Consider the following 62116-nt stretch of genomic DNA (forward strand, 5'->3'; position numbering starts at 1 on the left):
CGCCTCACAGTGAGAAGGTTCTGGGTTCGATTCCCGGAGGCGGCCCTGGTGCCTTTCTGTGTGGAGTTTGCACGTTCTCCCCGTGTTTGCGTGGGTTCTCTCCGGGTTCTCTGGCTTCCTCCCACAGTCCAAAGACGTGCATTAGGTTGATTGGCTTCTCTCCATTGCCCGTAGGTGTGTGTGAGTGAATGGTTGTCTGTCTATGTGTTGCCCTGCGATGGACTGGCAACCTGTCCAGGGTGTACCCTGCCTCTCGCCCGTAGCCAGCTGGGATAGGCTCCAGCACCCCGTGACCCCGCACTAGGGAGTAAGCGGTTAAGAAAATGGATGGATGGATAAAATAAATCACGATGCTGATACAGTAGCCATTAACTAACACATAGTTTTAAAGGGCTCATATCATGCAAAATCCACTTTTTAGACATTTTGGAGCGTTCCTATGACTCTATGGGTCACATATACACACACTGAGCACGGTAGAAATGCATTTCCTGCTTTTTTCACATTTTGAAAACGTAAATTTTCTCACCCAATGAAAACAGACCACGACCTACTCTGAGACCGGGTCCCAGTTGTCGTCACCTTGGTCGGAAGTTTTCCCTGCAAATCCTGAACCACCACCCCCACAATGATCCCGAACCAAAACTGGACTTCCGCCATTTCCCCCCTCTCACTCACCGTGAACAGACAAGCACGGCAGCGTTCCAGTCCTCCCATAGAAATAGTTCGGTTCTTGGATGTTCTAACCAACACCAAAGTCTATTCACTTTAACAAGGGATCAACAAGTGAGGATTTGTGGGTCACTTTTATTTTTAACGGACCGGTGCCAGAAACACTGCGTCAGCATTTATACGTATGTGCATTTCAAACGAGGGTGCGTACAAGTCCGTCATCCACTCACTGAAGTAAGTACATGCTTGATATTTATAATGTTTTAAAATGTTAGTTTGTCCGTTTAAATGTAGTAACCTATGTGTGAGTCAAGTTACTAGCTAGCTATGCTAACGGCTACAGCCATTCGACCGAGCCTTTGTCCCCTTCAAATGTGCTCATGTGGGCTCGTGCAGCCACACACCTGTGTGGAGAAAAGCTAATGACTAACGGCATCGAGCGGCTACAGGCAGGGAGCGGTGGGATAGCGTCTGTCCTTTTTCTGTAATCACATACACCTGCGGGGAACAGCTGATCGTTATCGCCCTTCCAGCGGCGACAGGCAGGAAGCGGTGGATCTAGCTCGCTGTAGTAAGTTTGTGCTTGATACTTGTGATATCTAAATATGTTAGTTGGGTCTGTTTAAAATGCAGTAACCCACATGTGAGACAAGCTAATCGCTAGCGTCGCTAACGGCTACAGTGAGTCAACCGAGCCTTTGTCCCTTTCAAATGTGCTACTCTGAGTTGGCACCTGTGTGTGTGTGATGGGCCTTCGATCGGCGACAGGCAGGAAGCGGTGGATCGAGCTTTTGTCCTGTTGACGTGCTGCCGCTCCTGTTTGTGTTGCGTTAGCCGTTAGCATGCCTTTAGGCCTTTGCACTTTAGAGCTACAGCTGGTCAAACGCTACAAAAAGAAACTGCAGATGAACGCGGTTATGTTTGTTATTACCCCGTCCTGTGTCACAGCCTAAATCAACTTGTGATTTGGGGTTATGTCATTGTTCTATCAAATTCTAACATGATTAGTTGGAATGATTACTGTGTTGTGTTGCAAGCTTAGTTGCTAATTAGTCACATCTCTACAATACCTGCTGCTTATCTGGTCAGTTACCTATAGCTTGTACCATAGCCATTATATTTGTAGGACCAATACAATTTACAGTAAATGTAACAGTCTTTTCTATACTGTAGGGAGGCACATCCCAGTTACCTACATGCAAGGAGGCTGTCAAACAGAGAAATCACTGCAGACTGTTGGTACACAGGCATCTGCTGCCCAGCTCAGGAGTAAAGGTATGTAAGTTTGTATGTACCAACAGTAAGATAGGTAATAGAAGATTTTAATTGGTATATACTGTTTAGATTTTATATTTGAATTGTAACAACTGTTTATCTGTTGTTTTAGCACAGACAGGCCTGTCCTCTTGTTTGGTTTAATTTTTTGTCTGGTATTGTGTGATCTTACATTAGAGAAGGTTTTGACCTACATAATAATGAACATTTCACTAATCTACAATTCTGATTGCACTACCTTTTTGTTTTGATGAGGTGATGTTGAGGACAGCCACAGCTTCCATCTGGTAGAGGACTGCTTACGCTCAGTCTTCCAAATAGTGATGAGAACAAGGATCACCACATCTCCCTGTTTACCCTACTTTCATGCATTTCGTCTGCAAGGCCCTGCAAAAGCTTCTCCTTCGTCCTCAAACCCCCAGACTTCTTAATTAACTCAGTAACCTATACATTGCACATTGGAGTGTGAAGGTAACAGTTTGTTCTAGCTTTGGAGTAGTGGTGTATTTTTTTGGTTTACAATAAAGTTGGCTTTAACTATTATGTATTTCACTGAACTCTGTTTCTGAAGAGAAAACACTTTTATTTAGGAAATCATAGTATTGAAATTATATGTTTTTCTCTTTCTAATATGGTAAGCTTTAAAGTTGAAGCGGCCATAAATAAAACGCATATAAATTATATATAAATAAAGTTAAAAAAATTCTTAATGAGTGTTGCACTCACAAAAAACACATTTTTACTCAAATGGTAAAGGAGTTATTCTACAGGTGGTCTACATCAATCATACTATGAGTGTTTTAGTGTTTTATCCATCAGGAAACTGCCTTCATCTACAACCCAAGCATGAAGAAGCATGAAGAGATGGCAACTCAGATTCTTCACCCCAGGAATCCTCAGCACCAGCTCACTAGCCTCTGTAGACTAGATACCTGTAACAACTTTAGATACAGAGACATATTACTGTCAAATTTATCATGAATGGCAAAAAACATAATTAAAAGCAGTAAAAATACGTTAGGTCAATATATAATTTGAACCAATGCTTTTTGTTCCCAGGAAGGTCATGCAGTGATTGCTCTAAATATTAATGCACATTTTTTAAATAAAATTATGTCAGAGCAGCAGCACAAGTAAGACAAAAACAGTGAAATGTGTAAATTTAAAATGTATTTATATTATTTCAGCTATGCTCTCAAACTTATTTATTTGTATAATGTAAGCTAAAGTAGTGTTTTCTATTAACGAGAGTTTTCCAGGTAAGTCGTGTTGTGAATATTGAAGCTGCACACGCCATTTAGCATAAGCATTAGCAACCGCTAGTCACTTTGCAAATTACATAAATCAATTAAATTGAAGTAAATGCGACATTACCATTGAGACACATCTTGCATCAGCCGAAATGTGGCGACTTCAACAGCCTCCTCTTCAGCTTCAGGGTCAGATTCGGGATCGTAGACGTATGGTTCTACAACGCTACGAATCAGCTGGCTAATGTCGTGCAGTCCTGTAGTGGGTCGTCTTCTTCTGTAGAGGATTGCGGTGGATTGCGTTCTCAATTTCGCACTACTGCCACCTATTGTATCCTAACCGTGCGGTGGCTCGTATCCATGTAGCCAATTAAAAAAAAAAAAAAAAAAACAACAAAAAAGGTATGCGCTTCCGCACAGAGGTGTGGTGAGCAGCTTCGCTTGCGACACGCCCAGAAAACACAGCGATTGCTGATGGGGAGTGAGAACCACATATTGACAGGGGCAGTGTGGACGATCTAAAGGGTTTTATGGGATGAAAATTTACAGAGACCTTACTGAGACATTGAAGTCTAATATTTTTTAGAATGAAAAGTATGATATGACTTCTTTAAATAAAATCCTCTTACAGATTTTATGTGAACGTCCATAAGAAGAGCATTTAAAAGCAGTGAAGTAAAAGATTTTTTTCTGTCAGGAGTATAAGAAAAAGACTTTATTGTGTTTGCGTATCATCGGACAAAACTCTGTTTTGGTGAACTTCATCCCAACCTTCTGCGGGCATAGCGTATGGAGGTCCAGCTGACGTTCACTTCATAATCTGATTGCAGAATCTTTTGCAAACCTCTGGCCACTAACTCTGTATTCTTCTTAGTAAGGTCACCTATGACAGCCATAACATCGCTAGAAAGACAAAGAGCACGCATGTCAATGAAAGCAGTTTTCAATGCTAAACATACATTAACATCGTTGTATAATTACCACAAAAAGACATTTGACTTACCTCAACATTTTTCTCGGCTGTACACGCCTTGGCTCACGCACCTTATAGTGTTTCTGTACAGTCCGTTTAGACACATTGACTCCAGTGGATGCAAGATAAGCCCTGATCTCACGGAAAGTCTTCCCCTTCCTACGCAGAATGTGGACATCTTCAGAGTGTGATTTCAAAATCTTTTCATTTTCTTTATCTTTCGCAAAAAAGTAGCACCAAACAAAATCAGATGGAACAGGCCAGAAGTAAACACTACTCAAAACTGGTCTGTGATATAAAAATAGTTCATTCTCCTCCGCAAATCATTCTTGGAACTCGACGCGTCTGCAGACCATTGTAATTTTGTAATTTTAATGTAATTTTTGATAACTCACGTCCCACTCCTCTTTTTAAAGAGTGATACCTTACCCCTGTGTGGAAATCCCACCGTTAACTCTACGCTCAGCATATTAGCGGAGGACTTTACCCTGTCCCAGGTTACATTCGGCAATTGAAACAATAAACACTAGTGCGTATTGACAACTTAATCCAAGTCATCTGCCTATGAATAAGTGGCTCCTCAGTAACAAATCGTTGGAACGTCACATCCCTGTCTGCTTCAGATTGCAACGCCACTTCCCTGAATCTCACGTTGCCTGCATTTGCACATGCATACATTTCTGTGTACTGGTCATGCTCTATCTGGATACATCATCTGTTATTCGGACTCTTACGTTTTATTCAGACTCAGCAAACTACAGGTCAATAAATTGTTTGTTATTTTACACTGTGCGTTGATTGAATTCCGTTTGTCGCTCATATCAAAAGAAATGAAAACCAGTTTGTTTTGTATTGTTTTTCTTCATGACTAACAAACCAGAAGACACATACAGAGATACATATACAATACAATTATAACACAGATCGATGAATAAATATAGATTCCCATGTTATGTTATTATACTTATATTATCATATTGGATTGCCTTGAGGAGGGACTACAGTCGTAGCACTTCAAAGCGACCACCTTTTTTACTGCAGTACGGTCGCGTCGCCAGCGCGCAAAGGGTGCGTCTCCGACTAAGGATTTTTAATCCTGCAGCAGGCTGAAAAAAATCAGGGTGCTAGTCTCGTTTTAACCACCAGGTGGCGCAAAGATGTTAGGTACGACTGTGTCTGCACATTAAGCACAAAAAACGATGTCATGGTATTGTATCATTAAATGTAGAGTAGTTCATTTTTAAATATTATAGATTCTTATGCGTCTTTGTTCGCTAGTGCGCGCTAGTGTTTGTTGTCAAATGCCGAAGCTGCTGATGTTTTTACACAGTTCCCAGGCCAGCAGAGAGACACAGTCCTTCCTCCAGCCAATCCAATAGAATAATATAGGTATAATAACATAAAATAGGAATCTATATTTATTCATCAATCTGTGTTATAAATGTATTCTATATGTATATCCGTACTCGTCTTCTGGTTTGTTGATCATGAGGAAAAGACACAGAACAAACTGGATTTTCGTTTTATTTCATCTTCTCTTGATATCAGCAACAAACAAAATTCAAGTGTTGTTGTTTTTTCGGCACAAGGCACGGAGTTGGATTTAAAGCTGATTTTGAGAAAAAAGCAGAGAACGAAAAACTAAGTCGTTCTCTTGTTATAGCAGCGTTTAAGTTTAACCAAACTCTTTTAATTTACTCACACTGCAATGACCTATAGTTTGCTTTGACTCTGAATGAAACGTAAGAACCCGAATGACAGATGTTGTGTCCAGATGGAGCTTAACCAGAAATGCATGCTTGTCAAATGCAGGCAACAAGAGAATCGGGGAAGTGGCGTCACCATCTGAAGCAGACAGTTATATGACGTTCCAACAATTTGGTGCAGAGGAGCTACTTATTCATAGGCAGAGTGTTTAGTGTTTGTTGTCAATTGCTGATGTTGCTGCTGTTTTTATACAGTATGTCCACAGACAGCACGTGGTTGTTGGGGTTGGCTGTCATGGCAAAGTAGTCAGGACCACAGCTCCCAGTAAGTCCAGTACCTTCGTATTGTAACAAGAAACCCCACACCCCACTACCACACACGCTGTTAGGTTTGCTCTGACGGTACGCACGTTAGATGCCAGATGCGCGGTGTAAGAAAGTGAGACTCTTATTTTGAAACACAGTACAACGACGATAGGAAGCCGGTGCTCAAGGGCAACTTAAATAATGGATTTATATTTTCCTTTCCAGACAACAGCAGCTGAAATCAAGCCGTATAAAATACAAAGAGCATCCGCTTCCTCGTTTCTCTTAAGCGAATAACGGAATTTAATCACAGCACTCTTAAAAACGAATAAACGAGCTGGAAACAGTGTTTTCAAAACTAGACCCAGAATTGGATTTGAAGCCGTTTCCCGTTTTCTCGATTTGAGGAAAAAAAACGGAAAACGAGAAAACGTTTTCTCGTTTTCCCAGCTTTTATTCTGAGGGGGAAATCAAACAGTTGGAACATACACGGACCGTTTTCCCATTTCTCGTTTAAAAAGGGACAAATGGCATTTATTCAAAGCAGTGTGTTAAAAACGAATAAACCAGCTGAAAACGGTGTTTTCAAAACAAGACAAATAAATGGATTTAAAGCCGTTTCCCGTTTTCTTATTTTGGGGAAAAACAAGTTGACTGTGGCATTGGAGCATTTTGCCAGAATGAGCTTCGCAAAGAAAGGAAATTTGGTTTCCAAACCGCGACTTAAACATCCCCTCAAACTCCACGTTTGGGGAATGATTTCTTTTCGAGGAGATTACGGATAGACAGTTTTTCGAGTTTTTCCCCTGTCTGTATGACCTATTGTTGTTGAGAAACAACACTTAATATTACATATTTAAATTGTAAAGAAAACATTTTTTCTCTCAGGATATCTTGTTTTTGTCACAACGCAAGGATTTGCTGCCAGGGTCGCTAGACGGCAGCACCTCCGTTTGCTGCGCAGATGCAATTAGGCACACCTGCAGCGTTTTAGGTGATCACCTGGCTGTGTACAGCCAGAGGCTGGCCAGCTCTAGCTGCTGGTGAGTCACTGTAGATTGTGACACTAAATTCCTGTACAAATATCTGTGGGTCTATGATGTTAAACGTACTGTAAGTCTGCTGTAGTTTCCTGCCTGCTGGGTGTTTTTGCCTGTTTTTGTTTTTGCCTCAGCAGCAGTGTTTTGTGTTGTTTTCCCCTCCTTGCCTTTTGCTGGAATCATTTTGTAAATAAATCCTGTTTGTTTGAAAAAAAAGAAAAACCTCCCTCCCTGTGTCTCTGCACCTGGGTTCCAGTCAGTCAGAGTGATTGTAAAAGTTTTGGCTTCTTGAGCAACTTGCCTGATGAAAAAATCAAAGTGACTGTCTGACTAATGAGTTTTGATTTTTTTCTTGGGTAAAAGAGTAAGTCTGATGCTGAAATAAACCAAAGCACTATGGAAATATTGACTTCAAAGTAACTGCTGATGAAATTATTGGAGTTTATCATGTGTTTTGTTTCTTTCACTGTACACTGTACAAAATCACTAGAATTAAAGCTCTTGATTTAAAGTGATAGTGATGTCACACGCTGTGAAAAATCCACATTAGATCATGGTCCTGATCACAAGAATGCAGCTGCTACAGGTGACACCTTGACTTCCTAAGTCCCTAAACGTAGCTGCATAAGCAAATAGAGACCCTTAATTTGAGTTGAAGAATGTTTATTAACTTTGCCCAATCAACCTTGAGCTGGACAAAATGGAAACTAACTAACTCCAACTAGGCCAAGCAATATACCCATATATTGACTCTAATACGTATACACTGACAGGAGTACCAACAGTTAAAAGTTTTAAAGTATAACCAAGGTAGCTTACCTTGTGGCCACTGGTGACAATTGTCGTGTTCAGGGGTAAGCCAGGTTAAATATCGTCTCAGAAATGGCTAATTCTTGCCTTAATCATGACACCAAGATCTCTAGTTGCTAGACTGAAATAGAAAAACTCAAACCACCACTATTTCAGCATTTAAACAATACTTTTAGATTGATTACAAGTGATGACAAAATATTATTAACAAGAACGAGAGAGAAATAGCAGAGTATCGAGAGAACCTGGGGTCTTGTGCTGGTTTCCTACTAAACTAGCCATAACCTCCAGTAGTGCAGCCAGAAAACTGCGTAAGTAGAGATTATTTATGCAGGTGATTTAAGTAGATTGATTGATGATGATTAAGTAGCAGTCTTCTCCCATGACATGCCTCCATATAAATATGTTAATAAATTTAAATAAATATGGTCTGCGTCTGTGCAGTACGGATCATCATTAAACCAGCCACCTCGCTACAATGTTGCTGGCTGTAGCTGCATTTGTGTGTCACAGATTATTTGTATGTTGCTGAAATAAAAATGTTTCTAGTTAACTTATTTTTCATGTGATGGCGCTTTTATAGTGATGTGTCCAGTCGATGGTTCCATTTATTCCAGACAAACCAACTCTTGCTGCAAATTGCGCTTTAATGTTGCCCTGATCAACCGTATTATATGGAACTTGATGCCTTGTTAACATAGGGATGATTGCGTCCCACACAGCTGGCATGCCTCAATTCGGCTCAGGGTCCACTGGTATGTAGCCGACTGGTCTGCAGCTCCTTCTGGATGCCCCTGTGGCTAGCTCACGTCCTGCTGCTGACCACACTATGGTTAGTATGTTGAGCAGCAGAACGTGCGCTAGCCTTGTGGGTTCTCACTGCATCTCGCTCCAAGAACAGGCACCTCTATCAGATTCTCTATTAGATCCTCTAACAGATTATCTAACAGGGCTATATAATATACTGTATGTTTGCACAGTTCACAAATGTACATTTTTGGGCCATCTGGGAATCCAGCCTTGGGGGAGGGTCTCTGTGACATTCAGGCCTTCAGCCATTAGAGGTGCTGATTATTTTTGTTTGGTTGATTTTTGCCCTAGCCAACTGCCTAGTTGACTTGTGGTACTCTTTTCTGCTTAGCAGTAATTTTTACTTTAGCATTCATGTTCTGAGCTTTTGACCTGCCAAGCAGTGATTTTCAGTTTATTTTCATTTTGTGTTTACCATTGCCAATTTTGTCTTGTGTAAAATTTAATTTATCAAGTTCAGTTTTTGTCTTTGGTTGTGCATTTTGGTCCTCCCCTCTCATCTTGTTAGTCCCTAGTAAAACTGATTTTGGTATTTCCTAATGAGGGATTATGTTTGGCCTGTCTGGCCTGGGCTCTGAGGGAGCCAGCCTAGTAGTTTGGTTAGTTTAGGCTTTAGCAGCCTGCCTGGCGTGTGCAGCCAGAAATAGCATCATGATGACTAGATATCATTCAGCATTTGAACATCACTATGATGGGTCTCATCTTATATCCAGAGGTGAACTGATTCAAGCATCATGTACTTATGACAAAGAACAATCAATAGGAGGTACAGTAGGGGCCTTTGTTACTGTTGTGGCATTAGATGCTCCATTTTTAGTCCATATCTTTAGTCCACATTCCCGAGGTCTGTGCAGTTGGGTCCAACTTGTTCAACCTCTTTTTTCTAAACAATAATAAAGGGAGGTTTAACTTTTCAATTAATCCTGTTTTTAAAAGTTGGCTCTTCATGAAGATGAACAAGAAAAACTCACTCTGTCAAAACTGACTTTTCAAGCACTTGATTTTTTTCACTTACACTCCAGTTGTTGTTTTTTTACAAAGTTAAACAGTGACAATAATGCTCCGTGCTGGATGAGGCAGAGAATTGTCCTGCCTGCTTGATTTTCTCAAGTTTTTCTCTGCCGGTTTACTGCAATCAAAAAAAGTAATTATGTCACACACGCACACATTAAGCATGTTACACAAAGTCATGTAAGACAAATCTGTCTGTATTTTGCAAGCATTACTGTATATTGGTGACAATCTGAAACAAAAACAGAACACACCATGCATCAACCCATTTGTGATGTTTGAGTTTCAGGCTGAGGCTCATCGCTGCTGCACCTCGGGTTTCTCCACATATTAGATGGGAAAATGTGTAAATAGAAATTGTAATTCAAAAAAAATGTTAAGAATTATTGATTTTATGGCGAAAGTATATTTATAACTAATTAATGGACAGATATTGATTTCTAGCTTATGTTATTTTGTTTCACGTTATCATATTTTTGACTACATGACACTGTTAAATAATGACATGGGATGGTGTGTTCTTTACACATCTCCAAGTGTCTCTGGGCATATAAAGCATGTTTGTGCCCCTGTGCTCAACAAAAGATTTATGGTCTCCCACTTTTCCCGAAATTGTCTGTGCTTGTTACCAACCAGAGAAAGACACGAATGGGGATGGGTGACAAATCACATTTAATAAAAGGAAAAACGTTAATAAAGAAAGAAACTGCTATTGGTTTGACGATTGTTAACAAACGTGTTAAAGAAAAAACACATAGGCTTCACTTACATTTCATTTTGATATCAAGTAGGGGGGTGCAAAATTTCGCCTCGGGCCAGCCCCCTGCTCTTTAAGAATAAAAACTGTCAATTATTGTGTGTATTTACTATATACACAAAATGTTTTCTTCACTATATACAATTTACAGCTGTTAAACATAATTATCTGTGATAAATGAGATTATTTCAAATTCAAACTGAGTATGCTTCTGTTTTACTTGCAGTGTTAAAGAGGACAAAGAAGTGTAAGAATGACATTATCAATGCACACGACGGTGACAAGCATTTCACTGAGATCGCATCTGTTGGTAAGTCGCAATACTTGCCAGACTACATGTTGATAGTAATAGCAGATTAATGCACTACATGGCTCATGTGCCAGGATGTATGTCAGTTCACCCCTCACCTGTGTTGATTTCTGCTAGACACCATGTTCTGCTGAAAACCACTTTGGGACTGTCTCTTCTTTAACATGCCCAGGCCATGTCTCAGTTAAAATAGACCAGGATGAAATTGATCCACCAATCTGCCAATAATAAAACTTTTTTTCCCCTTTCTTCTTTGCCAAGGTTCCACTTGACATTTGGCATCATTTGGGTTACTTACAGTTTTAGTTTAGCAGAGGAAAGTGGGAGTAGGTAAAGGAAATATGAAGACATAAAGGCACTGAGGAAATCAGTAAAGAAATGCTCAAACCCAATCTTGGTTTGGTTTTAGCATCTTTGTTGCCATGTTTCATGTCCTGTTTTACCTGCTGCTTCAGGGTTGCCGTTTGCCCGCTCCTGTGTGAAGAGCAAGAATGAGAGTTCATCCTATTTTAAAAGAAAAGATGAAAATGAAAAATGTATGGCCTTGGACCCCAGAGCTACTTCCACTCATCCTTCAACTGTTTTGACTTTGGGGTGAGTTTAACCTGTTTATGTGTATTATCAGTCCAAAGGTTTGTGCAGATGTTTATTGCAATGTTCCAGAAGAATACTGGTGCAGGTTGTGTAGGCATACATTCATCTGATGTTTTTGCAGGTTATTATTGGCAGCATTTTTGAGGTGATCTTGGCTGCCATCAAACCTGGAGCTTCATTTGGGATCAGTGTACTACGAGCTTTGAGACTACTCAGGATCTTCAAAGTTACAAAGTGAGTAATCAGAAATCTATTTGTGCTAGTGTATGCAGTGCTGTGATTTTACACACTGCATTTGTCTCTGTGTTTAGGTACTGGAACTCACCAAACCTGGTGGTGTCTTTGCTCAACTCCATGAAGTCTATCATCAGTCTGCTGTTCCTCCTCTTCCTCTTCATTGTGATCTTTGCTCTACTAGGCATGCAGCTGTTTGGTGGCCAGTAAGTAACCCCATAAGCCCCAGGATTTTTTTTCTGTAACACTCCTTTAGGCCCCAGCTCTCCCATATCTGGGAGAGATGGTCCAGACTGGGTCCCCAAAACTGAGAACCTCATGTGACCACCATCTTTTCGCAGAGTTAGTTTTCACTAATTGTCCTATGATTATATGGAGGTTAGAAGTTGCTGAGTCCTCTATTTACAGAGATATTAATCATTTTATAGCACATTATACTAAGTTTTTCCAGTCATTGCAACAAGTGCCTCCTTCTCTCAATGCTAATGAAGATTGTCAATCATCTAGGTGCAGTTGCATGGATGTCAGATGTCATGAGAATAGTCTAAATAAATATGAATTACTAAATAAATATAACAAAAATAAGTAAAAGTCACTTTCCTCATGCTTCTAATGCTAATACTGCTACACTGGGTTACGGGTAAACATTACTACTTACGGCTTCTGTTTCAAATGCTCATTTTGTGTCACGATCTGGGTTTTGTTTCTTGTTGTTGCCTTGTTTTATTTTGGTTCCTGGTTCCATTTTCGGTTTTATTTTGGTAGCACTCCCGGTTTCTGTTTCTGTTCCCGCTTTACTTCCTGTTTACCCGTTGTCACAGCTGTTTCCCTGTCAGTACCGGTTTTCATTACACACACCTGTTTAGTATCAGTCATCCAGTCACGTTGTATTTAACCACCACCTGTGTCCTCAGTTCCCCGCCAGATCGTTGTTTGTGTGTGACCGTTGTTCCCAGCTCGTTGATCCTGTCCGGCCGTGTTTTGTGTGTTCCTACCGTAGTTTCGTTCGCTGACCTAGTCCCGCTGTATACCGTGTATCCTGTGTTGTTCGTTCACTCTGAGCCTGTCTCATCCCTGCCTGCCACGTCGTTCTGGATTATCTACCGTTGTGACCTGAGTTTTTTTGGAATTAAATAACCCTTCATCGCATCTCCTTGCCTCACGTCTCGTCGCTGTGCATGTGGGTCCTCATCTGTGCGATTCGTGACAGAACGATCTGGCCAAACTTGGACCCAGCCAGCGCCAACCAGGTCTGTACGAGTTTTTGTCCCTTGTTTTTTCCCCGGTTTTTCCCTCTGTTCGTCGGCTCCGCGTCTAACCCCGTACCGGAGCGATGGAGTTTATTCCACCGGGCTTACCGGCGGACTTCCGCGGGGATCTCGAGAGGTTGGCCCGGGAATACGCGGAAGCGCCCAGCCTTACGGCCCAGCTCCGGACAGTCAATCTAGCCATCGAGATCCTGGAGGATGAATACTGGTGGCGTGAGTACCCCGGAGTGCAGGCGTTTTTCGATAGACTCCGGCTAATGCGGAGAAACCTGACACGCGCACGGCGCGCACCAGCTGGCCGCGGCTCCGCCTCCGCTCTGGTCGCCGCTTCGGCGGTTCGCGTCTCCAGCTCAGCCTCCAACCCAGTCCTGCTCTGTTCAGTCCCAGTCCAGTCGTGCTCTGTTCAGTCTCCAGTCCAGTCGTGCCCAGTTCAGTCTCCAGTCCAGCCGAGCCCAGTCCCGTCTCCAGTTCAGTCGAGCCCAGTCCCGTCTCCAGTTCAGTCGAGCCCAGTCCCGTCTCCAGTTCAGCCGAGCCCAGTTCCAGTTCAGCCGAGCCCAGTTCCAGTTCAGTCGAGCCCAGTCCCGGTCTCAGCCCAGTCGAGCCCAGTCCCGGTCTCAGCCCAGTCGAGCCCAGTCCCGGTCTCAGCCCAGTCGAGCCCAGTCCAGGTCTCAGCCCAGTTCAGGTTCCAGTCCAGCCCAGTCGAGCTCAATTCAGGTTCCAGTCCAGCCCAGTCGAGCCCAGTTCAGTCGAGCCCAGTTCAGTCGAGCCCAGTTCAGTCGAGCCCAGTTCCGGCTCCAGTTCAGTCGAGCCCTGTTCCGGCCCCAGTTCAGTCGAGCCCTGTTCCGGCCCCAGTTCAGTCGAGTCCTGTTCCGGCCCCAGTTCAGTCGAGTCCTGTTCCGGCCCCAGTTCAGTCGAGTCCTGTTCCGGCCCCAGTTCAGTCGAGTCCTGTTCCGGCCCCAGTTCAGTCGAGTCCTGTTCCGGCCCCAGTTCAGTCGAGTCCTGTTCCGGCCCCAGTTCAGTCGAGTCCTGTTCCGGCCCCAGTACAGTCGAGTCACGTTCCTGTCCAGGTTCCAGTACAGTCGAGTCACGTTCCTGTCCAGGTTCCAGTACAGTCCAGTCACGTTCCTGTCCAGGTTCCAGTACAGTCCAGTCACGTTCCTGTCCAGGTTCCAGTACAGTCCAGTCACGTTCCTGTCCAGGTTCCAGTTCAGTCCAGTCACGTTCCTGTCCAGGTTCCAGTTCAGTCCAGTCACGTTCCTGTCCAGGTTCCAGTTCAGTTCAGTCACGCGCAGGTCGTGTCCCAACCAGGGGGCACCACCTGTCGTACAGGTGCTATGCACACCCGATCAGGCCCGACGTCTGCTCCGTCGAGCTTGGCAGCGGCAAGTAGCCATGCCAGCTCCAGAGTAGATGCCGTTCCAGTTCCTGTCGGCCATGTCGCGGCCGTTCCTGTCGGCCATGTTGAGGCCGTTCTAGTTCCTGTTCCTGTCCCTGTCGGCCAAGTAGACGCCGTTCCTGTCCCTGTCGGCCATGTTGCGGCCGTTCCTGTCGGCCATGTTGCGGCCGTTCTAGTCCCGGTTCCTGTCCCTGTCGGCCAAGTAGATGCCGTTCCTGTCCCTGTCGGCCAAGTAGATGCCGTTCCTGTCCCTGTCGGCCAAGTAGATGCCGTTCCTGTCCCTGTCGGCCAAGTAGATGCCGTTCCTGTCCCTGTCGGCCAAGTAGATGCCGTTCCTGTCCCTGTCAGTCTTGGGGTGGCAGTCCCGGCGCACCTCCAGGAGGAGGTCGCGCCAGCTGCAGTCCCCGCGCACCTCCAGGAGCAGGTCGCGCCAGCTGCAGTCCCCGCGCACCTCCAGGAGCAGGTCGCGCCAGCTGCAGTCCCCGCGCAGCGCACCTCCAGGAGGAGGTCGCGCCAGCTGCAGTCCCCGCGCACCTCCAGGAGGAGGTCGCGCCAGCTGCAGTCCCCCGCGCACCTCCAGGAGGAGGTCGCGCCAGCTGCAGTCCCCGCGCACCTCCAGGAGGAGGTCGCGCCAGCTGCAGACCCCGCGCACCTCCAGGAGGAGGTCGCGCCAGCTGCAGTCCCCGCGCACCTCCAGGAGGAGGTCGCGCCAGCTGCAGACCCCGCGCACCTCCAGGAGGAGGTCGCGCCAGCTGCAGACCCCGCGCACCTCCAGGAGGAGGTCGCGCCAGCTGCAGACCCCGCGCACCTCCAGGAGGAGGTCGCGCCAGCTGCAGACCCCGCGCACCTCCAGGAGGAGGTCGCGCCAGCTGCAGACCCCGCGCACCCCCAGGAGGGGGTCGCGCCAGCTGCAGACCCCGCGCACCCCCAGGAGGGGGTCGCGCCCGCCGCAGTCCCGGCGGACCCCCAGGAGGGGGTCGCGCCCGCCGCAGTCCCGGCGGACCCCCAGGAGGGGGTCGCGCCCGTCGCTGTCCCGGCGGACCCCCAGGAGGGGGTCGCGCCCGTCGCAGTCCCGGCGGACCTCCAGGAGGGGGTCGCGCCCGTCGCAGTCCCGGCGGACCTCCAGGAGGGGGTCGCGCCCGTCGCAGTCCCGGCGGACCCCCAGGAGGGGGTCGCGCCCGCCGCTGTCCCGGCGGACCCCCAGGAGGGGGTCGCGCCCGTCGCTGTCCCGGCGGACCCCCAGGAGGGGGTCGCGCCCGTCGCTGTCCCGGCGGACCCCCAGGAGGGGGTCGCGCCCGTCGCAGTCCCGGCGGACCTCCAGGAGGGGGTCGCGCCCGTCGCAGTCCCGGCGGACCTCCAGGAGGGGGTCGCGCCCGTCGCAGTCCCGGCGGACCTCCAGGAGGGGGTCGCGCCCGTCGCAGTCCCGGCGGACCCCCAGGAGGGGGTCGCGCCCGTCGCTGTCCCGGCGGACCCCCAGGAGGGGGTCGCGCCCGTCGCAGTCCCGGCGGACCCCCAGGAGGGGGTCGCGCCCGTCGCAGTCCCGGCGGACCCCCAGGAGGGGGTCGCGCCCGTCGCAGTCCCGGCGGACCTCCAGGAGGGGGTCGCTCCCGTCGCAGCTCCCGCTGCACCTGCATCGGTTCCTGGCGGCTCGGCTTCGGCCGCACCTGCATCGGTTCCTGGCGGCTCGGCTCCGGCCGCACCTGCATCGGTTCCTGGCGGCTCGGCTCCGGCCGCACCTGCATCGGTTCCTGGGGGCTCGGCTCCGGCCGCACCTGCATCGGTTCCTGGCGGCTCGGCTTCGGCCGCACCTGCATCGGTTCCTGGCGGCCCGGCTCCGGCCGCATCTGTACCTGCGTCTCGTCGCAGAGGTCCAAGGAGGACGTCTCCACGTCTGTCTTCGTCTCTGGTTCCTGTCTCGTCTCGGTCTCGGCTGCCGGACTGGTGGCCTCGCCCTCGGCGCTTCCGGCCGTTTGGATGGCGCTGCCTCCTGCGGCGACGTCCGCCTCGACCCCTCGGTCTCCAGGATCAGCGTCGGCCTGGAGGACATCGCCGTTCGGGGGGGTCCCCGTGGACGCTGGCCCAGCCCAAGGGCACTGGGGGTGCCCCCCTGCCTCAGTGGCGGTTGAGCAGGATCTCGCCGCGTCCCCACCCTCCGTGAGGGACTCCCTGGACTCTGTGTTTTACCTGGTCGTGGACTTTGTTTTTGTCTTGTGAACTTTCATGTTGGTTTTTCTTGATTATGGGACTCGTTCTGGTTTTGTTTTTCGGGTGGGTCCTCTGGTCTGTCGTGTACGGGCGTGCGTTTTTGCTTTGATGGGGGTTCCCGTTTTTGCCCTCCCCCAGTCCGCCCTCCGCCCGCCCTGTCAGTGTTCCGTGCGGGTTGTTTTTGGTTCTTGCCCTCCGCCGGTCCTCCCTCCGCCCGCCCTGCTCGGTTTTTTTCTTTGGTCGTCTGGAATCCGCCCTTGGGAGGGGGGTACTGTCACGATCTGGGTTTTGTTTCTTGTTGTTGCCTTGTTTTATTTTGGTTCCTGGTTCCATTTTCGGTTTTATTTTGGTAGCACTCCCGGTTTCTGTTTCTGTTCCCGCTTTACTTCCTGTTTACCCGTTGTCACAGCTGTTTCCCTGTCAGTACCGGTTTTCATTACACACACCTGTTTAGTATCAGTCATCCAGTCACGTTGTATTTAACCACCACCTGTGTCCTCAGTTCCCCGCCAGATCGTTGTTTGTGTGTGACCGTTGTTCCCAGCTCGTTGATCCTGTCCGGCCGTGTTTTGTGTGTTCCTACCGTAGTTTCGTTCGCTGACCTAGTCCCGCTGTATACCGTGTATCCTGTGTTGTTCGTTCACTCTGAGCCTGTCTCATCCCTGCCTGCCACGTCGTTCTGGATTATCTACCGTTGTGACCTGAGTTTTTTTGGAATTAAATAACCCTTCATCGCATCTCCTTGCCTCACGTCTCGTCGCTGTGCATGTGGGTCCTCATCTGTGCGATTCGTGACATTTTGTTTGGCCTCAGCTTAAAAGACTCCCATAAAGTAGATAAACATGTTGTCCGCTTGCTCTTCACTGGACACCAAGCTTCATCTGCACACATATTTCTACATATTTTTTTCTGTCCTGTCTGACAATTCAACAAGCAGCATGTATTAAGCTGAATGTCATATTGTGATGGACAGTTTTGCTTTTTAAAGAGGAGTATATAAGTAATACAGTATATATGCTCCTCTTGTTTAATGAATTATTTTTTTTGTTTTAAAGCTCCCTGATCATACAGCTTTTCACTCTAAAGAATATTGGACTTCAATGTCTCATTAAGGTCTCTGTAAATTTTCATTCCATAAAACCCTTTAGATCATCCACACTGCCCCTGTCAATATGTGGTTTTCACTCCCTATCAGCAGGAAGCGCATACCTTTTTTGATGTTTTTTTTTTTTTAATTGGCTTCATGGATACGAGCCACCGCACGGTTACCATACAATAGGTGGCAGTAGTGCTACATTGAGAATGCAATCCTCCACAGAAGAAGACCCACTACAGGACTGCGCGACAATAGCCAGCTGGTTCGTTAAAGTAGTAGAACCATACATCTACGATCCCGAATCTGACCCTGAAGCTGAAGAGGAGGCTGTTGAAGTCACCACATTTCGGCTGATGCAAAATGTGTGTCATTGGTAATGTCACATTTACTTCAATTTAATTGATTTATGTAATTTGCAAAGCCACTAGCAATTGCTAATGCGTATGCTAAATGGCCTGTGCAGCTTGAATATTCACAACACGACTTACCTGGAAAACTCTCGCTAATAGAAAACACTACCTTAGCTTACATTATACAAATAAATACAAGTTTGAGAGCATAGCTGAAATAATATAAATACATTTAACATTTACACATTTCATTGTTTTTGTCTTACTTGTGCTGCTGCTCTAACATAATTTTATTTAAAAAATGTGCATTAATATTTAGAGCAATCACTGCATTACCTACCTGGGAACAAAAAGCATTGGTTCAAATTATATATTGACCTGACGTTTTTTTACTGCTTTTAATTATGTTTTTTGTCATTCTTGATAAATCTGACAGATCCTTTACCATTTGAGTAAAAATTTGTTTTTTTGTGGGTGCAATACTGACAAAAATTTTTTTTAATTTATATATATTTATATGCTTTTTATTTATGACCGGTTCAACTTTATAGCTTACCATATTAGAAAGAGAAAAACATGTAATTTCAATTCTATGATTTCCTGAATAAAAGTGTTTTCCCTTCAGAAACAGAGTTCAGTGAAATACGTAATATTTAAAGCCAACTTTATTGTCAACCAAAAAAATGCACCACTACTCCAAAGCTAGAACAAACTGTTACCTTCACACTCCAATGTGTAATGTATAGGTTACTGAGTTAATTAAGAGGTCCGGGGGTTTAAATACAGAAGCTTTTGCAGGATCTTGCTGACGAAATGCATAGAAGTAGGGTAAACAGTCCATGTCCTGGGTAGGGGGTACACTTATGTTGGAGATTTGTTTCCGCAGCAGGAGAGGTAAAAGACCAACTAACATATTAAGACATCACAAGTATCAAGCACAAACTTACTACAGTGAGCTAGCTCCACCGCTCCCTGCCTGTCGCCGCTGGAAGGGCGATAACGATCAGCTGTTTCCCCAAGGTGTATGCGATTACAGAAAAAGGACAAAACCTAAACCCACCGCTCCCTGCCTGTAGCCGATGCCGTAAGCCATTAGCTTGTCTCACATGTGGGTTACTACATTTTAAACAGACCAACCAACATGTTAAGTATTAAGCACGTACTTACTACAGCGAGCTAGACTCACCGCTCCCTGCCTGTAGCTGCTAAAAGGCTGAGAGCTATCAGCTGTTCCCCCCAGGTGTATGCGACTATAGAAGGAGGTGAAAGAGCGGCAGCAGGTGAAAAGCGAACTGACACACCTGATGTAGGTGATAAGCCGGGAGAGTTGGAAAACCAGCAGGGACACTGGCCCTCGAGGACCAGGATTGCCCACCCAGGGGGGAAATGGCGGAAGTCCAGTTTTGGTTCGGGATCATTGTGGGGGTGGTGGTTCAGGATTTGCAGGGAGAACTTCCTACCAATGTGACTGGGACCCGGTTTCAGAGTAGGACGAGGTCTCTCTCCATTGGATGAGAAAATTTACGTTTTCAAAATGTGAAAAAAGGTGCAAATGCATTTCTACCGGTCTCAGTGTGTGTATATGTGACCCATAGAGTTATAGGAACACTCCAAAATGTCTAAAAAGTATATTTTGCATGATATGACCCCTTTAACTTCAATGTTCGGCAAACACATTCATAACTAAATAACTGCAGTACTGTTGTTAACTGTTGAATTAATATTAAACAGTTGCTGAACTACAGGCCCACCCGCAGGCCCTCAGAATTTATATGTTTACCACCCCCACATGCTGCATAGCATTTCCAGCAACAACAATCAGAGTAGTCAGCAAAAGCCCAAATCCCAATAACCATGAATCCATAAATTTTAAGTAAGTAAGTTTGTTTGTTCATGTTAACGACAAGTCCTCCATATGCAGAAGGATTAGTTTTAGAGTTCAACAGGGTACTGTGCTTGGTCCAATAATGTTCAGTCTATACATGTCTCCTCAAGATTATTAGGAAGCATTCTATAAATTTTCATTGTTATGCAGAGGATACTCAACTATATAAACAAAATTCAGATAAAACAGAAATTCTTATTGTTGGGCCTAAAAATCTGAGAGAGACACTATTGAGTCAGATAGCCACCCTGGATGGCATAACATTAGATTCAGATTCTACTGTGAGGAACCTTGGTGTCATCTTTGAGCAGGATCTCTCTTTTACATCACACATTAAACAAATCTCCAGAACCGTCTACTTTCATCTTAGAAATATAGCTAAAATCAGAATCTCTCAGAGCGATGCAGAGAAACTGATCCATGCATTTGTTACCTCTAGGCTGGACTACTGTAACTCCTTACTCATAGGATGTCCTAACAGCTCCTTAAAAAGCCTACAGCTTATTCAAAATGCTGCAGCCAGAGTCCTGACAGGACTTAGAAAGAGAGATCACATTTCTCCTACATTAGCTTCTCTGCACTGTCTGCCTGTAAAATTTAGGATAGAATTTAAAATTCTCCTACTCACCTACAAAGTACTCAACGATAAAGCTCCTTCTTATCTTAAAGATCTCATAGTTCCTTATGCTTCCAGCAAACCTTCCTTTTTGATAAAGCTTATAGTTAGAGATGGTTCAGGTCACTGGCAATGATTGTTAGTCACAGGAACCATCTCTTACAGTGGTAGCACTTCAAAGTGACCACCTTTTTTACCGCAGTACGTGCGCGTCGCCAGCGCGCCACGGGTGCGTCCCCGACTAAGGATTTTTAATCCTGCAGCGAGTTGAAAAAAATCAGGGTGCTAGTTTCGTGTTAGCCACAAGGTGGCGCAAAGATGTGAGGTCCGACTGTTCATTTCTATCTGTGTCTGCACATTAAGCACAAAAAACGATGTCATGGTATCGTATCATTAAATGTAGAGTAGTTCATTTTATATATTATATTAAAAAAAATTATAAATTTATTATTATAAATAGTGTGGGCTAGTGTTTGTTGTCAATTGCCGAAGCTGCTGATGCAGTTTTCAGGCCAGCCGAGAGACACAGTCCCTCCTCCAGCCAATCCAATAGAATAATATAAGTATAATAACATAAAATAGGAATCTATATTTATTCATCAATCTGTGTTATAAATGTATTTTATATGCATATTTGTACTCGTCTTCTGATTTGTTGATCATGAGGAAAAAATACAAAACAAACTGGATTCGTTTCGTCCTCTCTTTATATGAGCGACAAACGGAATTCAAGTGTTGTTGTTTTTTCGACACAAGGTATGGAGTTGGATTTAAAGCTGATTTTTCGTTTTGAGAAAAAAGAAGAGAACAAAAAACTAAGTCGTTCTCTCGTTAGAGCAGCGTTTAAGTTTAACCAAACTCTTTAAATTTACTCCGACCGCAAAGACCTATAGTTTGCTCTGATGTCAAATGCTGATCTCGCTGCTGCCTTTATACAGTATGTCCTCGTGTGTAAGTACTGTGTCGGGTCTGTGTACGTTCTACGTTTGATTTCCCCCTCTAGAATAAATCAAGCCGTTCTAGGTAAATTGTCCAGAAAATAAAATACAAAGAACATCCGCTTCCTTATTTCTCTTGATATAAGCGAAAAATGGAATTTAATCACATACACGGACCGTTTTCCGTTTCTCGATTAAAACGGCAACAAACGGCATTTATTCAAAGCAGCGTGTTAAAAACGACTTTTAAACAGTTAAAACACTAAGACATAGGCAATGTGCCCTTTAAACGGAAGCTGCATTATTATACTTTACCGTAATGACATTTACCACAATATCTGCAGAAAAACAATGTTTTATTACACAGGCAACACAGTGGATTTGGAACTCGCTCCGCGCGAGTTACGGCGTCTGATGTTGATTCAGTTCCAAAAGCAAACTTCAAACCCCATCCCCTACTACGTATTGGCACAGAGACATTAACATATTGTCTCCACTCGGTCAATAGGTGTAAAATACTTTAGCTCCGAGACAAAGAAAAACTCCATGGGAGATCGAGCGCGTGATCAGCTGCACCTACGTAGGCTGTGAGACGCCAAAACCTTTCACTTGACTTTTTTAAAACGCTCTTCTTATGGTATTTCACACAAGTCTGGCAGACTACCACTGCTAACTTGTAGAGAATATCATATAATAAAAATAAATAAATTGTTTCTCTGCCTGCTACAGCCTCGGCTGCGTTGGGTTGTTCGTGTCCCTTTCACCTGTACCATATAAAATGTGTTCCTACGAAGTTGATCAGCCGCTTTCAGAATCAAAATCATTTTTATTCCCCAGGTTTGAACAGGGCAAACATTATTTTTATTTACAAAAAAATGAAAACGTTCACATGTGATTTGCCCGCTTTGATGTAGACAAAACTCTTGAAAGCATTTTACTTTACATTCCGTTTTTTTTTTGTTATTCCCACTTTCATATCTGTCTGATAAATAAAAGTGGGCGGGGCCATCCACGTCCCGTAGCAAAGGTAAGCGCTGACTGTGGGGGCTGGGCGCATCAACATACAGGACAAAGACCTGTGTTCCTCTGCTACAGCCTCCTCTTTCAGCCTGTTGTAATTATTCATTAAACGGACATGAAAGAGGGAATAATGAAATAAACAGCTGGTTAACTTTGTAGGAACATGGCTGTAGCTTTGCAATAACTTTATGTGGTACAGGTGAAAGCAGTAATAACGAAATAAATGGAATATAAAACGGAAACGCTTTCAAGTGTTTTCTGTTCACCCAAACTTGATGGGTGTACAGTCATCTTTTTAGAAAGTTTTTAGCATTTGCATGTTGTTGTAAATGAATAACGAAATTAACAAAATCTACATTTAAAAAAACTGTGAAGAGTTCCGTGTCTACATAAAAGCGGGCAGAACAACTGTCTATGACTCACTGCCGAAAGCGGCTGGTGAAACTCTTGGGAACATGGCTGTAGCTCTGCTAAATAATACAGGCAGCCTATCATGTATGCGAAAATATAAAAATGTTCATTAATTACAACTCCTGCTTTTACCAGGATTCGAACCCGGGGTAAAGAAATTGACATGTCAAGGCTGTTAACAATAAACAAACCATTTCACCACAGAAGCGTTGTGACGAAACTCAACATGGGCCTATATAACATAAGTAAACGACAGCCTCATAAAGGCCAGTGTGGGGGCTGATCGCCACCTATAGGTCAAATAGACGCAACACAGCTCCAACGCGCTAAAAACCCGTTGATACCGCGCTGAAAATGCAAACAGATTGCCGTAAAGGCTGACACATTGAAGTGCTACGACTGTAGTTAAGCTGCAATAGACATAGACTGCTGGGGGACTTCATTTATACACTGAACTCCTCTGTTTCCTTCTACCTCTTCTGTCCAATAACCTCCCATCATTGTCCCATATTTAACTAACCTTGTCTCTTTCTCTCCAGTAGTTGTGCTTCTCTCCCCCTCTCTCTCTCTCTCTCTCTCTCTCTCTCCTCTACTCTACTCTGTCCTCACCTACAGGTATCATTGGACTCAAAGTATGGTGTCTGTGATAGGCAGCTGCGGATCCAACCATCCTGCCTGTATCCAGACCCTGGTCCAACCATCCTGCCTGTGCTCTGTGTTTGCTTGTTGTTGCTTGTTGTTGTTGCTGTGCTGTTCTCTCTCTCTGTCCTCTCACCCCAACCGGTTGAGGCAGATGGCCGCCCACATCCAGTCTGGTTCTGCTGGAGGTTTCTTCCTCGTTAGAGAGGGAGTTTTTCCTCTCCACTGTTGCTGTCAAATTAAATGCTTGCTGTATGTGGGATTTGTTGGGTTCAGTTGTGTGAGGTTTTAAACCTTACTTTGTAAAGTGCCTTGAGAGAACTTTGTTGTGATTTGGCGCTATATAAATAAAATTGAATTGAAAATTAGAAGCTCGATGATAAACATTTCTGCTGTAGAAATAGTAATAACTCAACTTCTGGTTTGGAAAGTGGTCAAATGAACAGTTTATAAAATTTGTAAACATAACCCAGCAGAGCTCAATCAAGTTAAACTGAGGCAAAAACTATCTTACAACATGTATGTACGGGTACAACATTCTGGATGTTGCCTAAACCAACAGTTGTTCAGATTTACAAGCAGAGTTGGCAGAGGAACAAAACACCAATATTCAATTAATAGTGGAAAAAGTTAGTTAGTGTCTAAAATAGGAGTAAAAAAGTCTTTTTTTAGTTATAAATTTTAATTCAAGTTCTAAGTTCTTAATTTTTTTAATATTTTGCTTATCTGGCCACCCCAATTTTCAATTCGCAATTTGCATTTAGAATTTAGCAATTAGAATAGCATAATTTCTAATCATCATTCGAGTAATATTACATGCTTTACAGTCCTTTTTTATGGAGCGTGTGTTATGTCTTTTTGGCCTATAGGCCTACACTGGCCCCTGTCAGGAACACACGGAGGAGGACCCAAATGCACAGCGCAGACGAGGTATCGGGTTAATAAACAGCATTTATTGTCCAGGCGTAGTCAGGCAATCCGGGTCATACACGTTAAGTCACAGTTCTCAGGCACAAAAGGGAGCAGGCAAGGTCAGGTCCGGTAAACAGGCAGAGGTTCGTCTCACAGCTAAACTCGGCAGAGGTACAGGGTAGGGCTAGGCAAAACTCAATGGTCAGACGGTCAGGAAATTTACCACAAGATCCAAGGCGAAGGTACAGACGAGGGTCAGGCAGGAATCAGAGGTCAATGACGGACGTGATCAAAAAAATTGACGACTATACAAGAACGCTGGAATGTGGTACTGAGACTCGACAATCTGGCAACTGGCTATGGTGAATACTGGCGCTTGAATCCACAGGTGAGTAATGACTGATGCAAGACAGGTGTGCGTAACTAGGACCGGGACGTGAAGCGGCAGCTGCAGTAAACAGGAAGACCTTTCAAACTAAAACAGGAAATGAAACCGGAACCAACAACATGACAACTAAGTTCTTCAAAATAAAAACGGAACTAGAACATGACAAGATGGATGAAAACGCAGACCTTTCAAAAATAAAACTGAAAACAATCCAAAACCTGACAGCCCCTATGATGCTATACTATGCACATGTTATATAGATACATGTAGAGTTATGTGACAACGGCTGTGTGGTGTAATAGTTAGTTTATTGTTTAATAGTCTTGACCCGGCAGTTTTTTGTCCCGGGTTGAGTCTGGGAGAAGAAGTTGTAATTACTGAACAATCAGCGTTGTTGTCTCTCAAGATAATAACAAATGACTAATAGGGCTGGCTGCCTGCGCTCCCATTGTATTATTGCCGTGGGAGAATCAGATGTCGTAAATAAATCTGAGCGACTCTGGATTTTGCCGACTTTGAAAGCTAAAGTAAATAAATAAGTTTTACGGAGCGTCCACAGCCTGTGGCCTTCTCGTGTGCCCTGGGCGAGCGTTCCACAGACTAGTTGCAGCTAAGTGAATTGTCCGATCCACTTTTGAGTTTTGTCTTTGGCTATATAAGTGTAAAACAGTCCTTATTACTTACAGTGGAAGCGGTTCAAAGTGACTAGGGTTTTTACTGCAGTACCGACGCGTTGCCACGGTGCAGCGAGTGCGTCGCTGACTAAAGATTTTTAACCCTGCAGCCGGCTGAAAAAAATCAGGATGCTAGTCTCGTTTTAACCACCAGGTGGCGCAGCGTTGATTAGAAGCCCCCAAAGCACTACAGCGTAACTGAGGTCCGACTGTTCATTTCTACCTGTAACACACATATATTACACCAGACCTCTTTTACTATTAAGTTTTTACTATTAAGTATCTGTTGCGTGCTCAGACGTGGGGAGTATGAAGGGCAAAAACTTGTTGATGGCTTAGTTATTTTCTGTTCACTGCAAAGTTATAATTGTTCTGTGTGGTTTAGAACAGGCAGCGCCACAGCAGCAACACGTTCTTGTTTTCATTCTCCTCAGCTTTTTCGTGTCTTTAAATAGCAGGCGTCTCTTAAGAATACACAACCACCGCTCTTACATCTGATACAACATTTTGGCTTCACATAATTCTGTGATTATGCGTTGCGGTTTAATTAAATTATAATTTGAACGCGCATGGCCAAGTAAAGACATAGAGCGCAGTCCATCTGCGACTACAGCCGCTTATTTAGGTTCTAAACTTTCACGACTTGTTAATGAATGTTTTCCAATAGTCGTGGATTTTACGTAAATAACCGTAATAATCATAAGAATTTGTTTTACAGCAGTTGTCGGTCGTAATTTTGACAGGACGCCAGAAATCAGCAGATCTACAGCGACACATTACAGCAACATGTTTGTTCCTACGTGTTTACTCTGTGTCTGCGTAACTGCAGTTTGACTTGTTTTGACTGCGAGTGTCATTTTAACTAAGTGGCTGAGATCACTTATTCCGCCCGTGTACGTTTCAACATTTTCATTTCCCATCCGTCCATCCAGCCACTTTCACCGGCGTTTTCGTTTCTTTTGATGAGCGGAAGAGACAAACGGAAAACACAAAAAGTTGTTCTCGTTACCTCTGCTTATAATTTGATGGAGACATCAAACTCTTACACAAACACGTGACGTGTTTCGGAGTCATGTGACGGAGGATGTGCAAATGCAGGCTACGGGAGAAACGGGGGAGTGGTGCACTAGATGTAGCGAGAATTTGCTTTGACTGTACGTGTCATTGTAACTGAATGAGTTACTGATGTGACTTATTCGGCCTGTGTATGTGTTAAAACTTTGATTTCCCATCCGTCCATCCATCCGCCTTCACCGGCTTCTCATTTCTCTTGCTATGGGCGGCAAACAGATTTGAATAAAAGCACCGCCTTACAAAGAAATAAACCGAGCAACAATATTTTTAACAAAAACACACGGGATTGGATTTAAAACTGTTTTTTTGTTTAGAGAAAAACGAAAAACTAAATCCCATCCGTGGATGGGTCGCGGGGCAGCAGTCTTAGCAGAGAGCTCCAGACTGCCGCTCAATGAAACACGAGATCGAATGATTTGTGATGTGTTTCGTACTCAGATGACTTGGATCTGAGTTTGACCAAGCTTTTGTTTGTCTCATGTTTGCTCACAGTCGCAAAGGCAAACTTCACATCCCTCCCCCTATACTTCGTGGAGGCGCATAGGCATGCTAATGTGTCGCTACTACTCGATCAGCAGGTGAGAAATATTTCAGCTCCGGGACAAAGCTCCGTTGGAGACTGGGCAGCATCGGGCGGCGTGATCAGCTACAGGTCTAAGACTTGTTAATGCAGCAAGTAGTTTGTTTTACATGTTTACTCTGCAAGGGTAAACGTATGTATTTATCGTAGCTTTCTGGTCTAATTTATTTGTAGCACTTCGACATTCGTTTAAAATATGCAGCGCATTTTAAAATGAAAATATTATTATGTATTACCTTTATTGTAAACACAGTATTAATTGCACAATTTGGACTTGACGCGATGATTTGCGCTTCTTCCATACTAATCATGGATAATCAAGGAAGACACTACAGTTCATAGATGTGTGTTTTTCAACTGAACTGTCAGCTAAGCTAAGTGCATTATCAAATGAATGCGCCTGTCAGCAGGGAAGACATCAACTCTATTCAGTCGCTCTTCCGTCCCTGCTGCTGTCTCCTCCCCAGTTTGCGTTTCGAGATTTTCCAGTAAAAGCAGCTCTTTGAAGCAGGGAAAAGCGAGTTAGCTGTCCTTGTCAATGCCTTGACAATGTTTTGACGTCTGTAAATGATCTGAACAGTTTTTATAGTTTTACAAGGCGTAATATGACGCTTACGTTTGATCTTTGCTCGTATTCCATTTAAAGAGAATGAGGACTGAATAGGTATGCTGTTAATTGCTACGCTCTTTTGTCAATAAAATATAAAATGTTAAACCCCTGAGCCCTGACTTTAATGTCTTCCTTGGATTAAAAAACAAATGCTGAATGTTCTGAAATAAGATAATAATAATAAAAAATATGTTTTTTTTTTTCATTGAAAACGTGGATGTTACCGGTGGCCAACTCCTGGTCTAGATCATCCTTTTTCCCTTTTTAAATTGTAGTAGTGTAACCTTAGTTAGTATTCCTTTTTATATTTTTTATTTTATGTTTGGGAAATGTGGCATTTCAGCTACTGTGATTTTATTTGTAATTAACATTAGTTCCTACCTGCCCTTGCTGACGGCGGCAGGAAAAAGGTGACGCGCGTTGGGTAAGAGAAAGAAAAAAGTGTACATGTGCCGTACTGTCTTGCCGTGTGGCGCATTAAAGAAGAATACCAAGTAAAGAAAATTGTAGCCCGTACCAACAGCGAGAAATCAGGGTTACAGTAGCTGCCACCAGTTTTAGAGTGCCCACCGGTACACACACCGCTCGCTTACCTCGAACTCGCACAGGGCTGCTAACCACAGGGGGAGAGTTGTCATCACACAGGCTATGACACTATTGCAGAGCATCAAGGACAGGTCGCAGCTCCTGTAGCACTGCCAATGATTCAAAGAGAGAGAGACCAAGTGAACCGAAAAGCTCCTGGTAACAACATTGGTCAATGATGTTCATTCCCAGAACCCCCAGAGTGGAGGGCACAGAACCAGAGGGGTCCTTCACTACCAAAATCCCGCAACGAGTCAAGACCTTCCCGCACAGTGTGACGTCCAGTTCTAAGTAGCCTATGTATGGGACTACCAAGCCATTCGCTGCCCTCAGCTGAAGCAAATTTCTCCAAGAACACACTCTCAGGAATAGTAGACACCATGGAACTGGTATCCACCAGACAGGAGACACTCACTCCTCCAATCTGAAGATCCATGTATGGACAACAACTGACCAAGTCACACCCTACACCTACCGAGGAGCCTGAGGGCCCCCCACCTGAATTGCGGCTCAACAACTCAGTGGGTTCTAGTTTTCCGCCTGAGGTGCAGGTTGGGCCTGGCTCCTGCCACTTGAACTCGAGCCAGTGGCTACAGGTGGATGCGGTGGAGGTTAAGCTCACTCATTAGCACAATCTCTCGCAAAGTGCCCAGGCCGCTGGCACTGCCAACAAATTACCGGGCCAGCCCGCACGTTCTTATGTTGTTGGCTTGAGGCCTGCAGCAGCGCTACAGTCTGAGTGAGCTGATTTAACTGCTTCGTTGGAGCATCATCAAATTCAGTACTTCCCCCAAGGTCGGCTCCGGTAAACGAGCCAATACCCCAGCAGGAACACTGCTTTGCACGCTACACTGCAGGCCATAGGCTGAGGGTACAGATGCACTGCAAGTCCATCTAATAGCTTCCACCCGAAGCTCCAGCAAGGAAATGGTAGGTTTTTGACGAACCTCTTGCCTAAGTGTATGGCGAAGAGAACCATCTAGAACGTGCTCAATAAATTGGTCTTGAAGCAGCACCTTAGAATTAGGCACCCCGTCGGGAGCCTGTTGTTTAACTTGCGCCATCAACGCCATAAGAGCAAGAGAAAACTCCTGCAGGGTCTCGCCTTCAAGCTGCTGCCGAGAGAAGAAACGTTACTGCCATGCAAATAGGATTGAGTACAGCCATACAGTTCTTTCAAAATAGCAAGAACCTGCACTGGATCCCCCCGTACAGCACCAGAGCAAAACTTAATTTCCTCCCTGGCTTCTCGGTCCAAGTGATCGAAAATGAAGAGAGCCCGGTCAGCAGCTGAAGTGTTGAGCATGCATAGACGCTTCAACCTCTTTGATCCACTCAGCCATTTCCAAACCCTACAGTACCTACCATTAAATGTAGGGCACTTACGGTCGCTAGGAATGATGACCAGCCGCTCCGTTACAGCGTAACCTGTAGAGGAACTGCCAGAGATAATGAACGAGGGAGAAGCAGCCCCACTAGCGCTTGTACCTGCAGCATTCTCTTGCCGAAGATGTTCATTGTCAGCTTTTAGCTGTAGGATTAAGTCCTTTAACTGCTGCACCAGCTCCGCCATGTTGAGCCAGGTAAACTGGATAGTAAATAAGAACTCGCACCAACAAGTTAGTTAAAAAAAAATTCAACGCCGCCGCTGCTGCTGCCACGGTATTCAAACAATAAAAATTTGCTTTATGCAAAGTTAAAACATAAAAACAAAATAAAAAAAACATCTGACCCTTTATTATGCAATGACCAATAGAGAAATAAGTCAAATGAATTCAAACCACACCATGCATGGGAAAACAAATATCAAAAACCAAACCACACCATGCATGAGAGAAAAGATAAAACAATAAGATAAAACAAAAAGTACAAAACCATAAAACAATGCTTTGGAAAAAATAAAAAAAATAACTAAATGAACCAAAATACCAATCGCACTGTTAAAACCACAATAAAATCAAACAGATTGGCCCAAGTGTTAAAAACAGCAGGAGTCAAGATTATTAAAACCAGCAAAGCCGCATCGAGACCGTCGAACGGCAGCAGCAGTCGAGATTATTAAAAACAGCAAAGCGGCATCAACCCGGTCGAGCGGCAGCAGCGACAATGCCAAGGAGGTCGAATCAGCTGACCACAATATGCAGTGATCAGCACGAAGCCAAATCCACTCCGTCCTCCTTGCAGCCAACAAGCGCCAGCCATGGTGCATCACCCCGACCTGCTGGCACAGATATAATACGGTTAAGGGCCAAAAGCAGCTGGGGGACTAAAAGTTGACGTGCACCTACCGCGCTCCAGCTCCCGTAAATCCCACCACACTTGATCAGAGACCAATGGTCCAGGTGTGAGTCCGTTCTAATACACAATCGCTCATAAGCACTGCACATAAAAGAGATCCAATGCAGGTCCAACCTGACCGCCTTACTTACCAGCTGTTTCTCTCTCTTGGCACAAGAGTGTTGTGTTGTGTTCACTAACGAGATTGTGTTACAAGGAATGTTCTAAAAGTGCTGAGAATTCATCTATGAGGCTGATAGTTGTAGGGAGCCACATCGGTTGGAAAAACAGTAACATATCATCATCCTATAAACTCATTTTGTGTTTTTTTGTTGATATTCCAGTAATTCCTTCAGGCTCTAATGGCTTCAGCTAAAGGTTTAATAGATATTGCAAATAGCAATAGAGTGGGCAGATCATTTGGTTCCTCTATGCACCTTGGTGATGTTTGGCTATTTGTTCTGACCATGGTGTTTGCTGAGGTGTATAGTGTCACGGCGTGGCAGACCTACATGCAAAGCGGAGACAGAACTTGGAGGTTAACGGTGATATCGTAGTCAGATAGGCATAGGTCGGTACACAACAGTGGCAGCTAGATACTGGCTTGGGTCAGGCAGTCGGTGGTCAAAGACAGACTAGGTTCAACACTCACGGAAACAAGATTGGAGGCAAGGCAGGAAACAAAGTCAGGATAGCTTCGGTCATACACGGCTTGGCACAAAGATCATAACGCTGGAATGCTGGCTACTACTGGTGCTTAAATGGTGGAGAGTAATTACTGAATGCTTGCAGGTGGTGACTATAAGTAAAGCAGGAGCTAAGACAACCGGCCAGCAACAGGAAGTGGAAAAACAAAACAGGAAGTTGACATGAGCAATGGCTAAGAGTCTGTGACATATAGTATTTGGATCCAGTCTGTAAATGAATTACAAATGCCAAATTTATGCAGAGTGGCTTTACTCTGGTTTACCCTGTCAAAAGATTTTTCTGCATCTAAGGAGATGATGAGGACATAATCAATTAAGTTGATCAATCTGTTCATATTGTTTGTTGACTGTTGGCCTTTAAGCCTATTTGGTCAGAGTAAATAACATATGGAGTAGTTTTTTCTAGTCTTCTAGCAAGTGCTTTACAGATTATTTTTAAATCTACATTAGTGAAATTGGGAGTGTATGATGTCTTCCTGGCTTTTGGAGCAAGCTTATAAAAGCTGAATTCATATTTGGGGGTACAGAAAACTGTTGTTTAATTTGAACTATCAATTGGTAGAATATGGGTGCCTGGAGCTTTGTTATTTTACATCTTTTGAAAAGCTTTGTGTAATTCTGCTAAGGACAGCAATGTTTTCAGAGTTCTTATTTGTTTTTCTGTTAACTTTGGCAGTTCTACTTTATTTAGAAATGACTTTATATGGCTTTCACATCCCTGAAAGTGTTATTAGTTATTATTAGTTAAAGAGTTATTTACTAAAATGTAATCTATATGAGCGTAAGAGTTGTGAACTGGGGAAAAGAAGGTGTATTTCCTGGAGGTGGGGCATCGAGAACACCAGGTGTCACAAAGTCCATAATAGTCCTGTTTCACGGTCTGCTGATTGCCAGTTCCTGTTGTTCACAGCCTGTCCAACTTTGGGTTACATACTCAATTAAAGTCCCCTACAACTATAAGTTTTGAATTAGAGTAAGCAAGTTTTAAATAACTTGTCTTGTGAGTAATTATTGTTGTTGGATGAGCTGGTTGCTGGGACAGAGGTAAATCCTACCTTTTCCTCTTTGGTCTTCTACTGTAGGTGTTGTAGCCCAGCAACTATCTGATGCCATCTTAAAGAAGGAGTTGTCCACCGTGTGGCCCAGCCTGTCTCAAAACACCATGGATCTGTTGGTTACACCACATAAACGTATGCATTTCATCTACATTTTATGTTTGCAGCTATACATGTTGTATGTTATGTGTCTGTGTGAGACCCTCAAGTACAAAAACTTTTTTTTTTATTGTGAAAAGGTTCAATATTTTAGGCCTAAAGTGTCCCAGTCTAATCTCAGTTTAGTCTCACCTTCTAAGTTTTCATTACTTAAATAAATGAACTTTTAAATGATGTCATCATGTATCACCTGTATATTAGGAGAGCAGCAATTTGATTCAGTTCCATTTGTAGAGGCCCGGCTGTCTCAGGGGTGGCCTGACTTGGCCATGGCCCACCCAGCTGTAAGAAAGGTGGAGCATACAGTATATAGCAACAATATGCCAGCCTGCACATCCATGGCAGTGTTTAGCCGAGACAGACACATGTATACCACTCTATTCTCACCCTCCGCGGGTGGTCTCATCCACTTTCCAAGCTTGGGTCCTCTACCAGAGGCCAGGGAGCTTGAGGGTTCTGCGCAGTATCCTTGCTGTTCCTAGGACTGCACTTTTCTGGACTGAGATGTTGGATGTTTTTCCAGGGATCTGTTGTAGCCACTCCTCCAGTTTGGGGGTCACTGCCCCCAGTGCTCCGATCACCACAGGCACCACTGTACCTTCCGAGCCTTCTCCAGTTCTTCTCTGAGCCCTTGGTATTTCTCTAGTTTCTCATGTTCCTTTTTCCTGATGTTGCCATCGCTTGGTATTGCCACATCCACCACTACGAGGCAGCGACTGACCTGAAAGATAAGATCATGGCGAGATTGAATAGGCAATCCCAAAGACAACTACAATGGCTAAGTGAAGTTCCATCAGAAAGTCTTATGGAAGATGTGAATGCAGCATTGAGAACAATCACAGAAACCAATGAGCTGATATACGCTTCAGCATCAGTGATCCTAGAGGTGCTTGGCTATAATGGCAACCATGGGAGCCATGAGAAACAATACCCACCATTGAAACGAAGGTTGGAAGCAAAAATCAAGGCAGCTCAGAGGGAAGTGAGCCAAATGACAGAGGCCCAGAGAGGTGCAATGAAAAGACAGATGCCCAAGAGGTACAGCCAGATGCCCCTACCTGAAGCACTCAAAAGTGCCAAGGGAGGGAAGTGAGCCCAATGACAGAGGCCCAGAGGGGTGCAATGAAAACACCGATGCCCAAGAGGTACAGCCAGATGCCCATACCTGAAGCACTCGAAACTGCCATGCAAATGCTACAAGCCTTGGCCAGCCGCCTAAAGAGATACACCAGAGACAACGAAGCCAGACGAATAAACAGGCTGTTCGCAACACAAGCTGCGAAAGTGTACTCTCAATGACAGGGTAATAACAGCAGAGCAGACCCAACAAGGCTGGAAACTGATCAGAACTGGAAAGGTATATGGGAAAGGGAGGCGTCACGCAATCCCAATCCCATCCAACTACCAGCCAATAACCTGTCTCTCCACAACATGGAAGCTCATGTCAGGCATCATCGCAGCTAAGATAAGTGGGCACATGGGTCAATACATGAGCGAAGCACAGAAGGGCATTGGTAAGGATACCAGAGGAGCCAAACACCAACTCCTGGTTGACAGAACAGTCGCCCAAGACTGCAGAGTGCGACACACCAACCCGTGCACAGCCTGGATGGACTACAAGAAAGCCTATGACTCAATGCCACACACATGGATCACTGAATGCTTGGAGCTGTACAACATCAACAGAACTCTAAGGGCCTTCATTGCAAACTCGATGAGGTTGTGGAGAACCACCCTTGAAGCCAATGGGAAGCCACTTGCCCAAGTATCCATCAAATTTGGCATATACCAAGGAGATGCACTGTCCCCACTGCTGTTGTGCATAGTTCTGAACCCGCTCAGGCCCCGACATATGACGTGCTGAGTGAATGTCTCAAGCAGTGGAGAATAGAGGATGAGATGCTGGAAGAGAGGCCATCATGGGATGTACCACCGGAACATAACTGAAGTGGCTAATCTCAACAAATCCTACCAATGGCTTGAAAGGGCCGGGCTTAAGGATAGCACAGAGGCACTCATCCTAGCCGCAAGGGAGCAGGCCCTGAGCACCAGAGCCATAGAGGCCCAGATCTACCACACCAGACAAGACCCAAGGTGTAGACTGTGCAAAGAGGCCCCTGAGACGGTCCAGCACATAACTGCAGGGTGTAAGATGCTGGCAGGCAAAGCATACATGGAATGCCATAACCAAGTGGCTGGCATAGTATACAGGAACATCTGCGTGGAGTATGGACTGGAAACCCCAAGGTCAAAGTGGGAAACACCTCCCAAGGTGGTAGAGAAGGAGCGAGCCAAGCACTGGGGGCAGTGACCCCAAAATCGGAGGAGTGGCTACAACAGGTCCCTGGAAAAACAACCGACATCTCAGTCCAGAAAAGTGCAGTCCTAGGAACAGTAAGGATCTTGCGCAGAACCCTCAAACTCCCTGGCCTCTGGTAGAGGACCCGAGCTTGGAAAGTGGATGAGACCACCCGCGGAGGGTGACAATAGAGTGTGTGTGTGTGTGTGTGTGTGTGTGTGTGTGTGTGTATACAATTCTGGATGCATTCCGAATTGGAACTGTGCCCTTCTTCTGAACTATAATTTGCATCTTCCATCTGGGAGCATGCAAGTTCAGGAAGCGGGTCAATGATGTCGTGAGCCATAGAAGCATAGGGGAGTCCACAGCATACCACAAATGCATCATCGTCAGTGCAAACATGGACAGAAATTTTAAGGGGTTAGTGGCCACACCTTGATCTGCCTAAATGGATGGAGTTACTGAAGGCACCTACTGTGGTACAAAAAGACGCTTTTTCTGAACAGTAGCAGCCAGATCCACCCCGCGGTTCCCCGTGTTTTTTTTGGTGGAAAACGGGTTCAAATGGCTCTTTGGGAGTTTTGGGTACCCAGGTTAGGGTAAGGGGGTAGGGAAGGCATTATGTCAACGGAGGTCCTCCCTTTGACGTAAGTACAAGGATGTTTGTGTGTGTGTGTGTGTGTGTGTGTGTGTGTGTGTTTGTGTGTGTGTGTGTGTGTGTGTGTGTGCGTGCGCATGCGTGTGTACAAATACATACATTAATGCTATTTATTGAGTCAATTACATTGCTCATTATAATTTCCCGCAATAACCTGTAATAAATAACTTCTCCTTCATTGATTCATTCTTCTCTCCTCCTCCTCAGCCAATGAACTGACAGTGGGGAAAGTGTATGCAGCACTGATGATCTTTGACAACTACAAGCAGAACCGAGCACGGAGGCTGCAGCTGCAGTGTGTTTTAGGCTCCCAGGTACAATACTCTGTTGCTTGCTGCATGCATCGAAACAACACACAATGCATCTGTTGTCTCACACAGTGACTGCCTGCCTGCATGCATACGCAGTCAAATAGACAGACAACAAGGGGCATTTGTGTCTTCCAGCCATTGTTGACAGCGAGAACACACCGACCAATCTTTCAGTTGAAAGATGGATTTTTGTTCTACATGCACACCTGCATGTTTGTCTCTGCACTTTGACACATATACACCAAAATGTACCACAGTACATACATGACTGTGAAAAAGGAATATTGTGGCCCTTGTCTTTATGTCTGGTTGGTGATAAACACCAGCTGTCAGACATGGATCCCACAATATTCTGCCTGCTGCCTTAGCATGTTGCTATTTCTCCTTTACAGTGCAAGGTCGGAGTTCTGTTTAAGCCATTGCTGCCTCTGTCTCACATGCAGGAGAAAGACCTGCCTCCTATGATATCAAACAGCGTGAAGCCTCCGAGGATGCTGCAGCACCAGCCTGCATCTAATGCCAGGTCACAGCCACAGATCAGGCTTAGCGCCAGCTCCCTGGACAATAGAAGCACAATGTAAGTTTAATGCTTCAGTAAATAAAGCGAATTTAAGCAGCGCATGCATGAATGCAGGCAGTTATTTTCAGATGGAGCTTAACAGCATAATTTAACACCAGTTGTAACGCCATTCTGACTGCTGCTGAACTGATCTGATACTTCCATCTTATTACATGAGTAAAGAATTAGAACATAGGTGTTAACCAGTGATGTGCAGTCAGGGGAGGCGGGACCTCACCTTGCCTGACAATACTATAACGTGACTAAAAAAACGTAAAATAAAAATGCATTTCTGTCCATTGATCTTGTTATTCACCTTATAAAATATATTTCTTATATTTTAAACATTTTCCTGAGTAAAAATGGTTAAATCTGCGCATTTCCTGATCTACTGTAATATGGTGGGAAACTGGAAGTGAGGCGTCAGCGAGGGGAGCCTAGGCTCGGTGCTGAAACTGTCAGTAAATGGGCAGATACAAGGCATAATCCCTTTCTGTTTCACATTTTGTCTCTGCCTGTATTTGCAGCCTTCAGACGGATTTATTCCACACCATGAGTTTGTACAACGTGCCTAATGTGTTTATCGATGTTTTTGTGACATAATTACTTTCCTGGTCGCGCTACACAGAAAACTGGGGTAAGGCTGGACAGGACTGCGCCTCATCCAGAAGGGGGCGACATACTGAATGACACAAGTAAAACAATTCAAGTGCTTGAGAAATAAATTTGAACCTTGAGTGAAATATTTTATGTTATCCTGATAAAGAGCAAACCTGTAAAACTGATTAAAGCAGTATTTAAGTTTTAAAAACAACAAAAACTTCACTGAGGGTTAAGATTGAACATCTACACCTCTCTATACTTTAGAATGAGTACAAATTGTGAAGAATACTGTACATGGAGGCTACAGTTCAGGTCTCTTACTGCTATAAAAGATATGTGCCTTCAAGACCAAATATGTCGTGTTAGGTGAGATAGGAATAATGATAAAATGTGCAATGTGGCCAGTATTAATACGCATTCTGACAATTAAATAGTGAAAAATACACATTTTTAAGGTATTATGATAGTAAAATCTGACTCCAGAGGACTTTGTGCCTGACCAGCCATGAACCACTGGTGTTAACATAAGCCAAATATATATTACTAATTTAAATTCTTTGTGGCAGTTTGTCTCTCACCTGAAAAGCAGCAGGGTGGAACAATGATTAGCCAGGTCAGAAAAGAAGCAGCCCACTGTGGGAAAGATTAGCACCCTGGCAGCAAGTCTAAGCCATTGTGCCAACTTATCATGTACAGTATCTTATAGTACTGTACACATTTTGACTCGTACAGACATATTTCTAGACTAATTTTATTACATTACACGTAGAGACATGACATGATTGTTACAAAAAAGCTACATTCAGTTTTTTGAGAACGGAGAACTGTATTAAAATTGTTTCACAAACATGACTTGGTTTCATATGCTGCTCAATTTCGTGTCAAGCATTCTTCCCTGTCCGGGGTCCAGTTCATGTGTGAACAAGGCTTTAGAGTTTACTGACTCATTTAATCATTCGTATTTCACTGCTTAATCTTCATTTTGTCTGAATAAACATTTAAGCAGTGCTGAGCTTGCACATTGTCATGTTCTGGGTTTTTGTTTCCGGTTTTTATTCTGAAAGGCCTTCTGTTTCTGACCACACTTTGTTAGTTTCCGCTTCATGTTCCGGTTCTCATTACGCACACCTGTTTCAGATCAGTCATTACTCACCTGTTTATAATCACCAGTAGTCACCACATCCAGTTGCCAGATTGTCGCATGTAAGTCACTACATTCCAGCGTTTCCTTGATTGCCTACCTTGTTTGAGATCGTGTTTCCGTATCTAACTCCTGACTCCTGCCTGTTCCTCCTGTACTGCTGCCCGAGATATTCTGTATGACCTGGACCGTCTGTACTACGATTGTGGATTAAAAATGTGATTTTACAACTCCCTTCGTGTGTCAGCGCTGTGCATGTGGGTCCAGTACCTGCGCATAGCGGGATTCCGTGACACACATACTGTATTTAGGTCCCACCAACACCTTCGACATTAACCTATGATTAAATATGATGACAAATTTGATTTACAGGTTTGTCTTTGTAACCACCTAGGCAAGATCACGATTGCAGTATCAGGGTGTTGTCTTCATGGATGACAGAGAAACAAAGCAACGCTCCTGCAACTGATACTGGGTCCAGAGGCCCTTCTGAACATTTTATGGACAATGCTGTCAACCAGGTACTGTACATGGACACATGTGGTAAAATGAGACAATGTACAGATGTTCTTTTCATCTGCTATTAGGCAATAAGGGCAGCAGTGACCGGTGGTTGGATTTCTGTTCAGACACTGAACCGCGAGTTACACCCTGGTGGAGAAGCAGTGCTAAAGCACTTTGAGTATATGCAAACCAGTACCATAGTTACCATTTAGTGCCTTATATTTGGTAGCAACTGTTAAAGAGTCGCAAAACAAGCTTGTAATACTCAAGCATACTTTCTTTATCATTATCAAGTGTTTTCTTGGCTAGCGTAGAAGCTAGCTTACTTTCCTGCTATGGTTCCTCTCCCTCTCGCTCTGTTCGGTGCTCGGTGTGTCTTTTGTTTAGCTTATCCTCTGCCTCCTTTAGTGATGGTACTGGTATCTGTTATAAGTGTACACTAATTTTAGATTTGAAGGCGAGGTTGTTAGACTTAGAGTCTCGGCTTCGCACCTTGGAGAACAGGCCAGTTAGCCAGGGCCCTTTAGCCGATGCAGAGCCTCCTAGCTTAGCTGCTCGCAGTCCCTCGGCAGGCCCCAGGCAGCTGGGTCATGACTGGGTGACCACTCGTAAGAAACATAGCTTTAGACAGGCGCCCAGAGTTCACCACCAACTACCTGCTGAAACCAAACAATTTAGTTAAGTTAAGCACCAAATTAATAAATGCGGATGTACCTTAGGCAGACACAATCATAACTAAACAATTGCTGTACTGTGGTTTACCTGTGAATGTAATACTAATAACAGTGTTAAGGTATGTGCACACACTCATACAAACATATACTTACATATCATATACATACACATATGCATAAATTATCCTGTTTATCAGCTCAGGTGTTGAGTGTCCCACTACAAGGTTAGTAAAGCTGTAGCTTAACATTGTTCACCCAGAGGGTAAGGCAGATGTTGGTGCATGAACGATGCCACTTGTAAGAACGAGGGTGATGGGAGGAGTTCGGCCACTAAACCCAACAAGTGGAGGGAAGAAACGCAGTAGCCAGGGAGCCCACACACCTTCAATTCCAGGAGGGCACCCACAGAGAATCCCCCAGTCAGAGCCCCAGAGACAACACCTGAGGCCAGAGTGGACCACTGTGGGTCCATGAGAACCACAGGCAAACACTTCCCCTAGTGAGAGGTTCGGCCTGAGAGAGTGGAGTCCGAGGACCCACAGTTCATAGGGAGCCGACTATATCCCCTTGAACCCCCCCCCCCGGGCCCGCAACACCAGGCCGGAAATTGGTGGGGGCCGGCGGAAAAGAGACTACCCAGGCAGTGGATCCACGTACTGCAGGCGAAAAACGGGCCCCCCACACACCAACCACACCACACGCATACAAACTGACAAAGACCCCCTCTTTGTCTTAGTTATCGCATAGAGACTGTCTGCTCCCCGACCACCTAAACTATACAAGTCACAAACAAATCAAAGAGGAGTGACTTACCAGAATTTAATAAATAAAACGGTTCCTCTTAAATAACAAAGTAACAGTAAGTTAATAAAGTGTGGTTTATTTAATATCAGGTCTCTCTCATCTAACTCCTTGTTATTAAACGACATAATAAGTGACCATCACATAGATCTGTTCTGTCTCACTGAAACCTGGCTGCAGCAGGATGAATATGTTACTTTAAATGAGTCGACTCCAATGAGTCACATCAACTACCATGTTCCAAGAAGTACAGGTAGAGGTGGGGGAGTAGCAGCAATTTATAATTCAAACTTATTAATTTACTTATTAATTACTCCTAAACCTAAACATAGTATAACTAATTTGAGAGTCTCATTCTGAGCCTTTATCACCTAGACTCCAAAACTCAGAAGTCAGTTGTGTTTTGTATTGTGTATCGTCCTCCTGCTGCTGTATTTGAAATACAAAGCTGCTTTGATTTGTGTGCAGATCCAGGAACAAATGAAAACAAAGGAACCAGGTGGCAACTCGACTGCAGTGACAGCTTTTTGTCTGGACCAGGCTAGAGCTATATCTATGCCCCGTCTCAGTGCTGAGCTGCAGGTAACATCTGATTGTCTCAATACTTGTTTCCAAACCTAATGTTTGACTTTTAGTGTAATAGCTGCTTTACTTTAATATAATAACTCAACATTTAAAGAAAACAAAACGGGTTCCAACCAGGGTTTATTACAGGCGTTGGAGCGTGTGTTACGTCTTTTTGGCCTATAGGTGGCGATCAGCCCCCGTACTGCCCCTATGACGCCGTACTAAGATCATGTTATATGGGCCCAGAGTAACATCAGAATGTCTTGGTGGTGTAATGGTTAGTTATTGTTTAATAGTCTTGACTCGTCAGTTTTTTTGGTCCCTGGTTCGAATCTCGGAGGAAGCAGAAGTTCTAATTACTGAACAATCAGAGTTGTTTTATTTAATGTTTACATTTTGCCTACAAGATAATAACAAATGACTAATAGGGCTGGCTGTCTGTATTATTTAGCAGATGATTATAGTATTTAGTATGTTAGTATTTCCAAGTTATGTCAGTTCAAAACCAAAATAAGCAGGTTTATTGTATGCTTAGACAGACCGAGTGCGCGCTCCCACGTACAGCGTTCGATTTGATAATGATATTATTCCTGTGGGAGATTTAGATGTCGCAAATAAATCTTTGAAAGCTCCGGTAAATAAATATGTTTTACGAAGTTTACGCAGTCTGTGGCGTTCTTGTGTGCTTTGGGAGAGCGTTCCACAGACTAGGTGCAGCTGAGCGAATTGTCCGATCACCTCTTGAGTTTTGTCTTTGGCTATATAAGTGTAAAACAGTCCTTATTACTCATGCAGAATCAATATATGCAGAACAAACAACTTGCTGCACTAATGAGTATGAGATCTGCTGAGTCCTGGCATTCTGGCATACCATAGAGAGAGTTTAAAACAATTTATTTATTTTTATTATATAAAATCCTCTACAAGTTAGCAGTGGTAGTCTGTCCGACTTGTGTGAACTACCATAAGAAGAGCGATTAAAAAGTGAGATGAAAGGTTTTCATCCAGTATAACCGTTAACATTTGTAAACACACTGTGTGTCTCTTCTCTTAATGTGCGCAATCAACAAAGACTGGGCAGCAGGGCGACACGGTCCAAATACATTCTAACCGTTTGATTTTCCCACCAGAGTAAAAACGACTTGTTTTCTCATTTTCTGTTTTTTCCTCAAAACGAGAAAATCGGAAACGGCTTCAAATCCAATTCCAGGTGTAGTTTTGAAAAGACTATTTTCAGCTCGTTTATTCGTTTTTTAACACGGTGCTGTGATTAAATTCTGTTTTTCGCTTAAGAGAAACGAGGAAACGGATGTTCTTTGTATTTTATTCTCTGGACAACTTAACCAGAAAACGGCTTGATTTCAGACGATGTTGATTGGAAAGGAAAATATAAATCCATTACTTAAGTTGCCCTTGAGCACTGGCTTCCTGTCGTCGTTTACTGTGTTTCAAAATAAGAGTCCCACTTTGTTGCGTGTTTAGACACATTAACAGGTCCTCCGATTCTAAAACATTCTAAAACGATTCGTCTCGTTTTCCCAGCTTTTACTCTGGTGAGGAAATCAAATTTAGAATGTACACGGACCCGAAACACCCGACAATACTTTAACACGAGGACGTACTGTACAGCAGCAACTTCAGCAATTGACAACAAAAACTAGCGCGCATTGACAACTTGATCCAAGTCATCTGCCTATGAATAAGGGGCTCCTCAGCACCAAATCATTGGAACGTCACATCACTGTCTGCTTCAGACAGTGACACCACTTCCCCGATTCTCTCGTTGCCTGCATTAGCACATTCATACATTTCTGGTTAAGCTTGATCTGGACACATTATCTGTCACTCGGGCTCTTACATTTCATTCAGAGTCAGAGTAAACTATAGGTCATTGCGGTTTGAGTAAATTTTAAGAGTTTGGTTTCTCCACCAACTTAAAAGTTGCTATAACAAAAGAACAACTTATTTTTTCGTTATCTGCTTTTTTTTTCAAAACAAAAAATCAGCTTTAAATTCAAATCTGTGCCTTGTGTCGAAAAAACAACACTTGAATTCCGTTTGTCGCTCATATCAAGAAAAATGAAAATCCAGTTTGTTTTATATTTTTTCTTTATGACCAACAAACCGGAAGACAAGTACAGATATACATACAAAATACATTTATAACACGGCTTGATGAATAAATATAGATTCCTATTTTATGTTATTATACTTATATTGTTGTATTGGATTAGCTGGAGGAGGGACTGTGTCTCTCGGCTGGCCTGGGAACTGTGTAAAGACATCAGCAGCTTCGGCAATTGACAACAAACACTAGCGCACTAGCGAGCAAAGACGCATAATAATCTATAATATTTAAAAATTAACTACTCTACATTTAATGATACAATAACATGACATCGTTTTTTGTGCTTAATGTGCAGACACAGATAGACATGAACAGTCGGACCTCACATTTTTGTGCCACCTAGTGGTTAAAATGAGACTAGCACCCTGATTTTTTTCAGCTTGCTGCAAGATTAAAAATCCTTAGTCGGGGACGCACCCGTTGCGCTGTGGTGGAAATTTTCCATAAAGAAGCAGATGAGAGAGAGTTGTCCTTTTGTGCGATTTATTGAAATAATAAAGAAAATAAAAATAATGGGGAAAGCAAATAAAAAACATGGATGTTGATCGTGCACATCAACAAACCAAAACCAGCTGGGGAAATCAGTGCTCACACCACGAAGGTGTGATGCAAAGAGCCCACGATCCTCAAGTTGCTTCTGCCTTTTAACCCCTTTCTCTGGCTCTGGTGGAATGTCTCTCTGCAGCAATGGAATTGTTTTTGCCACCTTATCTCGCTGTGAGTGAGAATGTTTGCTTTCTCACTTCTGCATCATCATGTCTTGTTATCCAAAGGAAGGAACACCGAGCTTCCAAGACAAGATGCATTCGCTTTAACAGCCTTGGGTCTGGTGGGGAGTCAGATAGGATGGAGCCAGAGTCCGGGTGTAAAAGACAAACATATATCATAAATTATTAGTCAGTCAAATGGAACATCAGATGTTTAGACTTGATGTACGTCAGGGCACAAGAGATTAGTTGTTTGTGTAAGAATGTTCAGTATTGCACCTAACCAGCACATGACGAGTGTGTTGGATAAGAAACAGCACTAAGGTAAAATTTTTCCATTACATTTCCCCCTTTTGATTACACATTAATCAAACACTAAAGTAATAAAATTTTCAAACATTGCATTTTGTAGTAACAGCCCTTACAAATGAAACAGTGAGTGTATTACAGTAAGTCAAAATTCAAAAATACACCTTCACATAAAACTTAGGGATAAAAGGTTGTGAGCTGTTTTGGTGGGTAGTTATACAAGAATAACCTCTGTATGAGCATGTGAAGAAAATAAGTCAATAATCATATTTGTATCAGATTATATTTTGTGATCAGATAGCCTAAGACCATCGTCAAAGTCATTAAGTGAATTGGAGTTGGGGTTTTTGAACATAGTGCATTGTGTCATTTGATACGAAAGTGTTGCTGAGGTCGCACGCATGATGAGACCTCTAAACAGGGGGATAACTTCTGGATCTTTAATTGTACATTTGGGTCTAGAATGAATTTGAGAATCAGGGATTTAACCAGAATGATGATGCATATTTCCGCTTGTGTTGTCTTTCATCTGTAGATGAAGGATAAAAAATTTTTGTAGCAGTGAATAAAGTGATTGTGAGCAAATTAAACACCAAGTCAACTGTCAGGACTCGAAGCAGGCGGCGGACCCACATGCACAGCACCGAGGCAGGATAGTGATTAAACACGGGTTTATTGCAATAAGCAGAGTAAGGTCCAGGTCCAGGTCATACACAAAAAATCTCGGATTTAAACACAGACGGGGAGCAAGCGATCTCAGGTCCAGTAGACAGGCAGGGTACGTTACACAAGTAGGCTCAGCAAAAGTACAGGCAGGGATAAGACAAACTCACGGTCAGTAGTTAGTCCAGGGTCAGGCAGGATACACAAGGCAAAACAGGAACAAAACACGAGGAACACGAAACACGGGAAACTCGGAACGCTCAGGAAACTCGGGATATTCAGGAAACACAAACGAAACTCGGAACTCTGAAGAAACACGACAATCTGGCAGGGAACTAAGGACACAGGAGCTGACTAAATACACAGGTGAGTGATTAACTGATTACAGACAGGTGTGGGTAATGAGCTAGGGAGAACAGAACTGATAACAGGAAGTAAAGCAGGAACAGAAACAGAAACAGAAACCGGGAGTGCTACCAAAATAACACCGGAAATGGAACCTGGAACCAAAATAAGACAAGGAAACAACAAGAAACAAAACCCAGATCGTGACATCAACTTTAGGATATTTAAACTCAGTGTTGTGAATTATGTGAAATTTTCTCATTCCAAAGTAGTGTGTAAAGTTACATAGAAACATCATATGATCAAGGCAACAATCCAAGTAACATAAAGTGAAGTCTAACACAGCATGGTTACAATTGATGCCTTGTAACAATCTGCTTCTTCCTGTTGAACAGTGGCGTTAGATTGTTTCCAACCTATTTGTTGACACCTTGACAGTTCGTTGGGGTTCTTCAGGTTGTGATCAGCTGATCACAGAGACACTTGGGATTCGTTTTTACCGCCAGGTTTCCTCCCAATGTCGTCTGAGTCACTGTCACTCCTGTGATGTGAAGAGTCTACACGTCGTCCAGCGTCGGCAACTCAAGACTGCTCGTGTGTGTGTTTTCTCAGGAGCGTGTGTGTAGATGTATGGTCTGATAGTGTGATTCATCGGCGCCGCTTCAGGCGGCGCTTGGCTCACACCTTTAGCTGAACGGTCAACGCAGCCTCGCCTCAGTGCGTGTGTGAGCACAGCGAGGGTCGTGCTTCTCAGTTCTTTTCTTTAGTGGTGGTTTTCTCCGTGTGATGTAGATGGAGGGTCGTCTGTTGGATCCGGGACCTTCCCGGATGGAGTGGATCCAAGTCGCTCTCTCTGTCATCTTTACAGCCGCGTGGGTCGTCAGAAGGACCTGGAAGGGGCTTCACCACCGTTTGGAGTTCCAATGCTTCCTCCTGAACTCCTTAACGACTGTGCAGTCTCCTGGTTGGATGGTGTGTAGTGGTCCTGTCGCCTGTTTTCACCTGTTGGGAAATCTGAATTGTGGGGAAAAAGTGTTTGGGCGGCACGGCTGCCATCAGGCCCAAACCAGACTCCATGGCTACAGGTGGAACTATTCGTCAGCCAGAGTCTGCGTTCCTGTGAGGTAGAAAATGTTTAAAGCACAGGGAGATGAGGAAGGAAATGATAGAGAGAGTTGGAGAGAGGGAACAAGGATCAGGAGAGGAAACAAGGATCAGGAGAGGGAGGGGTTGTTGGGCAGCGACCTTCGCAGCAGCATCTGCAGCTGCATGTCGGCAGAAACAAAGTCTTCACTGATGGTGTGAGCGGGACAGTTACAAACAGCATTCGCTGTAGGCAGCAGGACAGCGTCCAGCAAAGCAGAACCTAATGATGTGAGATAGGTTTGCAATCAGACTTCAAAAGCTTCCTATGCTTCCACAGAGAACCAAAGGGTCACAAGCATGTGTGGAGTCTGTGTAGATGGTAACAGACTCTCCTTCTGCTAGTTTACTAGCTTCAGTCAATACGATCAACTCTGCAGCCTGAGCAGAGTAGTGTCTTAGCAAAGCGCCAGACTTCAAGACGGCCTCTTGATAGTAACGTATATAACAACTATAACTATAACTATAACTCACGAACAACTAGAAACAAAAACCCAGATCGTGACACCCAGGAGGTGGCTCTAATGGACTATGCCCTAGAAAAACCCATCCAGAACCAACCACACAAACACCATCATCACCACCACTGCCGTCACTGCAGAGACAGAGACAAAGAAAAAAGGCAAAGACTTTTGGATCCACCTATGGATGGACACTCACTCAGCTCTACTGGTTAGTCAACACTACTTTTATGAAAATAAAAAGTGAGCACACTGTGTAAACACACACACAAATTTTCATAAAATTTGTTAATGGAATTTACACAAACCACATAAAAATCTACATGAGATCCCTGTCTCATGTAGACTGGAAGAACACCTGTGTCTCATGTATCTCTGTCTGTGGGAGAACATGTTAGGACTCAGGCGTCCATCCCTCTAGGGGGCACTCTTGGTCTGGAGAGCGCACCCAAATTCTAGTTCAGTGCCACGCTGCATCACCGTGTTTGTTGGATTGAGCCAGCTTGCCTACTGTAGATTTACCTGTCTCGTCCAGCTCGCCTACTATGGGTTTACTTGTTTTGGTTCCAGTGCCAGCCCCACATGTAACTCCACTTCCCGTTCCAGTCGTCTGCGTTGCTGAATCATTTCCTGTCCCTTTGGTCTGCTTCGCTGAACCTGTTCCTAATTCTCCTTAATCTGTTCCTGATGAACCCTCCAATTTGCCTGGACTGAGATTGGACACAGACGAAAAGACCTTTTCCCCAATTGTGTGGTTTTGTTTGCACGAGCTGGTGGAGAAAGTCACCGATAGTCCAGACATGCAGGCCAAAAGAAAAGTCTGTCTAAACGCTATGAAATTCATTTCAGATCCTCCTGGACTTGTTTCTGTCCCAGGAATTGGGACGTTGTTTTTGGAACTAGACTCTGTTTCCTGGCCTGTGGAGAGGTTTGTACCTGTGACACTGTTTGGCATAACTCCTCATCCACCTGGTTTGTCACCTGATGCTGCTAACTCTCTTGCGTTGCCTCCCAGGAGAACTTTATCTCGCCTGTGGGCACAGGGAGTGCCGTTTGACCCCCAGCGGCTGCTAGGATGGATGCTTCCTCATCAAACTGGTTTAAAGCCCCTTTTGGTAAAAGTCTGGGAACTTTTGGTTTGTTTGGTTTTGTTTCTGACCTTCCCCACTCCTCCATCAGCCCATCCAGCTGGTACTTTTGTTTTCTTTTGTTTTTAGCGGGGCCTCCCTCGAGCCACCCTGCTAGTCTGACCCAGGATTTTGGCCCGTCTAAAATCCAAACCTGGGAGAAGAGGCTCTGTTAGGACTCTGGCGTCCATGCCTCCAGGGGACACTCTGGCTCGCTTTTCTGTTGTGGATTATGTGATTTCCTGTTTGTAATTAGTTCATTGCTGTCAGCTGTTGTTGTTATTTAAAGCCTTAGTTTGTGCACTGTCTTTGTCGGTTCGTTGATGATGTTATGTGGATGTTACCTCTGTTTGATCTTGCCATTTTGTACCTGTCCTGTCTTCGGTCAAGGTTTGTCTAGTCTGTGTGTTGTCCTTGTGTTTGTTAGATGTTCTTAGTTTTGATTTATTGATTAGTTTTTACTGCTTGCAGTGACTTTTAGTTATCCCATAATCTGTATTAGTTTGTATTTAGGTTGTCTTTCTGTGGATGCAGAGCCTTTAGTTGTATTCCTCTTTGTGTGTATTTAATAATTAAAACTATTTGCATTTACAAGTTTGTCCCTCGGGTTGTGGCATTTGGGTCCTCCCTCTCATTACGTTTGTAGGCCTTAGTAGTCCAGTTTCTCACGCTCTTAAAGAGGACAGCCAAATTATGGTTTTGCCAGTACATAACAGAACATCTGTGTCCCTTACAGCAGACAACCCAGGTATCTCTGTCTGAGGGAGAAAATCTCTGTCCCCTTGACCAGAAGCCCCAGGTATCTCTGTGACAGTAATAAAGCACTGGCAAACAGACAGCCCTTGCCTTTTGTGACTATCTATGGTGAACTATAGACGGGTCTTTTTTTTGGACACCTCAACACTGACACTTAGTTGCCTACTATGACCTATGCCTCCCCCTGACACACTATACTGTATGTACAAGGAGCATACAGTATAGATATACACCAGACGCATCTTTCCAGTTTTGCTGTGTGTGGTGAAATGTGCCTATGTGAGTGTGTGGGATGCAAGACTGCATTCCGCAGAGTCTCCGAAACCCCCTATATTGTCTCCTCATGTTAACATATTTCACATAGAGATTCTTTAAAAATGGCTGCAACTGATCATGTCACCATGTAAGTGAGGCAGAGTTGACAAACTGGGATAATTTGTAGAGATGACAGTAAAACTTTACGGTCTACACTACTTTCCTCTTCCCATGCAAGTGTTCTTTGGGATGACTTTGTTTTCTGTTAAATTTTGATTTCAATCTGGTAATTTTATGTTTTATGAATTATTTCTCTCCTTTTGGCAGTTTTAATAAGAGGGCCATCATCTGAGCCAGGGCCTGGCTGTGGGAGCAAAGACCACCACTCCTCAGTAGTCAAGCAGCGTTACTCCTGCAGCCAGGAACACTTGCACACCATATCAGCCACTGCCACCAGTTAGGGACAAGAAGTCAGCAGCAAACAGGTGGGATGGCACATGCATGTAACATTAAACAGAACACTGAATATGTAAGCTACGGGCCAGCATACGTAGATGCATCATGGTAAAGTGTAACCCCCACATTTTATTGCTTATGACTACTGCTCTGTTTTTCTTTAGTTTTAGATTCTCCTTTTTAACTTTTTTCCCCACTTTCTTATACCATTTATTATATATTTCTTTTTCCTCACATTATTTTCCATTGAATCTTGTTTTATTCTTGTGTTCTTCTTTGTCCATATTCTTGTTTTCTCTCATCACACATTTCATTTTGGTGTATTGTCTTTGCCTCCTCTTTCTGTTTCATACTTTGCCCATCCATCTATCCATGCTTTCAAGGGCAGTTGTTGGGTTAAGGGCAGTCCAGTGGCATTAAGCTCCAGCTGTGGATGCCAGCATCTCCCCCAGACCCGCCTCACTGTGAGGCCACGAGTGGCATACAATGCTGTCGCTTCCTTCCCTGTGCCCTCTGTGTCCACCCAGGAATCTTCCCATTTCAGAATGAGTGGCGGCCTATCAGAGCACACCACCCTTCAACACTGTGGGTCCTGCAACTTTACTTGCCCCGTCACTCGAATCAACTCTGAACCCTGCTTAGGCAGTGGCTGCAACAACTCCCCAGGGAGCCCAATCAGCAGCCACCTGGGTGAGATATACAGTCAGGACCATAAATATTTGGACAGAGACACAATTCTTCTAATTTTGTTTCTGTACATTACCACAGTGAATTTTAAATGAAACAACTCAGATGCCATTGAAGTGCAGACTCTCAGCTTTAATTCCATGGGTTGACCAAAAAGATTGCATAAAAATGTGAAAAACTAAAGCATTTATTAAACACAATCCCTTCATTTCATGGGCTCGTAAGTAATTGGACAATTGACTTCCATGCTATTGCATGGGCAGGTGTGGACAATTTCCTTGTTATGTCATTATGAGTGAAGCAGATAAAAGGCCTGGAGTTGATTAGAGGACTCGTGTTTGCATTTTGAAGATTTTGCTGTGAACAGACAACATGCGGTCAAAGGAGCTCTCCATGCAGGTGAAACGAGCCATCATTAAGCTGAGAAAACAGAAAAAAACCATGCGAGAAATTGCTACAGTATTAGGAGTGGCAAAATCAACAGTGTGGTACATCCTGAGAAAGAAAGAAAGCACTGGTGAACTTAGCAACGCAAAAAGACCTGGACGTCCACGGAAGACAACAGTGGTGGATGATCGCAGAATCATTTCCATGGTGAAGAGGAACCCATTCACAACAGCCAACCAAGTGAACAACACGCTTCAGGAGGTAGGCGTATCAATATCCAAGTCTACCATAAAGAAAAGAATGCATGAAAGTAGATACAGAGGGTACACTGCAAGGTGCAAGCCACTCATAAGCCTCAAGAATAGAAAGGCCAGATTGGACTTTGCTAGAAAGCATCTAAAAAAGCCAGCACAGTTCTGGAAAAACATTCTTTGGACAGATGAAACCAAAATCAACCTCTACCAGAATGATGGCAAGAGAAAAGTATGGAGAAGGCGTGGAGAAGCTCATGATCCAAAGCACACTACATCATCAGTAAAACACTGTGGAGGCAGTGTGATGGCCTGGGCGTGCATGGCTGCTAGTGGCACTGGGACACTAGTGTTTATTGATGACGTGACACAGGACAGAAGCAGCCGAATGAATTCTGAGGTGTTCAGAGACATACTGTCTGCGCAGATCCAGGTGAATGCAGTCAAACTGATTGGGCGGCGTTTCATAATACAGATGGACAACGACCCAAAACATACAGCCAAAGCAACTCAGGAGTTTATTAAAGCAAAGAAGTGGAATATGCTTGAATGGCCAAGTCAGTCACCTGATCTTAACCCAATTGAGCATGCATTTCACTTGTTGAAGACTAAACTGCAGACAGAAAGGCCCACAAACAAACAGCAACTGAAAGCCGCTGCAGTAAAGGCCTGGCAGAGCATTCAGAAGGAGAAAACCCAGCATCTCGTGATGTCCATGAGTTCAAGACTTCAGGCTGTCATTGCCAACAAAGGGTTTTCAACCAAATATTAGTAATGACCATTTTATTTTCAGTTATTTCATTTGTCCAATTACTTACGAGCCCATGAAATGAAGGGATTGTGTTTAATAAATGCTTTAGTTTTTCACAGTTTTATGCAATCTTTTTGTTCAACCCATGGAATTAAAGTTGAAAGTCTGCACTTCAATGGCATCTGAGTTGTTTCATTTAAAAATCACTGTGGTAATGTACAGAAACAAAATTATAAGAATTGTGTCTCTGTCCAAATATTTATGGTCCTGACTGTATGTCTTCCAGGATGAATCAGCCAGCCTCCTTGCCAGACCCTCATCTGGGACCACACTGCCTCCATGTGATAAGACTCCCACATAACAAGAAGAACGTTGAGATCTTCAAAAGGTACAAATTTGGGGCAACACCAGCCAAGGCTCTGGCATTAGAGCACCCCTGTATAACACAAAGTAAAGGAGGAGTGGTGCAAGCATGGCTTTAAACCAACCTTGCATTTATGAAGAATTGTGATGAGTTTTATCATCTTTTCTTTGTTTTCATTTTTACTGTATATGTTTAAAGCTGCATTTTATTACTACAGTGTCCTTGTCCAGGAGAGAACATTCAAGCAAATAGGGAAGGTTTGGCTTGTTTGGTGTTTAGTGTATGACAAACATTAAGGCCTTTGAAGCTAATAAGTCTAACATGTTACCAAATCTAAATCCTAAATTCACATTTCACTGACACACATCATCGCTAACATTTGCATGCAATGTCTAAATCTACAGTACAGTAAAACAGTGATAGCACTCACTGATGAGCTGTTGTCTCCTTCAGCTTTAATAATACCTTCAGCTTTAAAGGGCTCATATCATGCAAAATCCACTTTTTAGACATTTTGGAGCGTTCCTATGACTCTATGGGTCACATATACACACACTGAGCACGGTAGAAATGCATTTCCTGCTTTTTTCACATTTTGAAAACGTAAATTTTCTCACCCAATGAAAACAGACCACGACCTACTCTGAGACCGGGTCCCAGTTGTCGTCACCTTGGTCGGAAGTTCTCCCTGCAAATCCTGAACCACCACCCCCACAATGATCCCGAACCAAAACTGGACTTCCGCCATTTCCCCCCTCTCACTCACCGTGAACAGACCAGCACGGCAGCGCCCAAGTCCTCCCATAGAAATAGTTCGGTTCTTGGCTGTTCTAACCAACACCAAAGTCTATTCACTTTAACAAGGGATCAACAAGTGAGGATTTGTGGGTCACTTTTATTTTTAACGGACCGGTGCCAGAAACACTGCGTCAGCATTTATACGTATGTGCATTTCAAACGAGGGTGCGTACAAGTCCGTCATCCACTCACTGAAGTAAGTACATGCTTGATATTTATAATGTTTTAAAATGTTAGTTTGTCCGTTTAAAATGTAGTAACCTATGTGTGGGGCAAGTTACTAGCTAGCTATGCTAACGGCTACAGCCAGTCGACCGAGCCTTTGTCCCCTTCAAATGTGCTCATGTGGGCTCCTGCAGCCACACACCTGTGTGGAGAAAAGCTAATGACTAACGGCATCGAGCGGCTACGGGCAGGGAGCGGTGGGTCTAGCGTCTGTCTTTTTTCTGTAATCTCATACACCTGCGGGGAACAGCTGATCGTTATCGCCCTTCCAGCGGCGACAGGCAGGAAGCGGTGGATCTAGCTCGCTGTAGTAAGTTTGTGCTTGATACTTGTGATATCTAAATATGTTAGTTGGGTCTGTTTAAAATGCAGTAACCCACGTGTGAGACAAGCTAATCGCTAGCGTCGCTAACGGCTACAGTGAGTCAACCGAGCCTTTGTCCCTTTCAAATGTGCTACTCTGAGTTGGCACCTGTGTGTGTGTGATGGGCCTTCGATCGGCGACAGGCAGGAAGCGGTGGATCGAGCTTTTGTCCTGTTGACGTGCTGCCGCTCCTGTTTGTGTTGCGTTAGCCGTTAGCATGTCTTTAGGCCTTTGCACTTTAGAGCTACAGCTGGTCAATCGCTACAAAAAGAACCTGCGGATGAACGCGGCTATGTTTGTTATTACCCCGTCCTGTGTCACAGCCTAAATCAACTTGTGAATTGGGGTTATGTCATTGTTCTATCAAATTCTAACATGATTAGTTGGAATGATTACTGTGTTGTGTTGCAAGCTTAGTTGCTAATTAGTCACATCTCTACAATAACTGCTGCTTATCTGGTCAGTAACCTACAGCTTGTACCATAGCCATTATATTTGCAGTAAATGTAACAGTCTTTTCTATACTGTAGGGAGCCACATCCCAGTTACCTACATGCAAGGAGGCTGTCAAACAGAGAAATCACTGCAGACTGTTGGTACACAGGCATCTGCTGCCCAGCTCAGGAGTAAAGGTATGTAAGTTTGTATGTACCAACAGTAAGATAGGCAATAGAAGATTTTAATTGGTATATACTGTTTAGATTTTATATTTGAATTGTAACAACTGTTTATCTGTTGTTTTAGCACAGACAGGCCTGTCCTCTTGTTTGGTTTAATTTTTTTTCTGGTATTGTGTGTTCTTACATTAGAGAAGGTTTTGACCTACATAATAATGAACATTTCACTAATCTACAATTCTGATTGCAGTACCTTTTTGTTTCGATGAGGTGATGGTGAGGACAGCCACAGCTTCCATCTGGTAGAGGACTGCTTCCGCTCAGTCTTCCAAATAGTGATGAGAACAAGGATCACCACATCTCCCTGTTTACCCTACTTTCATGCATTTTGTCTGCAAGGCCCTGCAAAAGCTTCTGTCCTCAGACCCCCAGACTTCTTAATTAACTCAGTAACCTATACATTGCACATTGGAGTGTGAAGGTAACAGTTTGTTCTAGCTTTGGAGTAGTGGTGCATTTTTTTGGTTTACAATAAAGTTGGCTTTAACTATTATGTATTTCACTGAACTCTGTTTCTGAAGGGAAAACACTTTTATTTAGGAAATCATAGTATTGAAATTATATGTTTTTCTCTTTCTAATATGGTAAGCTATAAAGTTGAAGCGGCCATAAATAAAAAGCATATAAATTATATATAAATTAAAAAAAATTCTTTGAGTATTGCACTCACAAAAAACACATTTTTACTCAAATGGTAAAGGAGTTATTCCACAGGTGGTTTACATCCATCATACAATGAGTGTTTTAGTGTTTTATCCATCAGGAAACTCTGCCTTCATCTACAACCCAAGCATGAAGAGATGGCAACTCAGATTCTTCACCCTAGGAATCCTCAGCACCAGCTCACTAGCCTCTGTAGATTAGATACCTGTAACAACTTCAGATACAGAGACATATTACTGTCAGATTTAACAAGAATGACAAAAAACATAATTAAAAGCAGTAAAAATACGTTAGGTCAATATATAATTTGAACCAATGCTTTTTGTTCCCAGGTAGGTCATGCAGTGATTGCTCTAAATATTAATGCACATTTTTAAATAAAATTATGTCAGAGCAGCAGCACAAGTAAGACAAAACAGTGAAATGTGTAAATGTAAAATGTATTTATATTATTTCAGCTATGCTCTCAAACCTATTTATTTGTATAACGTGAGCTAAAGTAGTGTTATCTATTAACGAGAGTTTTCCAGGTAAGTCGTGTTGTGAATATTCAAGCTGCATAGCTGCATTTAGCATAAGCATTAGCAACCGCTAGTCACTTTGCAAATTACATAAATCAATTAAATTGAAGTAAATGCGACATTACCAATGAGACACATCTTGCATCAGCCGAAATGTGGCGACTTCAACAGCCTCCTCTTCAGCTTCAGGGTCAGATTCGGGATCGTAGACGTATGGTTCTACTACGCTACGAACCAGCTGGCTAATGTCGTGCAGTCCTGTAGTGGGTCTTCTTCTTCTGTGGAGGATGGCGGTGGATTGTATTCTCAACGTCGCACTACTGCCACCTATAGTATCCTAACCGTGCGGTGGCTCGTATGCATGGAGCCAAAAAACAACAACAACAAAAAAGGTATGCGCTTCCGCACAGAGGTGTGGCGAGCAGCTTCGCTTGCGACACGCCCAGAAAACACAGCGTTTGCTGATGGGGAGTGAAAACAACATATTGACAGGGGCAGTGTGGACGATCTAAAGAGTTTTATGGAATGAAAATTTACAGAGACCTTACTGAGACATTAAAGTCCAATATTCTTTAGAGTGAAAAGCTGTATGATCAGGGAGCTTTAATAACACACACACACACACACACGCACTTTTCTGGACTGAGATGTCGGATGTTATTCCAGGGATCTGTTGTAGCCATTCCTCCAATTTGGGGGTCACTGCCCCCAGTGCTCCAATCACCACAGGCACCACTGTGGCCTTCATCTTCCAAGCTTTCTCCAGTTCTTCTCTGAGCCCTTGGTATTTCTCTAGTTTCTCATGTTCCTTTTTCCTGATGTTGCCATCGCTTGGTATTGCCACATCCACCACTACGGCTTTCCTCTGTTCTTTGTCCACCACCACAATGTCTGGTTGGTTCGCCATTACCATTCTGTCTGTCTGTATCTGGAAGTCCCACAGGATCTTGGCTCGCTCGTTCTCTACCACCTTGGGAGGTGTTTCCCACTTTTTTCACCACGGCTTTCCTCTGTTCTTTGTCCACCACCACAATGTCTGGTTGGTTCGCCATTACCATTCTGTCTGTCTGTATCTGGAAGTCCCACAGGATCTTGGCTCGCTCGTTCTCTACCACCTTGGGAGGTGTTTCCCACTTTGACCTTGGGGTTTCCAGTCCATACTCTGCACAGATGTTCCTGTATACTATGCCAGCCACTTGGTTATGGCGTTCCATGTATGCTTTCCCTGCCAGCATCTTACACCCTGCAGTTATGTGCTGGACCGTCTCAGGGGCCTCTTTGCACAGTCTACACCTTGGGTCTTGTCTGGTGTGGTAGACCTGGGCCTCTATGGCTCTGGTGCTCAGGGCCTGCTCCTGTGCAGCCAGGATGAGTGCCTCTGTGCTGTCCTTCAGCCCAGCCCTTTCAAGCCATTGGTAGGATTTGTTGAGATCAGCCACTTCAGTTATGTTCCGGTGGTACATCCCGTGTAAGGGCTTGTCCTCCCATGATGGTCCCTCTTCCAGCATCTCATCCTTTGTTCTCCACTGCCTGAGACATTCACTCAGCACGTCATCTGTCGGGGCCTTATCCTTGATGTACTTATGGATCTTGGATGTTTCATCCTGGATAGTGGCTCTCACGCTCACTAGTCCTCGGCCTCCTTCCTTGCGTCTAGCGTACAGTCTCAGGGAATGCTGGATTTGGGGTGGAACCCTCCATGCATGGTGAGGAGCTTTCGTGTCTTAACATCTGTGGTCTGTATCTCTTCCTTTGGCCACCTTATTATTCCTGCAGGGTATCTGATCACTGGCAGAGCGTAGCTGTTTATTGCCCGGGATTTGTTCTTGCCATTGAGCTGGCTTCTTAGGACTTGCCTTACTCGTTGGAGGTATTTGGCTGTTGCCGCATTCCTTGTTGCCTGTTCAAGGTTGCCGTTTGCCTGTGGTATTCCAAGGTACTTGTAATTGTCCTCAATGTCTGCTATTCTTCCTTCTGGGAGTGAGACCCCTTCTGTGTGGATTACCTTGCCTCTCTTTGTCACCATCCTCCCACATTTCTCGAGTCCGAATGACATCCCGATGTCCGAGCTGTAGATCCTGGTGGTGTGGATCAGCGAGTCGATGTCTCGCTCACTCTTGGCATACAGCTTGATGTCATCCATGTAGAGGAGGTGACTTATGGTGGCCCCGTTCCGGAGTCGGTATCCATAGCCAGTCTTGTTTATTATTTGGCTGAGGGGGTTCAGACCTATGCAGAACAGCAGTGGGGACAGTGCATCTCCTTGGTATATGCCACATTTGATGGATACTTGGGCAAGTGGCTTCCCATTGGCTTCAAGGGTGGTTCTCCACAACCTCATCGAGTTTGCAATGAAGGCCCTTAGAGTTCTGTTGATGTTGTACAGCTCCAAGCATTCAGTGATCCATGTGTGTGGCATTGAGTCATAGGCTTTCTTGTAGTCGATCCAGGCTGTGCACAGGTTGGTGTGTCGCATTCTGCAGTCTTGGGCGACTGTTCTGTCTACCAGGAGTTGGTGTTTGGCTCCTCTGGTATCCTTACCAATGCCCTTCTGTGCTTCGCTCATGTATTGACTCATGTGGCCACTTATCTTAGCTGCGATGATGCCTGACATGAGCTTCCATGTTGTGGAGAGACAGGTTATTGGCCGGTAGTTGGATGGGACTGTACCCTTTGAGGGATCCTTGATTATCAGAATCGTTCGCCCTTCGGTTAGCCATTCAGGGTGAGTCCCATCCCTTAGCAGCTGGTTCATTTGTGCTGCCAGGCGCTCATGGATTGCAGTGAGCTTCTTTAGCCAGTAGGCGTGGATCATGTCAGGGCCAGGTGCTGTCCAGTTTTTCATACCTGAGACTCTATGTTGGATGTCTGCCACTGTGATAGTCACTGGATTCTGTTCAGGGAGGTCCCATATACCCTTCCAGTACTGTTCAGTTTCCAGCCTTGGTGGGTTTGCTCTGCTGTTATTACCCTGCCATTGAGAGTACACTTTCGCAGGTTGTGTTGCGAACAGCCGGTTTATTCGTCTGGCTTCGTTATCTCTGGTGTATCTCTTTAGGCGGCTGGCCAAGGCTTGTAGCCTTTGCTTGGCAGTTTCGAGTGCTTCAGGTATGGTCATATATATCTGACTGTACCTCTTAGGCATTGGTCTTTTCATTGTACCTCTCTGGGCCTCTGTCATTTGGCTCACTTCCCTCCGAGCTGCCTTGATTTTTGCCTCCAACCTTCGTTTCCATGGTGGGTATTGTTTCTCATGGCTCCCATGGTTGCTCTTATAGCCAAGCACCTCTAGGATCACTGATGCTGAAGCGTATATCAGCTCATTGGTTTCTGTGATTGTTGTGGTAGGGATCGCTCTCAATGCTGCATTCACATCTTCCATGAGACTTTCTGATGGTACTTCACTTAGCCGTTGTAGTGGGGTTCGGGGTTGCCTGTTCAATCTCGCCATGATCTTATCTTTCAGGTCAGTTGCTGCCTCGCTCAGCGTATCTGTGCTTATTGGGGCTTCGTACCCAATTTCCGGTTGGGGAGATGGTGAAACCTCCCCTCTGACCTGGCGTCCTGGCTCCCCCTTGCCGTAGCATTTTTGTTGTATCTCGTCAATCTCAAGTTGTGATAGCAGTTGCCGTTTGTGGATGTTGGAACACTGAGCTACTAGTTGCTTCGCCGTCAGCCTTGAATGTGGGTTTCTCCATTCACCGCACATTCTTTGCATGTATCCCGGGCAATAAACAGCTACGCTCTGCCAGTGATCAGATACCCTGCGGGAATAATAAGGTGGCCAAAGGAAGAGATACAGACCACAGATGTTAAGACACGAAAGCTCCTCACCATGCATGGAGGGTTCCACCCCAAATCCAGCACCCTGAGACTGTACGCTAGCCGCAAGGAAGGAGGCCGAGGACTAGTGAGCGTGAGAGCCACTATCCGGGATGAAACATCCAAGATCCATAAGTACATCAAGGATAAGGCCCCAACAGATGACGTGCTGAGTGAATGTCTCAGGCAGTGGAGAACAGAGGATGAGATGCTGGAAGAGGGACCATCATGGGAGGACAAGCCCTTGCACGGGATGTACCACCGGAACATAACTGAAGTGGCTGATCTCAAAAATCCTACCAATGGCTTGAAAGGGCTGGGCTGAAGGACAGCACAGAGGCACTCATCCTGGCTGCACAGGAGCAGGCCCTGAGCACCAGAGCCATAGAGGCCCAGATCTACCACACCAGACAAGACCCAAGGTGTAGACTGTGCAAAGAGGCCCCAGAGACGGTCCAGCACATAACTGCAGGGTGTAAGATGCTGGCAGGCAAAGCATACATGGAACGCCATAACCAAGTGGCTGGCATAGTATACAGGAACATCTGCGCGGAGTATGGACTGGAAACCCCAAGGTCAAAGTGGGAAACACCTCCCAAGGTGGTAGAGAATGAGCGAGCCAAGATCCTGTGGGACTTCCAGATCCAGACTGACAGAATGGTAATGGCGAACCAACCAGACATTGTGGTGGTGGATAAAGAGCAGAGGAAAGCCGTAGTGGTGGATGTGGCAATACCAAGCGATGGCAACATCAGGAAAAAGGAACATGAGAAACTAGAGAAATACCAAGGGCTCAGAGAAGAACTGGAGAAGGCTTGGAAGGTGAAGGCCACAATGGTGCCTGTGGTGATCGGAGCACTAGGGGCTGTGACCCCCAAACTGGAGGAGTGGCTACGACAGATCCCTGGAAAAACATCCGAAATCTCAGTCCAGAAAAGTGCAGTCCTAGGAACAGCAAGGATACTGCGCAGAACCCTCAAGCTCCCTGGCCTCTGGTAGAGGACCCGAGCTTGGAAAGTGGATGAGACCACCCGCGGAGGGTGAGAATAGAGTGTGTATATATATATATATATATATATATATATATATATATATATATATATATATATATATATATATATATATATATATATATATATATACACACATATATACACATATATACACATATATACATGTTCAGTTTCATATGTACCATTATGTGTGATGGCTGATTTTTTCTAATATTCTATTTGTGTCAGTCTAACCAAATTGTCTTTTAGCTGTTTCTTCCAACTTTTTGGGGGAAGTATTGCAGAATAACTCTATGTGAATGCCTGATCTGTTGTCTAGATAAATGCCATAGATCTCATGAAGAAATTATGTTTCAATAGTACATGTGATAAATTTCTTTAGAACTGGTGGTGTGGCAGTAGTAGGGAATGTCTGTTCAGCAATAAAACTGTATAGTAGGGTCATTTATGTGTATGCACAGAGACAAACTCTTCAGTTCATCAATGTAGCTTTAGTTCATGCATTAACTTTATACAAGAATTTGCATGTGTTATATTTACCATCTTTAAAAATCTTGAATTAAATTTTCATGGCTCAGAACTGGAGCTCAGGTGAAAATGTTTCAGTATTTTTTTTTATCTAAAGACATGAACTTATGGCCTCAAAATACCAAAAACTATGTGCATTTCTCTATAACCCTCATAATGTAAATGTGTCTTTTTTCCAATGAAATGCAAATGTGAGAATGTAATGTAAATGTACATAAATATATGAAAAACTGATACTACATGTTTGTTATTGATGTTTAACAACTGATATAAAGCTGTGACTTGCAATCAGGGGAGGCGGGGCCTCATCTTAATACCATAAGGTGACAGGGGGCGTTGCTACCACCCTTTAACGCAGGGTGTCCCCACAAATGGTTTTCAATTTTCTAAAAAGACTTACTCAATGACACTAAGTAAAACAATTCAACTGCTTGAGAAGTAAATTTGAACCTTGAGTGAAGTTATTATATGTTATGTTAATGAAGAACATAACTGTAAAAATGATTAAAGCAGTATTTAAAGTTTTAAAAATAACATAAAACTTCAGTGAAAATTTTAACATGTACACTAGGGGTGGGCAATACTGCGAACATTGGAAGTTGAAAGGTGAGAACTTTAGTGTGTACCCTGTGTGAGGACCAACTTGTCCTCCCCACCCAGGTGCCTTTTACCTTTTACCTATTTCTTTCTTTGATTTTTCTTTACAATTTTTTCTTTACAAAGACAACTTTTTGTATTCTTCTTTTTATTAAGCGTCAGAAGCCCTCCTGATAATTTGTTTTCACAGCACCGCGCAGCCAATTCACATCCAGCTGCTGACCATGTTGCACTGGACTGTGTCTTTATTAGCAAACGTCAGCAGAGCATATCAAGTTCCCACAATGTGACTGTTCAGGCCAAGATTAAAGCACAATTTGCAGCAAGAGCCTAATGTACTGTAATTGACTTGACACACATTGCTATAAAAACATCGTCACAGGAAGAAGTGACATATTGGAAAAATACATTTTCACCTGATCAACATACAAAAAAATTGTGATGCGCAAATGCACTTAGAGTCAGAGTACTTCCTTTCTATTTCTGCGATTGTGCGGATCCTGCATCATTGACAGCTGCACACACAGTCCCACTCAGTCTACTGTACAGACGCAGACCATATTGAAATAAACTGACATATGTACAGTATATGGAGGCATATCACTAGAGGGGTCTGCTACTCATTCATCTGCAATCAATTCCATTTTTTTGTTGCCATGTAATCTCCAAGAGACCCAGTCAGCCTCGCACATTAAAGTGATTGATTTGTCAGCCTGCTTGTGGTGTGACAATACAGGTTTCTAACATAGGCTAGAAGGAACTCATCCAGCTAATTTACTGCTTTTAATCCTCATGTCCACCCTGCTTTACACCCAGTAACATCTGTACAGACCAGAAGATTACAGATATCAAGGAGTCACATAAGCTATAGCAGCTTCCTTCTTACATGTATCTGTTGTTGTGGTTGCTTGAAGTGCTTTCGGTGATAAGTATACTTTTACGACACAGGATATGTCGGTTTATCGCTCTGGACTAAACCGACAAGTTTTCATCATGCAGCCTGGCTCAGTCACACACAATCTGGTGCTTTTACATCAAAGGCAAGAGGCTACTGTCACAGTATGGTTTTTTTTTGCCTGCATTTCCTGTTTTATTTTTGTAGTATTTCCGGTTTCTGTCCAGTCATGCCTTTTCCTGCTTTACGTTTTAGTCACACGACCACACAGCTGTTTTCAATCTGGGGCCCGTTTCAAGAAGGAGGTTTTGTGGAAACTCTGAGTTTGTTAACCCCGAAATGGGGAAAACTCAGAGTTTTCGGTTTCAGAAAGCAAGTTTACTTAAACCTGCAAGTTTAAACCTGGCAACTTACTCTGTGAACCTAATCTGGTCGGGAGCAGGTTTTATTCAGGAAACCCAGAGTTTCCTTCGGTCTCCGCCCCTTTTTAAAGTGAACAATGTTTCCTGGAGG

The 62116-nt window shown here is 44.1% G+C and overlaps 1 protein-coding gene and 4 long non-coding RNA genes across 5 annotated transcripts in view; 3 read left to right on the forward strand and 2 right to left on the reverse strand.

The window, feature by feature from the left end:
- LOC114846290 (uncharacterized) overlaps nucleotides 1-12427 on the forward strand; it is a 15366-nt gene extending 2939 nt beyond the window's left edge. The window contains exons 3-6 of the long non-coding RNA XR_008693193.1: nucleotides 10837-10920; nucleotides 11376-11514; nucleotides 11636-11748; nucleotides 11826-12427. This is a non-coding gene — a long non-coding RNA (uncharacterized LOC114846290). The remainder of the gene's footprint in view (nucleotides 1-10836; nucleotides 10921-11375; nucleotides 11515-11635; nucleotides 11749-11825) is intronic.
- Nucleotides 629-2490, forward strand: LOC129603388 (uncharacterized). Its single transcript, XR_008693191.1, has 2 exons — nucleotides 629-906; nucleotides 1846-2490. It is a non-coding gene; the product is annotated as an uncharacterized LOC129603388 (long non-coding RNA).
- LOC129603390 (uncharacterized) lies at nucleotides 2510-4800 on the reverse strand. Its single transcript, XR_008693194.1, has 2 exons — nucleotides 3322-4800; nucleotides 2510-2888 (listed from the first exon to the last, which is right to left on the reverse strand). It is a non-coding gene; the product is annotated as an uncharacterized LOC129603390 (long non-coding RNA).
- Nucleotides 12428-28932: 16505 nt separating the features above from the next.
- On the forward strand, nucleotides 28933-54057 carry LOC121201853 (voltage-dependent N-type calcium channel subunit alpha-1B-like). Its single transcript, XM_041068602.2, has 7 exons — nucleotides 28933-32569; nucleotides 35758-35864; nucleotides 36305-36438; nucleotides 38559-38685; nucleotides 40612-40725; nucleotides 48932-49750; nucleotides 51423-54057. Exons 1-6 carry the CDS (start codon nucleotides 32542-32544, stop codon nucleotides 48935-48937), a joined length of 516 nt encoding a protein of 171 aa, XP_040924536.1. The 5' UTR covers nucleotides 28933-32541; the 3' UTR covers nucleotides 48938-49750; nucleotides 51423-54057.
- A 19-nt stretch (nucleotides 54058-54076) lies between these two features.
- On the reverse strand, nucleotides 54077-55354 carry LOC129603389 (uncharacterized). Its single transcript, XR_008693192.1, has 2 exons — nucleotides 54874-55354; nucleotides 54077-54441 (listed from the first exon to the last, which is right to left on the reverse strand). It is a non-coding gene; the product is annotated as an uncharacterized LOC129603389 (long non-coding RNA).
- Between the last annotated feature and the right edge of the window lie 6762 nt (nucleotides 55355-62116).

Source organism: Betta splendens, chromosome 19 (assembly GCF_900634795.4).
Source record: "Betta splendens chromosome 19, fBetSpl5.4, whole genome shotgun sequence".
NCBI classification, from domain to species: domain Eukaryota; kingdom Metazoa; phylum Chordata; class Actinopteri; order Anabantiformes; family Osphronemidae; genus Betta; species Betta splendens.

What these genes read in the sequence shown, in the direction of transcription:
- LOC121201853 (XM_041068602.2), top strand. Translation starts at nt 32,542, where the DNA reads ATGGATCTGTTGGTTACACCACATAAAC. An exon ending in GTTGGTTACACCACATAAAC is followed by an intron (nt 32,570 to 35,757) that starts GTATGCATTTCA and finishes CCTCCTCCTCAG; the next exon opens with CCAATGAACTGACAGTGGGG. An exon ending in CTGGACAATAGAAGCACAAT is followed by an intron (nt 36,439 to 38,558) that starts GTAAGTTTAATG and finishes GTAACCACCTAG; the next exon opens with GCAAGATCACGATTGCAGTA.